We start from the raw sequence: 72,089 nt of genomic DNA, 5'->3' as shown, positions 1-72,089 counted from the left end.
TTTGCTAACTTATGTTACAAGATATTTGTTCACATTGTAAAAAGTAAGAATGTGTTATTTACTGAAAAATCTTTTTATAATGTAGCTCATCTCTAGCACAGACCTTATATCCAAGAACTTTCTGTTTATTGTACTTTCTTGTCCTGTCAAGGTCAAGGGTCAATCCTAGCACACACCTTTATTGCAAAGCTAAGGAAAGCCAATTATAAGTCAAGAGGCAGAGCAAGCAACCAGTTGAAAGGGAATGAACATAACTAAACCAAAGGACAGTCTTAAGCTGAAAGATATTTAAGACAGTGTGAGGAGAGATAAAGAATGCTCTCTGTCTGGGAGGTCAGGGGAGTAGGAAGGTTAGCTGGGTGCATTCCCTGTCTCTCTGAGCTGGCAGGTTCCCCTCCCCCAATCTGACTCCTGAGTCTTCATTGGAAAAATTAGATTATTGGCATATGGGTATTGTTTCAAATTGATTTATGAATCACTACATTCGATTACATCTCAAATGTTATGCCACTTCCTGCTTAACCCAACCAACCCCTCAAACCACGTCTGCCCTCTCCCCCTCCTCTTTGCCTGTAAGAGAGTGCTCCCCTACCAAGCCACATTATCTTGTCCTACTGCTTCAACATCCCACTATGCTGGAGAATCAAAACTAGACAGGATTAAGGGCCCCCCTTCCCATTTCTGTCAGGCAAGTCCATCCTCTGCAACAATGTATCTGGAGCTATAGATCACTCCACGAACTATCATCTCATTTTACAATTGCCAGTTGAAAAATCCAGGTTAATGTATACATCTGGTAGTGTTTTCAAACAAACCACAAACTGTTCTGAGAACCCATAAGTGAGTGTGAGACTCAGGATACTTCAGGGTTCTAAGATGCTCAGAGACCCCACAAATACAATAAAACCTGCTAGTGTCACCTAATCTAGTCTCCCCTTGTTTCCTGTGTACTACTGATGACCCTTTTTCCATCAGGATCAGCTCATAAAAGCCAGAGGACCTAAGGTAGAGAGTAACAGAAGCCTCTCTACCCTGATGCTCTATAGGTTGAGCTAAAAGCCCTGGTTGCCAGTAACTGTTTGCGGACCCACTGGATCACTTCCTCCATATTCTAACACTCTGACCATCCTACAGTGTCAGTTAGTCAGTTCCATTCAAGGAGTAATACAGTCACCTGGAAGAAACTATCCTCAATCTACTCACAGATCTGCAGTGGCAAAAGTGCAGCTCTACCTGTCCCTCCTAGGTTCCACACTCACAGTCATGCTCTCCACCAGAAACATGTGGTCACAGCTGCAGTCTCCATTCACTGTGGCTGCTCTTGAGCTTTCTCTCAAAACTGCTTAGATTAGCATGCATTCATTACCAAGAGTGATTCATTTTCCCAGCACAGCCTACATAGGCTAGTCTCTATTCTGTATTTCACGTATATGCCTAGTTTACATTGTCATCCTAGATCAGAGGGAAAAAATCTGCACTAAAATTAAAAATAAGGGATAATGAGGCAAAACTTGAGTACACCAAGAAGAGTGGTAATATTGGACACCAGTATTGATGAGTGGCAGCAGAAAACAATGCGCATGCACAGCTCAAGCCCCTGTACCTACACATTTCCTGAGATTTCTCCACTCAATTTTAGGTAATCTAGTACACAAACTATAGCACATTATCTGAATGGACAAGGGCCAAGTACAGGATGTATGGCGATGACTCACAGGTTAGAGAATCTACTGCTCACAGTAGACGAACATGGTACCTACCAATCATCTACAACAGGCAAAGTTATGGTTTCTTCTGGATTTTTTGTGTCCTGCAAACAGGGCAGGCTGCAAGCATACAGTAGGAAAAACACACAATACTGATAAATAATAAAAATGATTCTAAACATCAACAACAAAAACACAGAAAATGTTTGGTCAAGGACAAAAGAACCAGTCATAAGCTACTTCTCAGAATGATTTAGAAGGCATTTATCTCTATTGTGTGGTTAACACTGATGCTGTCTTGCAACAAAACTGAGGCACATGGCTCTGAGATTCCTGATTCTTCTATACCCTTTTGTGAATGTGGTTAATTTTTTGCATCTAGAGGTTAATGAGAGTATATTACTCAACAAGTCTACAGGGTTAATAAGGACTGTGTGTTATAGAGTGATATATTTTAGGAGTAGGAAATTACATTACATCATGGATACAGTATGGAAGTGATTACATCATAAAGTGTGTATCCATGGGGGAAGCCATATTATCCATACAAAAAGATGATTGCCTTTCATATGCTTGTTAGCTTTGAATTTACTCTGTAGACCAGGATGCCTGGAGCTTACAGAGATCCATCTCTGGCTGTGTGGTCTATGTCTTCAGGAGAGGACAGAACACCTGAATAAGGAACATGGTCTTAAGAGTCACAAGTGACAAATATATTTTTATACAACAGAAATACATTTTTTTAAAATACAGGCTTTAATGACAATTACTATAAACAGTAAAAAATAGCATAAGCAAAAAAGCTATGATAAGTTTATATAATATCATACTATCATAATAAATAACAAAATCACATAAAAGCAAAACATCAATGAAAACTCTTATAGTAAATTATATGAAGCAGAGTTCTCACACTGCAACCCAGACCTAAAGCCTGTTTCTCCTCTTGGACAGTTGGTGGCAGGACAGTCACCTCAGTACTCTCTCAAGGGGTGTTGTCAGAACAGGAAATGGAATAATACCCTGAATCAGCTGGCTCACTGCTTAGGTAGTTGGGTCCTATTCCCATCACCCCCCAGGGACTGAATTATGTGGAAGAATATTAATTCAAGGAATTTTGTGGCTGCTGAGGATGGAGCTGAGCAGGGAGCTCCTGAGGCTCCTCCTCATTCTGCAGGTGGCCCTCTTCTTGGGCGGTAGGAATTTCAGCTCTTGCTATGGTTTCTGAGACCTGGAAGAGGAAGGCAGTTATTAAGACAGAGGCTTGGTGGGGACCTAAATGTCAGCTGTCAGGTTGCTGCCTTTCACCTCCTCAACAAGACAGTACTGATATTTTAACTGAAACCATTGCTGTTATATCTTCAGGCAGGGAAAAATATCCAGCAACACTCACAAGTACATGGGTCGACCACCTGCCACTCAGATGTCTCTCAGAGCAAACCAAGAAATGGGCAATGGGAAGAGAACTCATTGGGTGCCTATAGAAAGCTGAAGGCAACATCCACCCAGATCAATGACCATGAGAGGCACTCATTTGATATTTGCATTGGGCTTTTATCCCTGCAATTTGTTTCCCACCTAGGAAGTCACAGGACCCTTGTATGACCTCTGTCACAGGACCTAGAATTTGCTCAACGATCTGTATGACATCTCACCCATCATGAGAAAATGTGTGAATGTGACTGGTTATTCATCCGTCACCCTCATTGCAATGTAGCTTCAAGCAGCAAGGTACATTTGCCAATAATTCAGTATCTCACAACAACCTAACTTCCCAGAATGCTTGCACATAGACAGAGCAATGAACAACTACTTTCCATGAGGGAGTATGGATTAGAAAGTTGCTGGATGAAAGCAAAGATGCATCCAATGGAAAAATGGTATCAGTCAGCATTAGCCTGATTGACCTGCTTGTCCCTACTTGATGTTGTGTATGGAGGTTGCTGGTATTCTCATGTCCATTTCACCATTCATGTTCAAGTCAACCAAATATTTCTATATGAAAGCCCAATCAACAGGTACTTCCTTGCTTTCCTGCTTCAGCATGACCAATCTGTTCTTCACATGTGTCTTCTCCATCAGGAGCCGGCTATTCAGTTTGCTGGAAGCACACTCTGCATAGTAAGATCTTCCAACCTCCTTCTCCCATTCCTACTTATAGCTCCCATTATAGCTACCAGGACAAAGGAGACCTAGTACAATACATCTCAATGCATTCAGAACAGCAGGATTATCTGAGCTAAAGTTTAACCTGGGAAGCCAGGTAGAGGACACCATGGACTATTTGAGACCCTGTTTCAGAATCAACCTTTAAACACACCCTACATCCAAGGCCTCACCTACAAATCTTTGTCTATTATAAAGAATTTACCATTCTCTCTCTGCAATTGTTTTTGCTGGGAAGATGGAGAAAGTAAAATGCTCTTTCCATTCTAAGGACTTTGTTCTCTCTCTCCCTGGGTTTACATTTAGAAATAATGAAAGTGGGTATCACCATCTGGACAACTGAATATTATCCACTGCTGCTAGCATGATACTGTGCCAATTACAATCTCTAGCTTTCCTGAGTGCCACTGCCACATCAGGAAGTATCAAGTGCTGAGGCCAAAACCCAGAAAATCTTTCAAGGGGCTAGACAGATGCCATCAGAGATACTCCACTTCCTTTCCCTGAGAGTAAATCAAGCAGACACAATGTGAACTTACTGGGATATTTAACCATACATGTTTCTCCCACCCCCACATTTCTGCATTCAATTCCAAGAAGAGTTTATGCACCTCTATCCTAGATTTATCTTCATATACTTCCCTAGTGCTGACATATTTTATAGATTTTGGTGTAGTCAAGCAATTGCTGCCATCAGTAAGACATATCAATGGCAATTGATGACACTGTATTTGCTTATACTTGTATATTTGTTGAAAATGGAACATAAGTGAGGAGTGGGACACCAGCACTGGTTCCTGGCCTTTGTGTGCCTAGACTGGTTCACAGGGAAGTTGGAAGGACAGTTTGGGATCCCCTGCAGGGGGACTGTAATGGGCACTGAGAAGGCTTAGCAACACTGCTCAGGCCCCTCCTTTCAGGTAACAAATACCTTTTCTGTTCTCCACCAAAGGAGCACCTGTTGAGGACACAGAACTTGTCTAAACATTGTAAGGTCATGCAGAAATCTTTCCTAATGATACATTTTTTCAGATTTTTTTGTGCCATAGCATAACTGTCAGAAATTTGTCACTTGCTAGCCATCTGTTTCATGCTGTTGTTGTAACATGCCTCCAAGTCCTTCATGTAAAACAAAAGAAAAAAAATTTGATTCAGACTAGGGTCATGCTGTCCATGTACCATGTTATGTACTGTATGTTGTGAGGACTTTAATCAGGAAATTTCACATCTATATGCTTCACCTAGTACCCATCAAATTCAAGGTCAATATGCACAATGTTGTCTAAAATGGCTTGAGTCAGGGATCTTTGCTTGTATGATGGATCCTCCACCCACGCACCTTCTCCTCCCCTACTTCTTCAGCACGCCACTTTACTGGGGCATCAATCTTCCATGGGACTAAAGGTCTCCCACCTGCTGATGCCAGGCAAGGCCATTCCCTGCTACAATGTCTCCTGCTCAGGTTTGAGCTGTTGCCCTCGTTCCATCCTGGGGTGTGTATTCATCAAACCTTCACTGTTTAACTTGATTCAGTGTTCCTGTGGTTTGTTGGGTGACCCCTGGACACCAACCCTTCCCTTCAGCAGTGGTTAGGACAATGAACCAAGGTCAGGAGTGGTGATATCTTGGTCTAAAATAAGTAACATGAGGGATGGGTAATTTATCCCTTGTGATAAGGATCAGGAGTCTTGCTCTTTATGTCCTTGTTTGTCATGTGCAACAGCTTCAAGAGTCCAGTTCTGATCTTCTTTGGGATCATTGTGTTCCCATCATGATTTCTATAGGAGAGAGAACATTGCTTTCTGTTTATTGTAAACAAGTACTTTATTGTCCTGTGACTTAGCACTAGTATAGACCTTTATTGCAAGGCACAAGAATACCAACTCCATGGAAAGAGGCAGAGCAAGGAACCAGTTGAAATGGAATCAATATGACTAAACCAAAGGAAGGTATTTAAGGTGAAAGATATTTAAAACAGTGTGGGGAAGGAAAAATGCTTTCCTTCTGGGTGGGTCAATGGAGTAGGAAGTTCAGCTGAGGGCTTTCCCTGACTCTTGGAGCTGGCAGGTTTTCAGCCCAGCATCTGGCTCCAGAGTCTTCATTCTTAAAATTAAATAGCTGTCATATGTGTACTTTTAAAATGTATTTATTAATTATTCCATTCGATTACATCTCAAATAATATACCACTTCCTGCTTACCCCTCCAACAACCCCTCCAACAACATCTGCCCTTTCCCATTTTCCTTTCCCTGTATGAGGGCGCTTCTCCACTCACCCACCCTCTCCTGCTCTACTGCTTCAGAGTCTTATCTTGGGGCATCAAAGCTCCACAGTACTAAGTGCCTCCCCTCCATTTCTGTCAGGCAAGGCCATCCTCTGCTACAATGTATCTGGAGCTATCCACCCCTCCTGCATACTTCTAAATTTGTGGTCTAGTCACTGGGAGCACTGGGTGGGCCTGGCAGCTGATGTTGTTTTTCCAATTGGGTCACAATCTCCCTCTGTGGCTTTTCTGCCAGCTCCGGCACCAGGTTCCCTGAGCTCAGTCTAATGGTTGGCTCCAATGGTCAGTTGCTGAACCGACTTCCCTAAGACACTTCACGAGAGGATACTGTCAGCAAGCACCTCTTTACCACAGCAACAGTGTCTGATTTGGTGTCTGCAGACATGATGTATCCCCAGGAAGGGCAGTGCCTGGGTGGCCCTTCCTTCCTTTTCTGGACTATTTGTAGTCCCTGCTGTTCTTTTGCTCCAGAACATTTCTGGGTTACAAATTTTGAAATGAGTTGGTGACACCAAACCTTGAAGGAGGGTGGTCCCTGGGGATTGTGGGAGTGTGGGGAGGTGTTCCTATCCACTGGAGGTGGTCTCTACAGGTTCTATTTCTCCCTTCTCTGCATTTCAGCTAAAGTCATCCCCTTTGGGTCCTGGCAACCTCAGGTTTACCTGCTGTCTGTGTCCCTCAGGTGGCTATCGCCAGTTCCTCACCCTCCCTGCTATATATTTTTGTTCTATTTCCAGACCCTCTGTACCTCCCTCCTATCCTCACCAGTACCTGACACTGCCCCCTTATATCATCCCCCTCCTCTCTCCCTCTCAGGTCTCTTCTACCTCTACCTCCCACCATCATCCTGTTATGTCCACAATGCAGGACTGGAGCAGCCATGCCCTGGTCTCCCTTCCTTCTAAGCTCCATAGTATCTGGGGGCTGCATCATGGGCATTGTGAGGTTTAGGCCAAATATCCACTTATCAGTAAACATATAACATGTATGTTACTTGGTGTCTGGGTTCCCTCACTCAGGATGATATTTTTTAGTTCTATCCATTTGCCTGCAAATTTTATGAAGTCATTGTTTTTTTTTTTAACTGCTTAGTAGTACTCCATTCTGTAACCATATTTTCTGTATCCATTCTTCTTTTTTTATTGATATATTTTTTATTTACATTTCAAATGATTTCCCCTTTTCTGGGTCCCCACTCCCCACAAGTCCCATAAGCCCTTTTCCCTCCCCCTGTTCCTCCATCTACCCCTTCTCACTACCCTGTTCTGGAATTCCCCTATACCCTTGCACTGAGTCTTTCCTGAACCAGGGGCCACTCCTCCATTCTTTTTGGACATCATTTAATTTGTGGATTATGTCTTGGGTATTCAAAGTTTCTAGGCTAATATCCACTTATCAGTGAGTGCATACCATGATTGATCTTTTGAGATTGGGTTACCTCACTTAGTATGATGTTCTCCAGCTCCATCCATTTGTCTAAGAATTTCATGAATTCATTGTTTCTAATAGATGAATAGTACTCCATTGTGTAAATATACCACATTTTTTGTATCCATTCCTCTGTTGAAGGACACCTAGGTTCTTTCCAGCTTCTGGCTACTACAAATAGGCTACTACTGCTATAGTTGAGCATGTGTCCTTATTGCATGCTGAAGAATCCTCTGGATATATGCCCAGGAGTGGTATAACAGGGTCCTCAGGAAGTGACATGCCCAGTTTTCTGAGGAATCCCCAGACTGATTTCCAAAGTGGCTGCACCATCTTGCACTTCCACCAGCAGTGGAGGAGTGTTCCTCTTTCTCCACATCCTCGCCAACACCTGCTGTCTCCTGAGTTTTTAACCTTAGCCATTCTGACTGGTGTGAGGTGAAATCTCAGGGTTGTTTTGATTTGCATTTCCCCAATGATTAATGATGTTGAACATTTCTTAAGGTGTTTCTCAGATCTCTGAAGTTCTTCATGTGAAAATTCTTTGTTTAGCTCCATACCCCACTTTTTAATGGGGTTATTTGGTTCTCTGGGTTCTACTTTCTTGAGTTTTTTGGTATATATTAGATATTAGCCCTGTGTTGAATTTAGGGTTGGTGAAGATCCTCTCCCAATCTGTTGGTTGACATTTTGTCCTTTTGACAGTGTCCTTTGCCTTACAGAAACTTTGTAGTTTTATGAGGTCCCATTTGTCAATTCTTGATCTTAGAGCATAAGCTATTGGTGTTCTATTCAGGAAATTTTCCCCTGTGCCCATGTCCTCCAGGGTCTTCCCCAGTATCTTTTCGATTAGTTTTAGTGTGTCAGGTTTTATTTGGAGGTCCTTGATCCATTTGGAGTTGAGCTTAGTACAAGGAGATAAGAATTGATTGATTCACATTCTTCTGCATGCTGACCTCCAATTGAACCAGCACCTTTTGTTGAAAAGACTATCTTTTTTCAACTGGATGCTTTCAGCTCCTTTGTTGAAGATTAAGTGACCATAGGTGTGTTGTTCATTTCTGGGTCTTCAATCCTATTCCATTGATCCGCTTGCCTGATATTGTACCAATACCATGAAATTTTTTATCACTATTGCTCTGTAGTAAAGTTTTAAGTCTGGGATACTGAATCCCCCTGAAGTTCTTTTACTGTTGAGTATAGTTTTAGCTATCCTGGGTTTTTTGTTATTCCAAATGAATTTGAGAATTGCTCTTTCTAGCTCTATGAAGAACTGGGTTGGGATTTTTATGGGGATAGCATTGAATGTGTAGATTGCCTTTGGCAAGATGGCCATTTTAACTATCCAAGAACACATAAAGAACAATCATCCACCATGGTCAAGTAGGCTTCATCCCAGGGATGCAGGGATGGTTCAATATAAGGAAATCCATAAATGCTATCCACTACATAAACAAACTCAAAGAACAAAACCACATGATCATTTAATTAGATGCTGAAAAAGCATTTGACAAAATTCAGCATCCTTTCATGCTAAAAGTCTTAGAAAGGACAGGAATTCAAGGCCCATATCTAAACATAGTAAAAGCAATATACAGCAAACCGGTAGCCAACATCAAACCAAATGGAGAGAAATTTGAAGCAATACCACTAAAATCAGGGACTAGACATGGCTGTCCCCTCTCTCCATATCTTTTTACTATAGTTCTTGAAGTCCTAGCTAGAGCAATTAGACAACATAAGGAAGTCAAAGGGATACAAATTGGAAGGAAGAAGTCAAACTATCACTATTTGCAGATTTGCAGATCGTATACTTAAGTGACCCTAAAAAAACTCTACTAAAGAACTCCTACAGCTGATAAACAACTTCAGCAAAGTGGCTGGCTACAAAGTCATTGCAAGCAAATCAGTAGCCTTTATATATTCAAAGGATAAGCAGACTGAGAAAGAAATTAGGGAAATGACTCCCTTCACAATAGCTACAAACTGTATCCATTCTTCTGTAGAGGGACATCTGAGTTCTGTCTAGCTTCTGGCTATGAACATAGTAGAAAATGTGTCCTTGTTATGTATTGGGATATTTTTTTGGTATGTGCCAGTAGTGGTATAGCTAGGTCTTCAGGTAAAACTATTTCTAATAATGTTAGGCACTGACAGATTGATTTCTAAAGTTGTTTTACTCACTTGCAGTCACACCAAAAATGGAGGATTGTTCATTTTTACCCACAGCCTGGCTATCATCTGCTGTCACCTGTGGGGTGGATTCTCAAAGTTGTTTTGATTTGTATTTCCTTGTTGATAAAGGATGTTGAACATTTCTTTAAGTATTTCTCAGGCATTCCTGAGAATTCTCTGTTTAGCTCAGTATTCCTCTTTTTTCATAGGGCTATTTGGTTCTCTGGAGTCTAACTTGATGAGTTCTCTGTATATTTTAGATATGTGCCTACTATCAGATATAGGATTTAAAAAAAAAATTACTCAATCTGTAGGTTGCTGTTTTGTCTTATTGACAGTATACTTTGCCTTACAGAAGTTTTGCAATTTTGTGAGGTGCAATTTGTCTGTATTTGATCTTAAACCATAGCCACTGGTATTCTGTCCAGGATGGTTGCCCTTTTGCCTATGTGTTCAAGGCTCTTCCCCACTTTCTTTTCTATTAGATGCAGTTTTTGTGGTTTAATATTGAGATGCATGGATCACTAGGACTTGAGCTTTGTTCAGTGACAGGCAGGTAGATTAATAGAAATGAATTGAAGACCCAGAAATGAAACCACACTTCAATGGTTACTTGATGTTTGAAAAAGGAGCTAAAACCATCCAGAGGGAAAAAAGATCGCCTTTTCAACAAATGGTGCTGGTTTCAACTGCCGGTTAACATGCAGAAGAATGCAAACTGATCTGTTTTTATCTCCTTGCACAAAAATCAAGTCGAAGTGGATCAAAGACCTTCACATGAAACCAGACACACTGAAACTAATAGAAAAGAACCTGAGAAAGAGCTCTGAGCACATGGGCACAGGGGGAAAATTTCCTGAACAGAACACCAATAGTTTATGCTCTAAGATCAAGAATTGACAAATGGGACCTAATAAAATTACAAAGTTTCTGTAAGTCAAAAGACACTGTTAATAGAACAAAACATCAACCATCAAATTGGGAAAAGATCTTTGCCAAGCCTACATTCTACACAGGGCTAATATCCAATATATACAAAGGACTCAAGAAGTTAGACTCCAGAAAACCAAACAAACTTATTAAAAAAGGGGGTACAGAGCTAAACAAAGAATTTTCACCTGAGAAATATCGAATGGCTGAGAAGCACCTAAAAAAATATTCAAATTCCTTAGTCATCAGGGAAATGCAAATCCAAACAACCCTGAGATTTCACCTCACACCAGTCAAAATGGCTAAGATCAAAAACTCAGGAGACATTAGGTGCTGGCTAGGATGTGGAAAAAGAGGGACACTCCTCTGCTTCTGTTGGCTTTGCAAGCTGATACAACCACTGTGGAAATCAGATTGGTGATTCTTCAGATGAATGGGTATAATACTAGCAGTGGACCCTGTTATACCACTCCTGGGCATATACCCAGAGGATTCTCCACTATGTAATAACGGCACATGCTCCACTAAGTTCATAGCAGCCCTATTTGTAATAACCAGAGGTGGAAAGAACCCAGATATCCCTCAATGGAGGAATGGATACAGAAAATGTGGTATATTTACACAATGGAGTACTACTCAGCTATTAAAATCAATGATTTCATGAAATTTTTTGGGTAAATGGGTGGAATTGGAAAATATTATCCTGAGTGAGGTAACCCAATCACAAAAGATCACTCATGCTATGCACTCACTGATAAGTTCAGAAGCTTGAAATACCCAAGACACAATTCACATTATCAAACGATGCTCAAGAAGAACAAACTATGAATACTCTTGTCCTTCTTAGCAGGGGAACAAAATTCCCACAGAAGGAGATACAAAGACAAAGTGTGGAGCAGAGTCTGAGGGAAAGACCATCCAGCCACTACCCAATCTAGTGATCCATCCCATATACACATACAAAACCCAGACACTATTGTGGATGCCAACAAGTTCTTGGTGACAGGAGGGAGATATAGTTGACACCTGGGAGGCTCTGCTGGTTCATGACAAATACAGAGGGGGGAGACTTTCAGCCTGCCATTGAACTGAGCACAGGGTCCACAATGGGGCAGCTAGAGAAAGGATTCAAGTTGTTGAAGGGGTTTGCAGTGCCATAGGAGGAGCAACGATATGAGTCACCCAGTACTCCCAGAGCTCCCAGGCATGAAACCATCAACCAGAGAGTACACATGGAGTTTCCCCTGGCTCCAAACACATAGGCAGCAGAGGATGGCCTTGTTGGACATCAAAGGGAGGAGAAGCCCTTGGCCCTGGAAAGATTAGATGCTGCAATGTGGGATAATGCTGGTACAGGCAAGTGGTAGAGGGATGATTGGGAAGAGGGGAAGGGATGATGGGTTATGAGACTTGCATGGGTGGGGAATGAGAAAAGGGAACAGCATTTGAAATGTAAGTGAAGAATATAGCTAATAAACAAAGTAAAAAAGGAAAAGTGTGAAGACTAAATGTACACTAGGTGTTGGATTGCTGTGAGAGCTGTTAAGATGGGCTGGTGGAATCTTCTTTTACACACACACACACACACACACACACACACACACACACATATTTTATTTTCAATATTCTTTGTATACATTCAAAATGATTTCCCCTTTCCCAGTTCCCAACTCCCCAAAAGTTCCTGAAGCCATCTTCCCTCCACCTATTCTCCTATCAACACCCTCCTACTTCTCTGTCCTTGTATTCCCCTACAATGCTCAAACAGGCATTTTCAGGACCAGGGACTCTCTTTCCTCTTTCTTGGGAGTCATTTGAAATGTGAATTTTGTCTAAGGTATTCAGAGTTTCTGCGCTGTCTGCTTTTAAGTGACTGTATTCCATGTGTGTTCTTTTGTGATTGGGTTAGTTCACTTAGGATGGTATTTTTCAGATCCAAAAATTTGCGTAAGAATTTCATGAATTCATTGTTTTGAATTGGTGAGTAGTATTCCATAGTGTAAATATACCACATTTTCTGTATTCATTCCTCCATTGAGGGACATCTGGGTTTTTTCCAGCTTCTGGCTATTATAAATAGGGGTGCTAAAAACATAGTGGAGCATGTGTCCTTATTGCATGCCAGGGAATACTCTGAGTATATGCCCAGAAGTGGTATTGCAGGGTCCTCCACAAGGGTTATGTTCAGTTTTCTGAGGAACTGCCAGAATGATTTCCAGAATGGTTTCACCAAGTTGCATTCCCACCAGCAGTGGAGGAGTGTTCCTCTTTCTCTACATCCTCACCAATACCTACTCTCTCCTGAGTTTTTAATCTTAGCAATTCTGACGGGTGTAAGGTAAAATCTCAGGGTTGCTTTAATTTGCATTTCCCTAATGAGTAATGATGTTGAACATTTTTTTCAGGTGCTTCTCAGCCATTCAAAGTTCTTTAGGTGAAATTTTTTTGTTTACCTCTATACCCCATTTTTAATAGGGTTATTTGGCTCTCTGGAATTATAAAATCACCTCAAGCAAATTAGTAGCCTTCCTATATGCAAAGGATAAGCAGCTTGAGAAAGAAATTAGGGAAAGAAACCCTTCACAATAACCACAAACAATATAAAGTATCTTGGTGTGACTAACCAAACAAGTGAAAGGTATGTATGAGAAGAACTTCAGGTCTCTGAAGAAGGAAATCGAAGATCTCAGAAAATGGAAAAATCTTCCATGCTCGTGGATTGGCAGGATTAATATAGTAAAAATGGCCATCTTACCAAAAGCAATCTACAGATTCAATGCATTCCCCATCAAAATCCCAACTCAGTTCTTCATAGAGTTAGAAAGAGCAATTCTCAAGTTTATCTGGAATAACAAAAAACCCAGGATAGCTAAAACTATTCTCAACAGTAAGAGAACTTCCAGGGGAATCAGTATTCTGGACCTCAGGCAGTACTACAGAGCAATAGTGTGAAAAACTGCATGGTCCTGGTACAGTGACAGGCAGGTAGATCAATGGAATAGGATTGAAGACCCAGAAATGAACCCACACACCTATGGTCACTTGATATTTGACAAAGGACCTGAAACCATCCAGTGGAAAAAAGATACCCTTTTTAACAAATGGTGCTGGCTCAAATGGAGGTCAGCTTGCAGAAGAATACGATTCAATCCATTCTTATCTCCTTGTCCTAAGCTCAACTCCAAGTGGATCAAGGACCTCCACTTAAAACCAGACAGACTGAAACTAATAGAAAAGAAACTGGGGAAAACCCTTGAGGACGTGGGCACAGGGGAAAAGTTCTTGAATAGAACACCAATAGCTTATGCTCTAAGATCAAGTATAGACAAATGGGACCTCATAAAATTACGTTTTTGTAAGTCATAGGACACTTTCAAGTGTACAAAATGGCAACCAACAAATTGGGAAAGGATCTTCACCTACCCTACATCCCACAGATGGTGGAATCTTGAATGCAACAGCATTACAAATAGGCTAGAAGAAATTCAAAAGTGGGTGTGGTGAACCCCCAAAATGCCTGCCCGTGAACAGCTGTGGACTGGACCACCGTCTAAATATTAGTAGCTCCCAAGCTCCCAGATATACATACCTGTTTAATGCTTTGAAATACACATTAAACGAATAATATAAGATTAGAACTAGTAAAGGGTCTGTCTGTCCTGATTTCTCATATTGGTAATTTTCTGCAAATCTGTGACCCATGTCTTCCTCCTGTCTTCTCCCTCTGTGCATTGGCCTGAAAGATTTTACTAGCCCCATAGCTTCAATCACCTAAACAGGCCAGGTTTTTCTCCTATGTTTGAGACATGGTATTGTCCATTAGATGTAGAATTACCTCAAACATCTCAGGTTCAGCACTTCACTATATCATTATTCTTAGTTCCTGTTCAGGTGTTGATCATTTGCAGATTAAATTCAGATACTCACAGAAATTAGAGGCCATTACAGGAAAGCCATCTGTGTTTAAGTGACACCTAAAGTATACTTGAAGAAATGTGTAGACTTGCAGAAAGGCCTCAATGGGTTGACCATTCTAAAACAGCAGGACTTGTTGCAAATGCTTAAAGATGGGTGGGAAGAAGGAGAACTGCATACAAGCATGATAACTTGTACCTCAGATCCCAGAATCCACAAAGGCTTGAGTGTGCTTGTGGGCATCTGCAGCCCCAGTGCTCCTACAGAAAAGAAGCTGACAGAGACAGGAGAGTCCCTGAAAACTTATGGATCAGCTAGCCTGGCACACAGAGCAGCAGGCGACAAGAGAACCTGAAACCATCTGGTCCTGTGCTTTTTTTTTTTTTTTTTTTTTTTCTCAGCCTGCTTATCCTTTGAGTATAGGAAAGCCACTGATTTGCTTGAGTTGATTTTGTAACCTGCCACTTTGCTGAAGTTGTTTATCAGCTGTAGGAGCTCTCTAGTGGAGTTCTTTGGGTCACTTAGGTAGACGATCATGTCGTCTACAAATAATGATAGTTTGACTTCCTCCTTTCCAATTTGTATCCCTTTGACCTCCTTATGTTGTCGAATTGCCCGAGCTAGTACCTCAAGTACAATATTGAAAAGATAAGGAGAAAGGGGGCAGCCTTGTCTGGTCCCTGATTTCAGTGGGATTGCTTCAAGTTTCTCTCCGTTTAGTTTGATGCTGGCTACCGGTTTGCTGTATATTGCTTTTACTATGTTTAGGTATGGGCCTTGAATTCCTGTTCTCTCCAAGACTTTAAGCATGAAAGGATGCTGAATTTTGTCAAATGCTTTTTCAGCATCCAATGAAATGACCATGTGGTTTTGTTCTTTGAGTTTGTTTATGTAGTGGATTGTATTGATGGATTTCCGTATATTGAACCAACCCTGCATTCCCGGGATAAAGCCTACTTGATCATGGTGGATGATCGTTTTGATGTGTTCTTGGATTCGGTTGGCAAGAATTTTATTGAGTATTTTTGCATCGATGTTCATAAGGGAAATTGGTCTGAAGTTCTCTTTCTTTGTTGGATCTTTGTGTGGCTTTGGTATCAGCGTAATTGTGGCTTCGTAGAAGGAATTGGGTAGTGTTCCTTCTGTTTCTGTTTTGTGGAATAGTTTGAAGAGTATTGGTGTTAACTCTTCTTTGAAGGTCTGGTAGAATTCTGCACTGAAACCATCTGGTCCTGTGCTTTTTTTGGTTGGAAGACTTTCTATGACTCCTTCTATTTCTTTAGGCTTTATGGGACTGTTTAGATGGTCTAGTTGGTCCTGATTTAATTTTGGTATTTGGTATCTGTCAAGGAAATTGTCCATTTCCTCCAGATTCTCCAGTTGTGTTGAGTACAGGCTCTTGTAGTAGGATCTGATGATTTTTTGGATTTCCTCAGTTTCCGTTGTTATGTCTCCCTTTTCATTTCTAAGTTTGTTAATTTGGATACTTTCTCTGTGCCCTTTGGTCAGTCTGGCTAAGGGTTTATCTATCTTGTTGATTTTCTCAAAGAACCAGCTCCTGGTTTTGTTGATTTTTTGTATGGTTCTCTTTGTTTCTACTTGATTGATTTCGGCCCTGAGTTTGATGATTTCCTGCCTTCTACTCCTCCTGGGTGAAATAGCTTCTTTTTGTTCTAGGGCTTTCAGGTGTGTCATTAAGTTGGTAATGTATGCTCTCTCCATTTTCTTTTTGGAGGCACTCAGGGCTATGAGTTTTCCTCTTAGCACTGCTTTCATTGTGTCCCATAGATTTGGGTATGTTGTGTTTTCATTTTCATTGTGTTCTAAAAAGTCTTTAATTTCTTTCTTTATTTCTTCCTTGACCAAGGTGTCATTGAGTAGAGTATTGTTCAATTTCCACGTGTATGTGGGTTTTCTGTTGTTTCTATTGCTATTGAAGACCACTTTTATTCCATAGTGATCAGATAGGAGGCATGGGATTAGTTCTATCTTCTTATATTTGTTGAGGTCTGTCTTGTGACCAATTATATGGTCGATTTTGGAGAAGGTACCATGAGGTGCTGAAAAAAAGGTATATTCTTTTGTTTTAGGATAGAATGTTCTATATATATCAGTTAAATCTAATTGGTCCAAAGCTTCAATTAGTTTCATTGTGTCCTTGTTTAGTTTCTGTTTTCCTGATCGGTCCATTGAGGAAAGTGCAGTGTTGAAGTCACCCACAATTATTGTGTTAGGTGCAATGTGTGCTTTGAGTTTTAATAAAGTTTCTTTTATGAAAGAGGGTGCCCTTGCATTTGGAGCATAGATGTTCAGGATTGAGAGTTCTTCTTGCTGTATTTTTCCTGACGCCTTCTATTTCTTTAGGGGTTATGGGACTGTTTAGATGATCTATTTGGTCCTGATTTAATTTTGGTATTTGGTGTCTGTCTAGGAAATTGTCCATTTCCTCCAGATTCTCCAGTTGTGTTGAATATAGGCTTTTGTAGTAGGATCTGATGATTTTTTGAATTTCCTCAGTTTCTGTTGTTATATCTCCCTTTTCATTTCTAATTTTGTTAATGTGGATACTTTCTCTGTGCCCTTTGGTCAGTCTGGCTAAGAGTTTATCTATCATGTTGATTTTTTCAAAGAACCAGCTCCTGGATTCGTTGATTCTTTGTATGGTTCTCTTTGTGTCCACTTGATTGATTTCAGCCCTGAATTTGATGATTTCCTGTCTTCTACTCCTCCTGGGTGAATTGGCTTCTTTTTGTGGGCCATCTGTGTGCCAACCCGGCCAGGAGGTTTTTAGCCCAGCAGTCTCTTCTGCACTTTCAGGGAGCACATGCTCGCCACCATCCTGGCCACCTGACAGAGCCAGTTAACACTCAGAGCCTGAGGGGAACTTTGCTTGGGCCTTGGCCTGCCAGGTTTTGCCTAGACTCGGGGCCTGAGCAGCTAGGCTAACCTTGTGTGCACCAACCCAGATAGGAGATCGGCTGCCCAGCAGAGTGATCATCACTCGGAAAAGGTCTCGCAGCATACACCATCAGCACTCCCTGAAGGAGCAAATGGGCACCAAACAGGCACCACCTGGTTCACAGAAACAATCTGGGGCAAGGCACACTAGGGCTCCAAGGGCACCCAAGAGGAGGACAGCCCATCAGCAATCTGTGACCAGGGGAATCCCAGCCATCCAGTGTTGCGGAAATAGCCCTAGAGCCTCAAAAGAGGATCAAATACTAGCCAGAGACAAGACCAATTAACTCCAGAGAACAAGATGCAAAGGCAGGAACGCTACTAACCGAATCTAGGCAATATGGCAGCATCTGAAGCAAACTCTCCAACATCAGCAAGTCCTGGTTACGCCAACACACCAGAAAAACAAGATTTGGATTTAAGATCACTGGTCATGATGCTGCTAGAAGAACACAAAAAGGACATAAATGAATCTCTTAAAGAAATACAGGGGAACCTGAATAAGCTAGAAACCTGTATAATGGAAACACAAAAATCACTTAAAGAAATCCAGGAGAATAAGGCTCAAGAGATAGAAGCCAATAAAGAAGAAATGCAAAAAAAAAAAAAAAAAAAAAAAAAAACCTTAAAGAAATGCAGGAGAACTTGAGTCAACAGGCAGAAGTCATGAAAGAGGAAACACAAAAATCTCTTAAAGAATTAAAGGAAAATACAAACAAACAAATGAAGGAACTGAGCAAAACCATCCTGGACCTAACACAGAAGCAGAAACAACTAAGAAATCACAAAGGGAGACAACCTTGGAGATAGAAAACCTTGAGAAGAAATCAGGGGCCATAGATACAAACATCAACAACAGAATACAAGAAATGGAAGAATCTCAAATGCCGAAGATATGATAGAAACCATTGACTCAACAGTCATAGAAAATGCAAAATGCAAAAAGCTTGTATCCAAGAACATCCAGGAAATCCAGGACACAATGAGAAGACCAAACCTAAGGATTATAGGTATAGATGAGAGTGAAGATTTTTTAACTGAAAGGGCCAGCAAATATCTTCATCAAAAATATGGAAGAAAACTTTCCCAGTTTGTTTTATATAAGACAGGGTCAGTATCTATGTAGCTCAGGATAACTTTGAACTTCTGAACTGCTTAGTGAACATCCCAACTTTAAGCACTACATCTGTGTACCATCATGTCCAACTTATGTGGGGCTGGGACTCAAACCAGGGTTTCATACCTGCCAGGCAAGCACCTCTCAGTTATGCTACATTCCAAGCACTTTTCTTGTCTTTATTTGGAAATTAAGTGTAACATAGGAAGTGATTGGGTGTCATAGGGGAAAGCATGTGATGGTTGGTCTCATTACCAACATAATGGGACCTAGAATGACCTGAAAAATATATTTCTGATTGTGTTTGTGAGAATGTTTCCAGAGATTAGCTCAACGTCCATCTTCAGATTAGGTGGCACCGTCTAATAGGTAGCCCGTATGTAGAAGATCAAGGAAAGTCCAATGTGTGCCTGCCAACCTTCAATTCTTCCTGAGTGCATCTATCATTACTTTTGCCATGCTCCCCCAATATTATGCTCAAGGTTCTTCAGCCTTCCAACATGATCTCAATATAAAGGATCAGAGACTCTTGTGGGGAGTGGGGTGAGAGAGGGAGGAGCGCCTTGTGTCCTGTGTCTTTAGTGCTGAGACATCCAACTCTGTGGACTGAATAGCCACTGAGTTCTTTTGTCTCTAAGGTAGTGGTTCTCATAGGGTCCCCCAATGAAAAGGACCCAAGGAGATGAAGGGGTTTGCAGTTCCATAGGAGGAACATCAGTATGAATCAACCAGTGCCCCCAGAGTTCTCAGGGACTAAAGCAACAATCCAAGAGTACACATGGCTCCAGCAGCAAATGTAGCAGAGGATGGCCTTGTTGGACAGCAGTAGGAGAAAATCTCGGATTCCAATGAGTAAAGGTGCTACTCATTGGAATAGTAGTATTTCCATTTTTACTCATGGAAACCTATTTAAGGAAAGCCAGCTATGCTCCCATGCTAAGTAGCATGAATTCAACCAGGAAAAGTGGCAAGCAAACAGCCAACCAGGACGTTCTGCGTGCAGAAGTGATTGGTTGGTCCCTGAGCTGTAGGCGTGTCCTGAAGCTCTATGGAAGCTGCCTGTGCATGATTCATGACCAGCCTCCTGTGCCCCTGCCAAGATTGCAAATTCTGGCAGGGAGAGATGCTGGAGCCCAGGACTTCATAGCGTGGTAATCTCCATGGAGTAGGAGGCAACAGCAGGCCTCATTGGAGGAAGACACAGGTCTGGTCCTCTTTACCCTCCCCTGTCCCCAGTCCCACTGCCCTAGGGATCTGCCTAGTGCCAGAAGGTCAGGAAGGCACTATTAGCCACTGCTCCCAGTCCCTAGCCTAGCTCCCTGCTGCTTCCAGGTTCCTCCCTGTCCCTTCAAGGCTCTGGGCATTAAGGACACAGAGGATTCCTGGTGCAACCTTTTCACATTGTTGACTGCTAACGTCTCCCTGGAAAACAAAATCACATAAAGAAAGTTAAGATTTTACAGTTTTGTGTTTGTCCTGTATTCATAGCTGCTCTCAGCAGCAGGTTGGATTAGTCTGAGCAGTTAATGATTCAAACTCTTGACCAAGTAATTTATGTCTAATAAAATATCTCCATGAAAGGGGTGGGATTTGGGGGAGGGGGGAGGGGAAAAATGGATCAATTGGCATTCTACTATATTCTTAACTCCACTTGAACCAGCACTATTTCATGGAAATGCTGTGTTTATTCCACTGGATGGTTTTAGCTTCTTTGTCAAAGATCAAGTGACCATAGGTGTGTGGGTTCAATTCCGGGTCATCAATTCTATTCCACTGAACTACTTGCCTGTGCCTGTTCCAATGTCATGCAGTTTTTGTCAGTATTGCTCTATAGCATAGTTTGAGGCCAGGAATAGTGATTCCACCAGAAGTTCTTTTATTGTTGAGAATACTTTTCATTATCGTGTGTGTGTCTGTGTGTGTGTGTGTGTGTGTGTGTGTGTGTGTGTGTTATTCCAAAAGAATCTGAAAAATTCTCTTTCTTTTTTTTTTCATTCTTTTTTTTATTCGATATAATTTATTTACATTTCAAATGATTTCCCTTTTTCTAGCCCCCCCCCACTCCCCGAAAGTCCCGTAAGCCCCCTTCTCTTCCCCTGTCCTCCCTCCCACCCCTTCCCAGTTCCCCGTTCTGGTTTTGCCAAATACTGTTTCACTGAGTCTTTCCAGAACCAGGGACCACTCCTGCTTTCTTCTTGTATCTCATTTGATGTGTGGATTATGTTTTGGGTATTCCAGTTTTCTAGGTTAATAACCACTTATTAGTGAGTGCATACCATGATTCACCTTTTGAGTCTGGGTTACCTCACTTAGTATGATGTTCTCTAGCTCCATCCATTTGCCTAAGAATTTCATGAATTCATTGTTTCTAATGGCTGAATAGTACTCCATTGTGTTGATCCTCGACAAAGAGGCTGAAAACATCCAATGGAAAAAAGATAGCCTTTTCAACAAATGGTGCTGGTTCAACTGGAGGTCAGCATGCAGAAGAATGCGAATTGATCCATCCTTGTCTCCTTGTACTAAGCTCAAATCCAAATGGATCAAGGACCTCCACATAAAGCCAGACACTCTGAAGCTAATAGAAAAGAAACTGGGGAAGACCCTTGAGGACATCGGTACAGGGAGAAAGTTTCTGAACAGAACACCAATAGCGTATGCCCTAAGAGCAAGAATTGACAAATGGGACCTCATAAGGTTACAGAGTTTCTGTAAGGCAAAGGACACCATCAAGAGGACAGATCGGCAACCAACAAATTGGGAAAAGATCTTCACCAATCCTACATCAGATAGAGGGCTAATATCCAATATATATAAAGAACTCAAGAAGTTAGACTCCAGAAAACCGAACAACCCTATTAAAAAATGGGGTACAGAGTTAAACAAAGAATTCTCACCTGAAGAACTTCGGATGGCGGAGAAGCATCTTAAAAAAATTCTCTTTCTAACTCTGAAGAATTGACTTGGAATTTTGATGGGGTTTGCATTAAACCTGTAGATTGCAAGATTCTGAGATGTCATTTTACTCTGTCAATCATGCTGATCCCTGAGCTTGGGACATTTTCGCTAATATCTTACTCAGCCAATTTATACTTTGAGTAGAGGAAGGGCTGATGATTTGGTAGAATTAATTTTACATCCAGTCACTTTGCTGAAGTTGCAGGATATCTCTGGTAGAAATTTTGGGGTCCCTTTAGTATACTATCATATCAACTGAAAAGACTGATATTTTGTCTTCTTCCTTTCCAATTTGTATCCTTTTGTCCTCCTTGTGTTGTCTTATTGCTCTAGCTAGAACTTCAAGTACTATTTTGAATAGGTAGGGCCTTGCCTTGTCCCTGATTTTAATGGGATTGCTTTGAGCTTTTCCCCCATTTAGTTTGATGTTGGCTATTGGTTTGCTGTATATTGCTTTTCTTATATTTAGGTATGAAGCTTGAATTCCTGATCTCTCCAATACTTTTAACATGAATGGGTGTTGTCTTTTGTCCAGTGCTTTTTTTTCTGTATTTAATGAGATAATCATGGGTTATTATCTTTGAGCTTGTTTATAGAGTGGATTACATTGATGGATTCCCATACATTGAACCATCTCTGCTTTCCTGGATGAAGCCTACTTAATCAAGGTGAGTGACTGTTTTGATGTGGTCCTGGATTCAGTTTGTGAGAATTTTATTAAGTATTTTTGCATTGATATTCATAACTGAAATTGGTCTGAAGTTTTCTTTCTTTTTTGGTTCTGTTTATGGTTTTGGAATCAGTATAAATGTGTCTTCATAGACTGAATTCGGTGATGTTCCTTTTGTTTCTGTTTTTTGAAAGCATTTGATAAGTATTGGTAGTACATGTTCTTTGAAGTTCTGATAGAATTCTGCACTAAAATCATCTGTCCCTGGATATTTTTGCTTGCAGGACTTTTAATAACTGCTTCTGTTTCTTTGGGTGGGGTATGGTGCTATATAGATGGTTTATCCTGATTTAATTTTAGTAAGTGGTATCTGTCGAGAAAAATTAACTATTTCATCCAGATTTTCCACTTTTGTTGAATGCATTCCTTTTTAGTAGAATCTGAATCTGAGTAGAATTTTTTTTGTATTTCCCCAGTTTCTGTTCTTATTTCTTCCATTTCATTTCTTATTTTGTTAATTTGGAGAGTGTTTCTATGCCCTCTAGTTAGTCTGGATAAGTATTTATCTATCTTGTTGATTTTCTCAAAGAATCAGCTCCTGGTTTTGTTGATTCTTGGTATAATTCTGTTTCTTTCTCCTTGATTGATTTTCATCCTGAATTTCATTATTTCCTGCCATCTACTCCTCTTGAGTGTGTTTGTTTCTTTTTGTTCTAGAGCTAGGACATGAATTTAGTTCCAAGAACCAGTTTCAGGGAATCTGGTGCCTCTTCTGATCTTTGTGTGCACTAGGCCCTATATGCAGTATACATACATACATACATACATACACATATACATATAGGTAAACACTCATACACATAAAAAGTAAAAATAGAAATACAATTTGGTGCTGTCTATGGTGGCACATGCCTATGATTCCAGCATTTGTGAGGCAGAGGCAATGGATCTCAGTGTTTCAGGCCAGCCAGGGCTACAGTGTATTGAGACCCTGCCTCCAAAACTAAACAAGTTGGGGATAAAAGGAAATGGGGTGGGGGACAAAAGATGTTCACTGATAATGAGTCTTTTGCTAATTCAAGTGTGATTTTGCTATTTAATCCTCTTGGATGTATTTGCTTCTTTTTGTTTTAGAGCTTTCAGGTGTACTGTCCAGCTTCTAGTGTATGTTCTCTTAATTTTCTTTATGGATGCATTCAGAGCTTTGAGTGTTCATCTTAGCACTGCATTCATTGTGTCCCATAAGTTTGGGGATGTTGTGTCTTCATCTTCATTAAATTCTAAAATGTTTTCTTATTTCTTCCTTGACCAAGTTATCATTGAGTAGAGTAGTTCAGCTTCCACATGTATGTGGGATTTCTGTTGTTTTTGTTGCCATTGAAGACCAGCCTTAGACTGTGGTGATCCAATAGGATACATGGAATTATTTCAATTTTCTTGTATCAGGTGTAGCTTGTTTTGTGATTGAGAGGATGATCAACTTTGGAGCAGGTACCATAAGGTGCTGGGAAGATATATTCTTCTGGTTTATGATAAAATATTCTTTTGATATCTGTTATAACAGGGTCAATAACTGCTGTTAGTTTCATTCTGTATCTGTTTAGTTTGGGTTTCCATGATCTGTCCAATGATGAGGATGTGGTGTTGAAGTCTCCCACTATTATTGTGTGAGATGCAATGCATGATTTGAGCTTTAGTAAAGTTTATTTTGTGAATGTGGGTGCCTATTCATTTGTAACATAGATGTTCACCCAGGAAGACTTAGAGTTGCAGTTTGAGAAGCTGTGTTTTTGTCTTACTTTAATCTGGTACTTTCTCAGTATGACATTATTTAAATGGTGGTATATATCTTGTGATATTAGATACCTGTGATTTACATCTTTTGATTTTATAGGGGATTACACTTTAGAGATTGTGTGTATGTAAGAAGAGACTTTGAATTTTGGACTTTTAATATTTTTGAACCTCTTATGATCTATGGGACCTCTGAGTTGGATTAAGAATATTTTCTGTTATGCTATGGATTGGTATGGCCACAATAGACTCATCCATTTGATCAAGCTTATGTTAGCCAGAGAGTGGAATGTGTGGCTTCAATAAGCTTGACCAAGGCAATAACACTGTTAAAAGTTGTGGCCTCCTTGGAGTAGGTGTGTGACAGTGAGATTGGTCTTTGAGACCCTCCATGTAGCTATAAACTAGACAATCTTCTGTTTGCATGCAGAAGAAGGCACAGCTCCTTCTCACAGCTCCTCCAGTGCCATACCATCTTCGACTCTGCTCTACTCTCAATGATGATAATGGACTAATGGACTGAACCTCCGAACCTGACACCCAGACCCAATTAAATGTTGCCACTTATAACAAAGTTGCTTTGGTCGTTGTGTCTTTTCACAGTAAAGGAAAACCTAACTAAGACACTGGGCTTTTTGTTTATCCATATGATCAGAAGAAGGGATCTATCAAGACCTGTAATTAATTGTGTTGGGATTTTAATAGGAATGTATTGTATCTGTAAGCTGCTTTCCATCAGATGTCTATTTTCTCTATGGTAATCCCTGTTAACTCTGACCATTGGAGCTCTTTCCTTCTCATGATAATTTTTTCCAGATTTTTCTTTGTATGGTTCTCTTTGTTTCTACTTGATTGATTTCAGCCCTGAGTTTGATGATTTCCTGTCTTCTACTGCTCCTGGGTGAATTAACTTTTTTGTTCCAGGCCATTCAGGTGCGTCCTTAAGGTGCTAATGTATGCTCTCTCCAGTTTCTTTTTGGAGGCACTCAGGGCTATGAGTTTTCCTCTTAGCACTGCTTTCATTGTGTCCCATAATTTGGGTATGTTGTGCCTCTATTTTCTTTAAATTCTAAACAGTCTTTGATTTCTTTATTTCTTCCTTGACCAAGGTGTCATTGAGTATTGTTCAGCTTCCCTGTGTATGTGGGCTTTCTGTTGTTTTTGTTGCTATTGAGGACAACTCTTACTCCATAGTGATCTGATAGGAGGTATGGGATTATTTTGATCTTCTTATATCTGTTGAGGTATGTCTTGTGACCAATTATATGGTTGATTTTGGAGAAAGTACCATGACATGCTGAGAAAAATATATAATCTTTTGCGTTAGGATAAAATATTCTCTCTATATATATCTGTTAAATCTAATTGTTCCAAAACTTCAGTTTGTTTCACTGTGTCCCTGTTTAGTTTCTGCTTTCTTGATCAGTTCATTGAGGAGAGTGGGGTGTTGATGTCACCCACAACTATTGTGTCGGGTGCAATGTGTGATTTGAGTTTTAGTAAAGATTCTTTGACGAATGAGGGTGCACTTGCATTTGGAGCATAGATTTGAAAATCTTGTCTTATAGGTCTTTCCTTGCTTGCATAAACTTATTCCAAGATAGTTTATTAATTCTGGGTACTGTATCTTGTGGCTTTTCTAATATTTTCAGCTTCTTTATCCTTTCAATAAAAACAGCTACTGACTTTTTTAAGTCCATTATGAATCAAGAGACTTTCCCTGTAGGTGCTTTTCATGTATAGTTCTTTTGTACATCTTTAGGAATCACTTAATTATACTATCATATCATGTGTAAATAGCAATACTTTGACATTGTCCCTTACCTTTTGTATGCCCTTGATGTCATTTTTTTGTCTGATTGCTCTAGGTAGAAATTCATGGGCTATATTAAATAGATAGGAGCTGCGGTCTCCATTCTAATAGAGTTCTATATTTTAGGAGTAGGAGGGTACATGACAGCATGGAGAGTGTATGTCAGTGAATACATCCTAAAGTGTGTATCCATGGGAGAAGCCACATTATTCATACAAAAGACCATTGTCTTGTATACCCTAGTAGGCTTGAAATCAATCTGTAGCCAGGCTTCCTGGGGCTTACAGAGATCCATCTGTGGTTGTGAGGTCTATGTCTACAGGATAGGACAGAAAACCTGAATAAGTAATATGGTCTCAAAAGTGAGGAGTTACAAATTTTTATTCATCAGAAATACATTTCAAAAACAGGCTTTTAAATATAATGACTATAAACAGTGAAAAGCATAAGGAAACAAAGCAATAACCATAATATTTAATATCCAATAACATAACAAGTAACAAAACAGCAAAAAAACAAACAGCAACCAAAACTCTAACAGTAAATTCTATGAACCAGAGTTCTCTCACTGCCCCTTCAGCAACAGGGACATACAGTCTGTTTCTTCTCTTGGACATGTGGTGGCAGGCAGTCACCTCAGTTCTCCCCCAAGGGGTATTGTTTGTACAGGAAAGGGAATAAGTTCCTGAATTGATTGGCTCACTGGCTAGGTAGTTAGTGCCTATTCAACCTGAGGAGTTCAATTATGTGGTAGAAGACTCATCCAAGGTATTTTGTGGCTGTTGAGGATAGAGCTCAGCAGTGTCTTCCTGAGGTGGCAACTCATTCTGCAGGAGGCCCACTTCCTGGGCTATGGAAATTTCAGCTCTTGCTACACTCTCTGCATCCTAGAAGAGGAAGGCATCAATTAAGACAGAAGCTTGTTGGGAACCTAAATGTCAGCTGTCAGGCTGCTGCCTCCCACCCTCTCAACAGGAATGTTATCATTGATCTTTTAACTGACACCATTGCTGTTATAACTGCAGGCACAGCAAAATATCCAGCAACACTAACCTATTACATGGGCTGACAAGCTGCTACTCATTTTTATCATGGCACACCAAGAAATGGGCAATTGGAAGAGACTTCACTGGGTTACAGGAGGAAAGGAAAATGCCACATGCCACACAGATCAAAGACAAGGAGAATAACATATTTCTTATTAGTGTTTGAATTTTAACCCTGTAAGTTACTTCCCACTTGGGAAGTCACATGACCCTTGTGTGACCTCTGTCACAGGACCTAGAACTTACTCAAAGCTCTGCAAAGTAGCCCACTTATCATGAGCAGGTATAGGAATTCTGCATGATATTGACCTATCACCCTTACTGGTCTTCAGAATAAAGAGGAGAAGAAAGGTATACTTGCCGTATGTCAGCTTATCTCAAGAGGTTCACAACCCAGAATACTTATGCATAGCCCTAGCAATGACCAACTACATTCCATGAGGTGGGTGGCTGCTTGGGACTGTGCATTAGAATGGTGCTGTGTGAAAGCAAAGATGGATGCAGTGGGAAAATGTTATCAGTCAGTATAGGCCAGGCTGAGCTGCTTGTACCTACCTGATGTTGTTGGCCCTGGAGGATGCTGGTCTTGTCCTGTTCATCTTTATCATTCAGGTTCAAGTCAATCAGGTATTGCTGAATGATGGTCCAATCAGCATGTACTTCCTTGTTTTCCTGCTTCAGTGTAACCAATCTCTTATTCAAAATGTTCTTCTGCATCAGGAGCCGGCTGTGCAGGTTGCTAGAGACACAATCTTCATGGTAAGATCCTGCAGGCTCCTCCTCCCATTCCTACATCAAGGTTCCATTAACCCAACCAGGACCTAGGTTCCCAGGAATACCTAATGCAATACATCTCAATACATTCTTGAGAGGTATACAAACAGCAAATAGCAACTTGAGGGAAGAAAAAAAAATGATTGCTGCAGCCCAAACACCAATAAGGTTGCATGTCACTCCAAAAGAACTCGGTATCTGAAACTATCCATGACAACCCAAAGCATTTCAGCAACATCAATTAGTAGGTTGCAGATACCCTCAATGCGGTCAGTAGAATCAAGAGGAGGGCATTGTATCCTTTTGTTAGATTACATTTAGCTCTGTAAAACGATGCCTGAGTCCCACAGATCTATTACTGTACTATAACCCTCTCATGATCTGAATTACTCTTCTAAAGAGAGGCTCCTGATGATGCCTGTACAATGTTGGAGGAGTGACAGTCTCTTTCAGACTTTGAAACTGACAGGAGAAGTCTGAAGGCACAGTGATGGCTAAAAGGCAGAAGGGATAGAATCAGACCTGCAGACTCTCCAGTCCAGCAACAAAGGAAGTCAGAAATGGCCATTGCACACCTGGTGACCTCCATGAACAGTACTTACCGATAGAAGTTAATCTCCTTCTTGAGATCCTGGAAGGTCTGTTTGGCCTCAATATTCTCCTTCTCTAAGGTGTGTAGAAATGTCATAATCTCCTTCTCCTTTAACTTCAGTTTTTCATATAATGGATTTGGTGTGTAGTATGGCCTGTCCCCAGGAAGATAGAAATCCGTGAACATGTGCTTTTTTTTAAAAAACACCTTTTCAGAAACCAAGACACATACACATCTAAGTATTTTAATTTATTTTTATTTATTTATTTAGTTTGGTTTTTTGAGACAGGGTTTCTCTGTGTACCCATGGCTATCCTGGAACTCACTCTGTAGACCAGGCTGGCCTCAAACTCAGAAATCTGTCTGCCACTGCCTCCCAAGTGCTAGGATTACAGGCATGTACTACCATGGCCCAGCTGAAAATGTGTTTCTTTTTTTTTTCCTATTTTTTCTTCGATATATTTTTTATTTGCATTTCAAATGATTTCTCCTTTTCTGACTTCCACTCTACAAAATTTCCATAAGCCATCTTCCCTGCCCCTATTCCCCAATCCACCCCTCCCCACTTTCCTGTTCTGGTATTGCCACATTCTGCTACTGCTTTCCATAACCAGGGGCCACTCCTCCGTTCTAAGAACACATGAACACAGACTGGGTCTTGTACTCCCAGCACAGGAAGATCAATTCCTGGATTCTGCATGCTGGGATCTTTTTCATCTTTGGAAACTTTTTATCCTTTCCCAAGGACAGCATAAGCTATGTATCCTAATGGAGGATGCCCTGGCTCCCTGTGTTTACTCATTAGCTCTGGAGGGGCAGTCTAGCCACTTGTGCTCTCAAGAGCCTAGGCCACACAGGTCGTTGCCAACTAGACACCTGTGATTATATTTTCCCTGTTTTGAGAACAGGGATTGTAATTCCTGGATAACTAATCCTTCAGAGGCAGACATTACACATAATTCTTGAGGTGATACCATACATAATGACCTCTTTATAATCTGCCCAAGAGATGCAACTGTATGCATAAGTGTGCCCATTAAGGGAAGGATCAATGCTATTTAATTGGATTCCTACTTTAACCACAAGAATCTCTGTCTCCTCTCCTCTCCTCTCCTCTCCTCTCCTCTCCTCTCCTCTCCTCTCCTCTCCTCTCCTCTCCTCTCCTCTCCTCTGCTCTCCTCTCCTCTCCTCTCCTCCTGTCCCTTCCCCTCCCCTCTTCTTCCCTTTTCTCCCCTCCCTTCCCCTCCCCTCCCCTCCCCTCTCCTCTCCTCTCCTCTCCTCCCCTCCCCTCCCCTCCCCTCTCCTCTCCTCTTCTCTCCTCTCCTCCCCCCCATCTCTCTCTCTCTCTCTCTTTTTTTTCCTGAGGCAGGGTTTCTTTGTGTAGCCCTCGCTGTCCTGGATATCACTCTCTAGACCAGGCTGGCCTCAAATTCAGAAATCTGCCTGCCTCTCCCTCCCAAGTGATGGGATTAAAGGCATATGCTACCTCTGCCTGGACTGAACAGAACTATTTAAAGTAGGGGCTCCCAGATATCAGGACTCAGATCACCTTGAAATAGCACTTAAATCCTCAGTCCAAAACACAGAGCCCAAGATACCTAAGTGTGGAGGTAAGTATAAACACACAAAACAGAAGCACATGTATGTACATGTGGAAGCAAACAGACTCATAGACTGGCACACACAAATTAGGCGAAAAGGACAGAGAGCCACAGAATGAGAAATAAAGACAGAAACAGAACCAGAGAGAATAGGATGAGATTCAGAAAAAGTGTATGCAACATTACTGTCTCAGAGTATCCTGGATTTCATAGATCCCTGAATTTAAAAGAGTAGAGAGGAATGTAAACATTCAAAAATTCATTCCCAGGAGATAACACAATCTTGTGCACCCCCACACATGTACACACAAAAAAACAGACATACAGTCATGTATACACACATGAGAGGGAGAAAATTAGACACAGTCACAGAATGAGAGAGAGTGAATCTGAGACAGAAGCAGAGAGAACACAATGATATGCAGAAGAAATACAAAATTACTGTCTCAGAGTATAAGACACACAGAAAAAGAGGAACAGGCAGAGAGCCTCAGGTTTCTAGTCAAGAACTGAGATGAACAATGTGGGACTAGGCCCTGCCTTCTGCATCAAGCAGTTTCTAGCACTCAGTCACCTACCAGTCCAGTACAAACACTCACAGTAAACTCTCAGCTCCTAAAACCTCACAAAAGCCCCTCCTTTCAAGGGGTTTCAAAATGCTTTCTGGGAACTCACTCTCCATTTCCTGTATCCCTGTATCACTTCTACCCTGAATCTTCACTCAGACCACAAGTCCCACTTTTGACCTGGAGGATGCAGAGGACTCCATTTCCCATCATACTCCTGTGAAAACTGAAGGTTATGCCTCTGCTCTAATAAGGGTTTAGGGACATGAGGTTTTGCCCAGGGATATCATGAAAATACACCTTCCTATGATTCACCATCTTAAAAAGACAAGTGCGGCATTTTGGACTCCATACAAACACCACAGCATTTGGAGCAATGCATACCTCTTGTTCATGGCTTCCTCTGTGACATAGATCAAGCGATCTCTCAGCTCATTTCTCTCTTGGGTAACGAGCTGGAGCTCTCTGGTCAGCCTCTCCTCTTCCTCCTTGGCCTGCTTCTTGCTTAGGACAGTTGCATGGGATGAGGTCTGCCTGCCAGCCCCTGTAGGTAAAAGAACACAAGTGAACTTAAATGTTGGGAATGCATAGAGTGTAGACAGACTACTCTGAGGCCTATAAAGGAGACAACAGGCCTAGAACACAGTGACACCACACGGAGTTTCGTCCAGGCTTTAGATGCATCCTCAGTGGATGTCAGTTCTCCCATCACTCTATAGAGACTAGGAGATGTAAGCAGCCATGTGTGTCCTCTGTCTCCCTATATATTCTTATGATGACCACAGAGATGGCTTCTCCTGACTTATTACCAAATGCACAGAGTGCAACTTGTCCTCAGAGTCCTCAGTTCTGTGGTTTCTCAAGTCACATGATGAATTCATGATGTTCAGATCTCCTACCCTGTTACTATTGGCCCAGGACATGGCCTTAAAATGTCCTGCATGGGGAGAACATGGCTAACACACTGACCAATCGTTTCCTCTACTGAAACACCAAGCACTCCAGCAGTGGCCAGAGGGTGGAGTCTCTGGGTGTAGTTACAGTACAATAACACCTGCCATTCACAACCAATGATAAGCTAAGCGGAACTTTGAGGGAGAGGAGATCAGAGTAGTTCTGAGATCAAGAGGTGATCTCCAGGGGGCACAGCTCTCTTCCTTGTACTACTGTCAGAGAGAAACTGAAGCTAAAAGAAGCAAGGTACTGAAGGCATTGATGCCCTGCCCTAAATTGGTGTAGGTTAGATCCTCTGTGACTCCTGATGGGCTCATTCTGTCCCCAAGGAACAACCACAATACCCAGTGAAAGAGAAAAATTGGAGTTTACACCATTACAGCTTTGACCTTGCCATCTCCTGCTTTTTTTTATTCGATATATTTTTTTATTTACATTTCAAATGATTTCCCCTTTCCTAGCCCCCCCCACTCCCAAAAAGTCCCGTAAGCCCCCTTCTCTCCCCCTGTCCTCCCACCCACCCCTTCCCACTTCCCCGTTCTGGTTTTGCTGAATACTGCTTCATTGAGTCTTTCCAGAACTAGGGGCCACTCTTCCTTTCTTCTTGTACCTCATTTGATGTGTAAATTATGTTTTGGGTAATCCAGGTTTCTAGGTTAATATTCACTTATTAGTGAGTGCATACCATGATTCATCTTTTGAGTCTGGGTTACCTCACTTAGTATGATGTTCTCTAGGTCCATCCATTTGCCTAAGAATTTCATGAATTCATTGTTTCTAATGGCTGAATAGTACTCCATTGTGTAGATATACCACATTTTTTGCATCCACTCTTCTGTTGAGGGATACCTGGGTTCTTTCCAGCACCTGGCAACTATAAATAGGGCTGCTATGAACATAGTAGAGCATGTATCCTTATTACATGGTGGGGAATCCTCTGGGTATATGCCCAGGAGTGGTATAGCAGGATCTTCTGGAAGTGAGGTGCCCAGTTTTCGGAGGAACCGCAAGACTGATTTCCAGAGTGGTTGTACCAATTTGCAACCCCACCAGCAGTGGAGGAGTGTTCCTCTTTCTCCACACCCTCTCCAACACCTGCTCAACAAATATAAGATCGAACTAATCCCATGTCTCCTATCAGATCACTATGGAGTAAAAGTGGTCTTCAATGGCAACAAAAACAACAGAAAGCCCACATACACGTGGAAATTGAACAATATTCTACTCAATGATACCTTGGTCAAGGAAGAAATAAAGAAAGAAATTAAAGACTTTTTAGAACACAATAAAAATGAAGACACAACATACCCAAATCTATGGGACACAATGAAAGCAGTGCTAAGAGGAAAACTCATAGCCCTGAGTGCCTCCAAAAAGAAAATGGAGAGAGCATACATTGCCAGCTTAATGACACACCTGAAAGCCCTGGAACAAAAAGAAGCTATTTCACCCAGGAGGAGTAGAAGGCAGGAAATCACCAAACTCAGGGCTGAAATCAATCAAGTAGAAACAAAGAGAACCATACAAAGAATCAACAAAACCAGGACCTGGTTCTTTGAGAAAATCAACAAGATAGATAAACCCTTAGCCAGACTGACCAAAGGGCACAGAGAAAGTATCCAAATTAACAAATTTAGAAATGAAATGGGAGATATAACAACAGAAACTGAGGAAATCCAAAAAATCATCAGATCCTACTACAAGAGCCTTTACTCAACACAACTGGAGAACCTGGAGGAAATGGACAATTTCCTTGATACCAAACATCTCTTGCTTTAAGAGTTGAAAAAATAATGTTCTGATATCCTTGATATTCAAGAGTTGTGAAAATCCTGGAATCTCTTTTGCTTCCAAGGAGCTTCAATTCCTTTGTCGCTTTGTTAGAAAGACTAGCTCAGGCCACCCTGGTAGGAAGCTGAATATCCACTTCCCACTACTAACTCCACATTCTCCATGACCACCTCTTTTGTCCTTCATTACTCTCAGATGAAAGACCAGCTTCCTTCCTCCTCTCTCTTATCTCTCTTGCATCCACATTGGTTCTCCGAAAAAGTTTTCTGATTCGGGCAAACATGTCTATCAATGTATGCTCTAGACACTGACTGAGAAACCACAGGGCTTGTGCTGTTGCTACAACACTGGTGACATCACAGCTCATGCCAAGAACTCTCCAGGAGACAATAGAATGTTCAAGAAGGGACTGCTGATGTCATGGGTTACAGCCTTCTGCTCCCTGCTAATTTTCTTCCTTTACTTAACAGGAAGCTGAGGTGCCCTTTCCTGGAGACTCTCCTGGGGCATAGCCATTGAGCCCATCATCCTTACAAAACCAGGGTTTGATCTAGGCTTGATTGACATAACATCAGGAATCCCTGTGCATTTAACTGAGGGTTTTCTTTTCAAACCTTCTCAGAAATGTATCATCCTGCCTCACATTTCCCCCAATCAGCAATATGAGCCATTAACATCTCAGATGATCTACTGAGATATCACTCAAGTTTTAATATGCAGTCAAAACCTTTCCTGTCTTATGTACAGGTGCATGAAATCACATCCAGAGCCTGCAGGGCAAATCAATATGTGGATGAATGTTAGGGGCTACACTCATGAAGTCTTCTTAGCATTTGAAGTTGCCTCAAGATATCTTAGCAGAGAAAGAGTTACACACATCATAGTGTTGGCAAGAGTCTGAAAATCAGTTGGCAGAGGAAATTAAAAAAAAAACCTTTTTGGGTTCTTCCCCCCCATAAATTCCATAAGCCCTCTTCCCTCCACCCATTCCCTAACCAACCCCATCCCATCCCTCTGTACAGGTAATCCCCTACATTTCTTCATCAAGGCTTTCCAGGACCATGGCCCTCTCCTTCCTTATCCTTGGGAATCATTTGATATGTGAATGTGTCTTGGAATTCAGAGCTTCTGAGCTATTTAATATACACTTATCAGTGACAGCATTTCATGTCTTAGGATGATATTTTCCAATTCCAACCATTTGCCTAAGAATTTCATGAATTTATTGTTTTTAATTGCTGAGTAGTATTCTATTGTGTAAATATACCACATTGTTTGTATGCATTCCTCCATACAGGGGCATCTGGGTTCTTTCCAGCTTCTGGCTATTATAAATAAGGCTGCTATATACGTAGTGAAGCATGTGTCCTTATTGCATGCCAGAGAATTCTCTGGGTATATGCCCAGGAGTGGTATAACAGTGTCCTCTGGAAGTATCATGCCCAGTTTTCTGAGGAACAGCCAGACTGATTTCCAGAGTGGTTGTACCAGCTTGCAAACCCACCAGCAGTGGAGGAGTGTTCCTCTTTCTTCACATCCTCACCAACACCTCCTGTCTCCTGAGTTTTTAACCTTAGCCATTCTGAGTGGTGTGAGGTGAAATCTCAGGGTCATTTTGATTTGCATTTCCCTAATGACTAATCATGTTGAACATTTAAGGTGCTTCTCAGCCATTCGAAATTCTTCAGGTGAAAATTCTTTGTTTAGCTCTGTACCCCATTTTTAATAGGAGTATTTGGCTCTCTGGAGTCTAACTTCTTGATTTCTTTGTATATATTGAATATTAGCCCTCTGTCAGATACAGGGTTGGTGAAGATCTTTTCCCAATTTGTTTGTTGCCATTTTGTCCCGTTGACAGTGTCATTTGCCGTACAGAAACTTTGTAATTTTTTGAGGTCCCATTTGTCAATTCTTCATCTTAGAGCATAAGCTATTGGTGTTCTGTTTAGGAAATTTTCCCCTGTGCCCATGTGCTCATTGCTCTTCCCCAGTTTCTTTTCTATTAATTTTAGTGTGTCTGGTTTTATTGGAGGTCCTTGATCCATGATCCACGTGGAGTTGAGCTTAATACAAAGAGATAAGAATGGATCATTTTGCATTCTCCTGCATGCTGACCTCCAGTTGAACCAGCACCATTTGTTGAAGAGGCTACCCTTTTTCCACTTGATGGTTTTAGCATTTTTGTGGAATATCAAGTGACCGTAGGTGTGTGGGTTCATTTCTGGGAGTTCAGTTCTATTCCACTGATCTACCTGCCTGTCACTGTACCAATGCCATGCAGCTTTTAACACTATTTCTCTGTAGTACTGCTTGAGGTCTGGGATACTGTTTACCACAGAAGGTCTTTAACTGTGGAGAATAGTTACATTCTCTCTCTACAAGTGTTTCTTGCTGGAAAGTAGGAAAAGTGGAAATGATCTTCCACATTTGTGCAAAATGGAGCATAAATGAGGACTGGGACACCAGCTGTGTCTCCTGGCCTTTGTATGCTTAGACCGGGTTCACAGGGAAGGTGGAGTGACAATTTTGTGTCACCTGCAGGGACAGAGTGAGGTGGAATGGACACTGAGAAAGCTGTGCAACACAGCTCTAGCACCTCCATTCAGGTAGAAAACACAATTTCTTTTCTGCGTCCAGGAGCCATTGTTGAGACCAACTTGTGTAAACATGGTAAGGTAACACAAAGGCATTTTTCTAATGATAAAATTGTTTTTGATGAGGTTTGCCTGCACAACATAACTGTAGCATATTTATCACACAGCAGACATCTATTTCATACTGTTACTGTAATATACCTCCTAGTCATGGATATAAATCAAAAGAAAAACATCTTAATTTGAACAGGGTCATCATGACTATGTTATGTTCTCTATGTTGTGAGGTTTGTTAATCTTATGAAATTCTACATCTATATGCTTTCCATAGAACCCATCAAATTCAAGGCCTGTATATAATATTATGTCTAAAATAACTTGAGTCAAGGTCCTCATAGGGTAGCATTTCCAGCACTTTGGCATGAGCTCTTTGGGGTTTATACACAAAGCTGTAGCTGAGAAATATCTAGTGCAGTTTTGATCTGTTGTCCTGATTGGTCAAACTTGTGGTGTGCCTTAGATAAACCATCCAAGTATAACTGAATTCCGTGTTTCTGTTGTTTGTTGGGTAACCCCTGAACATAAACCCTTCCATGCTGCAGCACTTAGGACAATGAGCCAAGGACAGGAATGGTAACATTGTGGAATAAATTATGTGAGAAGAGGGATGGATAGTTTATCCCTTGTCATAATGATCAGGGGTGTCCTTAGTACTTTTTTGGTTCCTCTTGGCCCTTGTGCAACAGCTTCAAGAGCCCAGTTCTGATCTTCCTTGGGATCATTGTGTCCTCATGAATATGCACTCAGATGTGCCTGGAAACAAGCAGAACAATTGACAGAGAGCTTGATTTCTATAGTGGAGGGAACATTGCTAACTTAATGTTGCAGGATATTTGTTCACACTGTAAACCCCAAGATTGTGTTATTTACTGAAAAGAAAAAAAATATTTGTGTGCTCAGCCCTAGCACCGACCTTTAACCAAGGGCTTTCTGTTTACTGTACTTTCTTGTTCTGTGGCTCAGCCCTAGCACACACCTGTATTGCAAACCAAAAGAAGGTCAACTCCAGGTCAAGAGGCAGAGCAAGTAAGCAGTTGGAAGAGAATGAACATAAGTAAAGAAGTAGGAAGAACTAGGAAGGTCTCTAAGTTGAATGATGTTTAAGACAGTGTGGGGAGGGATAAAGAATGCTCTCCCTCTGGGAGGTCAGGGGAGTAGGAAGGTCAGCTGGGTGCTTTCCCTGTCTCTCTGAGCTGGCAGGCTTTCACCACAGCATCTGGCTCCTATGTCTTCATTGTTAAAGTTTAATGGCTGGCATATGTGTATTGTTTTAAATTTATTTATAAATTATTCCATTGGAATACATCTCAAATGATAAACCACTTCCTGGATAACCCACACAGACACCTCAAATCTCATTTTTCCTCTCACCCTCCCCTTTGCCTGAATGAGGGTGCTTCACTACCCACCTACTCTCTCCTGCTCTACTGCTTCTGCATCTCACTATACTGGGGCATGAATCCTCCACAGGACAAAGTGCCTCCCCTCCTATTGCTGACAGGCAAGACCATCATCTGCATCTATAGATCCCTCCCTGTACCTTGCTCAGTTTGCTGACTAGCTTCTGGGAGCAATGGTGGACCCTGCCAGCAGATATTGTTCTTCCTGTAGGGTTGCAATTCCCCTCTGTTCCTCCAGCTTTTCTGCAAACTCACCCACTAGGATCCCTGAGCTCAGTCTACTGACTGGCTCCAATTGTCAAATGCTGGGCAGACCTTCCAAGGAACCATGCCTGAGGATTCTGTCAGCTAGGGGTTCTTGACCAGAGTAACAGTGTCTGTTTTGGTGTCTGCAGACATGATGGATTCCCAGGTAGGGAAGTCCCTGAATGTCCCTTCCCTCAGTCTCTGCTCCATTTGTTTTTCCTGTTCTTCCTTTGCTCAGGAACATTTATGGGTGAAAACCTGTAAGAGGGTGAGCGGCACCCTCCCTTAATGGAGGTGGTGACACGTGGATTCATGGGAGCCTTACCTATCCACTGGAGGTGGTCTCTACCGGTTCTATCTCCCCCTTCTCTATGCACTTTGGCTAAAGTCATCCCTTTCAGGCTCAGGGAGTTTTTCCTTTCCCAGAGGGAAAACTCATATAGCGATCCCCAGTTCATCATCACCCCTACATATTTTTCTTCAATTTCCTGACCTTCTCTGTTCCTCTCTCCTATCTTCTCCATTACATGATACTGCCCCCTTATTTCCTCCCCCTCCTCTTTCCATCCACTACCCATGATCATCCTGTTCCCCCTCAGTACAGGACTGGAGCATCCATACCCTCCTCTCCCTTCCTTATAAGCTCCATATGGGCTGTGGGCTATATTATGGGCATTGTGAAATTTAGGACAAATATCTATTGTCAGTAAACACATATCATGTGTGCTCCTTTTTTGTCTGGGTTACTTCAGTCAAGATGAACATTTCCAGTTCCATCCATTGGCCTGTGGATTGTATCAAGTCATTGTTTTTAATTTGTGAGTAGTACTCCATATGTAACCACATTTTCTACATCCATTCTTCTGTTGAGGGACATCTAGGTTCTAGCCAGCTTCTGGGTATAATAAATAAGGCTGCTATGAACATAGTAGAGCATGTGCTCTTGTTATATGTTGGAATAATTTTTGGGCATATTCCCAGTAGTAGTATAGCTGGGTCTTCAGGTCAAACTATTCCCCCTTTCTCAGAAACTCCCAGACTGATTTCAAAAGTGGTTTTACCAGGTTGCAGTCACACAAGCAAAGGAAGAGAGTTTCCTTTTATCCGCAACCTGGCCAACATCTGCTGTCACCTGCATTTTTGATCTTAGCCATTGTGATTTGTGTGAGATGGAATCTCACTGTTGTTTTAATTTGCATTTCTCTGATGACTTAGGATATTGAACATTTCTTTAACTGCTTCTCAGCCATTCATTTGAGATTCCTTGGTTGAGATTCTCTGTTTAGTTCTGTACTCCAGTTTTTAATAGGGTTTTTTGTTTTTTTGGAGTCTAACTTCTTGATAGTATATTTTAGCTATGAGCCCTCTAACAGATGTGTGGTTATTATAGATCTTTTCTCAATCATTAGTTTACCATTTTGTCCTCTTGAAAATGTCCTTTGCTTACAGAAGCCTTGCAGCTTTAAGAGCTTCCATTTGTTGATAGTTGATCTTAAAACATAAGGTATGGGTATTCTGTTCCAGAATTTTGCCCTGTGCTCAGGTTTTGAAGCTCTTCCCCAATTCATCCCCTATTAGATTCAACATATCTGATTTTATGTGGATGTACTTGATCCTCCTGGACTTGAGCTTTGTATAAGGAGAAAAGAATGGATCAATTTGCATTCTTCTACATGCTGACTGCCAGTTGAACCAGCACCATATATTGAAAATGCTGTCTTTTTCCACTGGATGGGCTTAACTTCTTTGTCAAAGATCAAGTGACCACAAATGTGTGGATTCATTCCTGGGTCTTCAATTCTATTCCACTGATCTACCTGAGTGTCCCCATACCAATTCCATATAGATTTTTATGTTGATTCAGCCAGAATTTCTTTTATTGTTGAGAGAATTTGTTGCTATATTGGGTGTTTTTGTTATTCCAAATGAATTTGACAATTGCTCTTTCTAATTCCATTGTGTTGGAATTTTGATGATAATTGTATTCAATCTTTAGATTGCAAGATTTTTAGATGGCCATTTTTACTCTGTTAATCATGCTGATCCATGAGCTTTGGAGATTTTTTCCATCTTCTGTGTTCTATTTCTTACTTTAGGGATTTGAAGTTCTAGTCATATTGAAGATTTTTTCACTTGCTTGGTTAGACTCACAGCAAGATATTTCTTAGTATTTATGACTATTGTGAAGGCTGTTGTTTCCTTTACATCATTCCTACCCCATTTATACTTTGAGCAGAGTATAAATAGGATACTGATTTATTCTGTTAATTTTATATCTAGCTACTTTGCTAATCATGTTTATCAGTGGTAGGTGCTCTGTGGTTGAAGTTTTGGGGTCAATTATGCATACTATCCTATCATGTGATAATAATGTTATTTTGACTTCTTCCTTTCCAACTGGTTTCTTTTTGACTTCCATTTGTTTTCTTATTTTTCTAAGTAGAAGTTCGAGTACTATTTTGAATAGATAGTTCCCTGTCTTTTATCAGGATTGCTTTGAGTTTCTCTCCATTTAGTTTGATGTTAACTATTGTTTTTCTATGTCTTGCTTTTCTTATATTTAGGTATAAAGCTTGATTTCCTGATCTCTCTGATAATGTTAACATCAATGGGTTTTGTCTTTTGTCCAGTACTTTTTCAGGATGTAATGGGATCTTCACATAGTTATCATCTTTGAGTTTGTTTATAGAGTGGATTACAGTGATGGAATTCCATACTTTGAAAAATCTCTGTATTCCTGGATGAAATCTACTTGATCATGGTGATTTAACACATTCTTGGGTTCAGTTTACAAGTATTTAATTGAATATATTTGAGGTGATATTTATAAGGGAATTTGGTCTGAAGTTCTCTTTCGTTGTTGTTTTTTATGATTTAGGTATCAATATACTTGTGAGTGCATAGATAGATCTGAGCAGTCTTCTTTCTGTTTCTATTTTATGAAAGACTTTGAGATATATTGTTATTAGATCTTCTTTGAGGTCTGATAGAATCCTGCACTAAATCCATCTGACCCTTGGCTTTTCTTGATTTGGAGAGTTCTAATGACTGCTTCTATTTCCCTAGAATTTCTTTCAATGATTTTTGTGTTTCCCTTGCGAGGGCTTCTAACTTTTGATCCATTTTCTCTTTAATTTCTTTAAGTATGTCCTTCATGTGTTCCTGAACCAGCATCATGACCAGTGATTTTAAATCCAAGTCTTGTTTTACTGGTGTGATGGGATATCCAGGACATGCTGTTAAAGGAGAATTGGGTTCAGATGTTGCCTTATTGCCTTGATTTCTGTTAGTGACGTTCCTGTGTTTGCCTTTTGCTATCTAGTTCTCACTGGTGTTAGTTGGTCTTGTCAATGCTGGACTCACCAGTGTAAGCTGCCCCTTCCCAGGTGGCCTCTGGTGCACAGCTTACCTCCTCCACTGCCTGGAGACAGGGTGCTGTTGCCCAGGCTGTTCAGATCCTGAAGCAGACACCTGAAGGCTCTTGCTGGGGCCCGCAGGGTTCACCAGAGCACACTGACTCCTCCCAGCTGGCCTCCAGGAAGCCCCTCTTGCCTCTTGCAGGACCTGGAGATGTGGTGTTGTCACCCAGGCTGATCTGTATCCGGAAGCAGAGAGATCTGAGGGCTCCCACCAGAGGCCTCTGGAATGGAACCTAAGCTCCGTGCCACCTGAGCAAGCTGTGTGCTCCCAGACTGCCTCTGGGTGTACACCCAGTCTCCCGCACTTCCTGAAGAGCTCTCCTGTATTTTTAAGGGATTCATTCCTGTCCTTCTTAGGTCCTCTACTGTCATCATGAAAAGAGATCTTATATCTGAATCTTGCTTTTCCAGTGTAATGCTTTATGCACAACTTAATATGGTAGGAGAATTGGGTTCTGATGATGCCAAGTTCCCATGGTATCTGTTACTGATGGTCTTTTGATTGCTTCCTGCCATCTGATTATCTCTAGTGCTACCTGCCCTGACTAAATGTGACTGGAGCCTGTTATCCTGGTTGTGTCAGAATTCATGAGAGTCTAGCTGCCTCTGTGGTTCTGTGATTCTGAGATTTTGTGATCCTGAAATCCTGGATGTGTCAGAGCTCCTGGGAGTCAAGTTGCCTCTGGGATCTTGTGATCCTTGTGTGACCAAGCCCCTGGGATCCTGGAACCCAGGAATACTGTGATTCTGGTCATGTTAGAACATGTAGGATTATAGTTTCCTCTTGGTGTTGCTGGACTGCCTTCAGAGTTAGCAACCAAGGTAAACCAGCGAAGACTGAAATGTACCCATGCTACTGGTCGGGCATGTAACCTGTGTTTCTGGATCCCACTAGTCCCAGTTATGTCCAGTGGTGTTAGGACAGATGTTTTGTCCTCCTTATGTCTCATCCTATGATCCTGGGTGTTTTAGAGCTCCTGGAAGTGGAACTTCTTGGTGTTACAAGTCTGTCAACAGGTTCATGACGAAGGTAAACCAGCCAGTCTAGTGCCCTAATCAGTTAAAAGAGAGATATTAATAAGTTAAACCTCAATAAATGGGAAATCACCTCCTCTAATAAATCTCTCAAAAGAAAAGTTATCAAACAAAATTTTTTACAAAAAACTTGAAACTTGGTTTTTCTTGGAATCTGTTTTGGACAACAATTACATTCTAGAAAACAGTGTATTACTTCTGACAGTGTGCTACTTCATATATTCCTGGGCAAAACTGACACAGTTATACAATTACCTCAAATATGAATGAGTGACTTAAATTAAGCAAAGTTTTCTTTGTTTGTTTGTTAAAGTTCTAATTGCCATAGTGGATGGGGAAAATAAAAGGAAGTGTAACTAACTCATGAAGAACTACAGGAAACATATTTTTCTTTTAATTTTTTATTAGATATGTATTTTTTCTTTTAAGTTTTAATTAGATACATTCTTTACATTTCAAAAGTTGTCCCTTTTTGTGGTCCCCCCTGAAATTCCCATAACCCATTTCTCCTATCCCTGTTCCCCAGTCAACCCACACCAGCTTCCCTGTCCTGGTGTCCTGTTATTCCCATAAACTGCAGCATTGAGACTTCCTGGACTCAAGGGCCTCTCCCTGCTTTGATGTCCAAAAACTCAGGAGACAGCAGTTGTTGGTGAGTATGTGGAGAAAGAGGACTACTCCTACACTAGTAGTAGAATTGTAAGGTGGTACAACCACTCTGGAATTCAGTTTGGTTGTTCCTCAGAAAATTAGGCATTATACTAATGGAGGACTCTGCTATACCACTCCTGAGAATATACCCAGAGGATTATCCAGCATTTAATAAGGACACATACTCCACTATGTTTATAGTAGCCTTATTTATAATAGCCAGAAGCTAGAAAAAAACCCAGATGTCCCTCAAAAGAGGAATGGATACAGACAATGAGGTACGTTTACACAATGGAACTATTCAGATATTAAAAACAATAAAATCATAAAATTCTTAAGCAAATAGATGAAACTAGAAAATATCATCCAGATTGTGGTAACGCAATCACAAAAGAACACACATAGAACCATGGTACGTGCTCACTGATAAGTGGATATTAGCCTAGAAGCTTGGCATAATCAAGATACAATTCACAGACCAAATGAAGCTCAAGAAGTAAGAATTAAGTATGGATACTCTCATCTTTCTTAGAAGGGGGAGCAAAATACCCACAGGAGAAGGAACAGAGACAAAGTGTGGAGAAGAGCCTGGGGGAATGATTATACTGAGACTGCCCCTCCTAGGGATCCATACCATATACAGTTACAAAACCCAGTCATAGTGTTTGCTGAGAGGAGCCTGATATATCTGTCACCTGGGAGGCTCTGCTAGCGCATGAAAAATACAGAAAGGGACACTTCAAACCTCTTCAGGAGCTGAAGAGGTTTGAAGTTCCATAGAAGGAACAACCATTTGAACCACCAAGTATCCCCAGAGCTCCCTAAACCACCAACCATGGAAGAACCCATTGCTCCAGATGTTTATTCAGCAGAGGATGGTCTTGCTGACCATCAAAGGGAGAGGAGGCCCATGGTCCTGAGAAGACTCGATGCCCCAGTATAGAGGAATGTCTGGACAGGCAATCAGAGTGGGTGGATTGGTGAGCAGGGGGGGGGTATGGGTTAGGGGATTTTCGGTGGGGCTGGGGGGACCCAAAGGTGGAAAACATTTTAAATGCAAATAAAGAATATATTTAATAAAAAAGAATCAATGAGTCATTTTGACTAATTAAAATAGTGTTGGTGAGGATTATTTACAGTTACGTGAAGACTTAAAGGTAGGTGACTCTACAAAGTGTCCCATGAACCCCTCTGGAAATTGCACTGTAAAGCTCTCTTTATGATTACCAGCAGTGTTACATGCAGACATTCCCAGAAATACAGCAAGTCCAGGTGTCTCTCTTCCCAGCTTGTGTTTGTAGCTTTCTTAACCTGGCCTTGTGTAACCTTTTTAATTTTGAGATTATTTGAGAATTGTGAGTCTCTCATTTCCATAATTGAAGGAGCCTTCTCCTTCCTTTATAAGTAAAATCAATTTTCACTAGTTCAACTAGAAACTCCTGAGCGTTAAGGAGCCTTTCCTTAGTATGGTCCCTTTAAATTCTGAGAAAATTGTTACACAGTAAAGAAATCACCATACTTATGGTGGTGCTATGTTGAATGATTCCTAACCTTTATTACAATGTCTAGGTAAATAAAAATTGAAGGGATCTGTGAATAAACAATTGTCTTATGAATGCATTTCAAATATATTATCAAAAATATACAAATAAATAAAAAGAAAAATTCTTCCCAATGTACATAGTTGCTTGTTTTTCAGTTTTTTCCAGGTGTATTCAAGTTGACACTAAAAATAGAGATCACCCTATTTAGAAACAAAATAAACTAAGCAACAGTGTGTGCATATATATGTTTAAAAATGTGTGTGTGTGTGTGTGTGTGTGTGTGTGTAAGTGCTTCATTGAGATGTATTGGATCCCATGAAATGCTTGTTCAAGTGTATAAAGTAATCCAGTTGTGTGATTTCTTTTTATTTTCAAGCTCATCCTTCAGAAAATAAACACTTTTTTCAAAAGTGAAAGCAAAAAAGTAATCTCCTTTCAGCAAAGCCAATAGAAGATAGCAACACAAACCTCAATTGTTCCTTAATACCTCTTAATATTAATGGACTCAATTTCTCCATAAAACACATAGACTAACAGACTGGATACATAACAAGAACCCAGTATTTTGCTGCATATAGGAAACACACATTGGTGACAAAAAGAGACACTACCTCAAAATAAAAGGTAGGGAAACATTTTTCCAAGAAAACGGTCCCAAGAAACACGCTGCAGTAGCCATTCTAATATTGATTAAAATCAACATTCAACCACAATTTTAAAAAAAGAAGGAAAGAAACTTCATACTAGTCTAAGGAAACATTTACCATTATGAACTCTCAATTCTGAACATCTATGCTCCAAATGCAAAAAAAAAAAAAATTCATAAAAGAAACTTTATTAAAGCTCAAAGAACACACTGCACCTCATACAATACTAGTGGGAGATTTCAACACCCCACTCTCCTTAGTGGGCAGACCATGGAAACAGAAATTAAACAGACACATTGAAACTAATAGAAGTTAATTGGGATATTTCAGAAGTAACATATCCAGTTTTTGGAGGAACCGCCAGACTGATTTCCAGAGTGGTTGTACCAATTTGCAATCCCACTAGCAGTGGAGGAGTGTTCCTCTTTCTCCACATCCTCACCAACACCTGATGTCTCCTGAGTTTTTAATCTTAGCCATTCTGACTGGTGTAAGGTGAAATCTCAGGGCTGTTTTGATTTGCATTTCCCTGATGACTAGTGAAGTTGAACATTTTTTAAGATGTTTCTCCGCCATCCAAAGTTCTTCAGGTCAGAATTCTTTGTTTAACTCTGTACCCCATTTTTAATAGGGTTATTTGGCTTTCTGGGGTGTAACTTCTTGAGTTCTTTGTATATATTGGATATTAGCCCTCTATCTGATGTAGGGTTGGTGAAGATCTTTTCCCAATTTGTTGGTTGCCGATTTGTCCTTTTGATGGTGTCCTTTGCTTTACAGAAACTTTGTAATTTTATGAGGTCCCATTTGCCAATTCTTGATTTTAGAGCATAAGCTATTGATGTTCTGTTCAGGAACTTTCCATCTGTACCGATGTCCTCAAGGGTCTTCCCCAGTTTCTTTTCTATTAGATTCAGAGTGTCTGGCTTTATGTGGAGGTCCTTGATCCATTTGGAGTTGAGCTTAGTACAAGGAGACAGGATGAATCAATTTGCATTTCTGCATGCTGACCTCCAGTTGAACCAGCACCATTTGTTGAAAAAGCTATCTTCTTTTCATTGGATGTTTTCAGCCATTTTGTCAAGGATCGAGTGGCCATAGGTGTGTGGGTTCATTTCTGGAACTTCAATCCTGTTCCATAGATCTGCCTGCCTGTCACTGTACCAATACCATGCAGTTTTTAACACCATTGCTTGGTAATATTGCTTGAGGTCTATCACTCCTGGGCATATACCCAGAGGATTCCCCAGCATGTAATAAGGATATATGCTCCACTATGTTCATAGCAGCCCTATTTATAATAACCAGAAGCTGGAAAGAACCCAGGTATCCCTCAACAGAAGAATGGATGCAAAAAATGTGGTATATATACACAATGGAGCCATTAGATACATACACTATTTCAGCCATATATACACTAATTCAGCCATTAGAAACAATGAATTCATGAAATTCTTTGGCAAACCGATGGAGCTGGAGAACATCATACTAAGTGAGGTAACCCAGTCTCAAAAGATCACTCATGGTATGCACTCACTTATAATTGGATATTAGCCTGGAAAACTGGAATACCCAAAACATAATCCACACATTCAAATGAGGTACAAGAAGAACAGAGGAGTGGCCCCTGGTTCTGGAAAGAATCAATGTAGCAGGATAAGACAAAACCAGAACATGGAAGTGGGAAGGGATGGGTGGGACAACAGAGGGAGGGAAGGGGGCTTATGTGACTTTTGGGGAGTGGGGGACCAGAAAACAGGAAATCATTTGAAATGTAAATAAAAATATATCGAATAAAATTTAAAAAATTTAAAAAATGAAGTTAATTGGGGCTGTCCTACAAGTTCAGAGGTTCAGTCCATTATAGTCACGGCAGGGAGCATGACAGCATCCAGGCAGGCATGGTGCTGGAGGAGCCAAGAGTTCTACATTTTGTTCTGAAGGCAAACAGGAGAGGTCTGATGGCCTTAAAGCAAGGAAGAAGCTCTCAAAGCCCACCCCCACAATGACTTACTTTTTCAACAAGGCCATACCTACTCCAACAAGACCACACCTCCAATAGTGCCAATCCCTGGGCCAAACATATACAAAAAAACACAATTATAAAAGTTAGCCACCACTAATAAAACTTCCAGGTTTATATCATCGTGGTTTATAAATTTCTCATGACTCAATTTTATAATATCTTTAGCAACAGGGTTGACTATCAAACTCTGGATGTTGACCAAGAACAATAGCAAGTCTGTAATGTGTATGGATGGGAAGGTATCTATGGAAAACCACTGAACAACAATTGGAAAAGAAGTAACATCAATCTGTTGATAGAATTTGTATTTCCTAGACCAGGTGTCTTTAAATTTATTGTTCTCCTGCTGCAGGTTAACTCCATTTAAATTGCAAGGGTTCTCAGCCTTCATAATGATTCAACCCTTTAATACAGTTGTTTGCCTTGTGGTGACCAACCTCAAACTACAAAATTATTTTGTTGCTTTTATTTACAGTTATGACATTAAGTCATAACTGTAATATTGCTGTTGTTATGAATTGTAATGTTAATATCTGATATATAATATATCTTATATATGAGCTCCCCCCAAAGGAGTTGCAACACACAGGTTGAAAACAGCTACTCCTGTGTGTGTGTGTGTGTGCATGTGTGTATGTGTGTGTGTGATTTGTTTGTTTGTTTTGCCTCTTTGTCAAAACCCAGATGGATGTAAGAGCATAGCCTAATATCAGGGTTCTCACTATTACTCCATTAGTCAACGTGTCTCTTCTTATGATATTAACATATTGTTTTTAATACTATGACTTGTAATCAACTAGAAATTATGAATGGTAATGGGTCCACTTCTGTTTTACTGTTTTATTATTTAAGATTATCTGGACTAACCTGCTCATTTGTGATTCTGTATTAGTTTTTAGATTCTTTTCCCCCTATTCTATGAAGCTCTTTATTGGAATTATGATGGGATGCATTTAAACCTTTAGATTGATTCTGGTAGGATTCCATATAACAATATTAATCCTATTATATTTGAACATGGAAAGGCATTCCATTTCCTGGTTTCTTATTCAATTTTTTCTGTGTCTTATTGTTTTCATTGTATCAGATTCACTGCATTCCCATCAAAAGTTTAACACAATTAATTACAGTTCTTGATAGAACCCTTCTTACATTCATATGGAAAAGCAAAATAGTGTGTTATTCACATTTTCCATTACTGTGAAAAGACACAATGACCAAAGCATATTTGTTATAAGAGACAACATTTAATTGGGGCTGACTGACTTGTTCTGAGGTTCAGTCCATTATCATCATTGAGAGTAGAGCAGAGTCCAAGATGGAGGCACTGGAGGAACTGTGAGAAGGAGGGGTGTCTTCTGCATGCAAACAGGTGAAGGCTATCTAGCATATAGCCACAAGGAGGTCCTCAAAGCCCAACCCCACTGTCACACATCAACTCCAAGGAGGTCACACCTTTTAACAGTGCTATTGCCTTAGGCAAGCATATTGAAACCACCAATTCCACTCCCTGACTAAAATAAGCTTGTTCAAATGGATGAGTCTATTGTGGCCATACCTATTGATACTATAACAGAAAATATACTTAATCAAACTCAGATGTCCCATAGACCCTAGGAGGTTCAAGAATATTAAAAGTCCAAATTCATTGTCTCTTCTTGCATACACACAATCTCTAAAGTATAATCCCCTATAAAATCAAAGGAAGATGTAGATCATATATGTCTAAAATGACAGGATATATACTGCCATTTAAAAATGTCATACTGAGAAAGTTCCAGACTAAAGGAAGACAAAACCACAGCTTCTCAAATTGAAGTTCTTAAGTTTCCATGTCTGAACATCTATGTTCCAAAGGCAAGGGCACCCACATTCATAAAATAAACTTTACTAAAGCTAAAAGCATGCATAATAGTGGGAGACTTCAACACCACATTCTAATCATTGGACAGTCCATGGAAACCCAAAGTTAACAGAGACAGAATGAAACTAACAGCTGTTACTGAAAATGGAATAACAGATATCGAAAGAATATTTCATCCTAAAACAGAAGAATATACCTTCTTCTCTGTACCTCATTGTACCTGCTACAAAGTTCACCATCCTCTTGATCACAAAAAAAAGCTTGAACTGATACAAGAAAATTGAAATAATCTGATGCATCCTATTAGATCTCCATGGACTAAGGCTGGTCTTCAATAGCAACAAAAACAACAGAAAGCCCCCTTACACATGGAAGCAGAACAATACCCTACTCAATGCAAGCTGGTCAAGGAAGAAATAAGAAGACTTTTTAGAATTTAATGAAGATGAAGGTACAACATATTCAAATTTATGGGACACAATGAAAGCAGTGCTAAGTATAAAATTCATAGTTCTGAGAGCCTCCAAAAAGAAACCGGAGACAGCATACACTTGCAGCTTAATAGCACACCTGAGAGCTTTAGAACAGAAAGAAGCTAATACACCCCGTGGATTGCATGAGGAGTAGAATGCAGGAAATCATCAAAATCAGGGCTGAAATCAACCAAGTTGAAACAGAAAGATCTATACAAAAAAAAAAAAAAAAAAAAAAAAAAAAAAACAACAAAAAAAAAAAAACCCTAGGAGCTGGTTCTTTGAGAAAATCAACATGATAGATTAACTTTAGCCAGACTAATCAGAGGGTACAGAGACAGTTTCCAAATTAACAAAATCAGAAATGAAAGGGGAAAAATAAGAACAGAAACTGAGGAAATTCAAAAAATTATATTTCTGTGTATCTTAAGATGTTGCAATCCCAATTTATTTTTCAGACAATACCATTTCAATAAAGATGTCTACTGACTTTTATAATTCATTTGGTATCTAGATACTTTGCTGTAGTTGTTTATCAGCTGTAGTTCTCTGGTACAGCTTTGGAATCACTTACATCATTTTCAAATTCAGTACTTTAACGTTTTCCTTTACCTTTTCTATCCTCTTGATGTCGTTTTGGTTTATGATTGCTCTCACTAGAAATTAAAGGACTCTAATGAATATATTGTGAGAGAGTGAGTAGCCATTCCTTGGCCTTGATTTTAGTGAAAGAGCTTTAGGTTTCTCTCCATTGAATTTGATGATCTCTACAGACTTGGTATTTATTAATTTTATTATGTTTAGTTATTTGCCTTTTATCCCTGCACTACAGGACTTTTAACATGAAGATGAGTTTGATCTTGTCAATGATATTTTATCCATCTAATGATCATGTGGTTATATTCCTTTCATTGTGGTTAATTCGTAGATTGCATTGCAGTGTTTTCCTATATTGTACCATGCTTACATTCTTGAAAAGAAGCCTACTTGATCAAGGTAGAGAATGTCTTTGGATTCAGTTTGCAAATATTTTATAGAATATTTTTACCTCAATGTTCATAATGGACATTGTTTTGAATACTTTTTTCATGATGAATATTTGTGTGCTTTATGTATCAATTTGACTGTGGCCTCAGAGATTGAGTTTGGCAATACTTCATCTATTTTTATTCACTGGAAGTCTTTGAAGATTGTTGATATTAGTACTTTTTTTAAAACCATGGAAGAGGTCTGCACTAAAATTATTTGAACTTTTGCTATGTGTTTTGGGGAGTATTTTGATGACTCTTTCTATTTCCTTAGGGGTTATAAGATTAGTTTATCACTTTTCAGATCTGGATTGAGGTTGTATAATTGATGTCTGTCTAGAAAGTCATTTAGATTATCCATTTTTTGGAGTATAGGCTTCTGAAATTAGATCTACTGATTGTTTTCATGCCCCCAGTGTCTATCGTTATATCCCCCTTTTCATTAGTGATTTTGATAATTTGGGTGTTTTCGTTCTGCCTTTTGATTAGTTTAGAGAAAGTATTGTCTACTTTGTTGATTTTATCAAAGTACCAGCTGTTCATTTCCTTGACTATTTATATTATTCTCTTTTTTCAGTCCAGATTTTATTTCCTGCCATCAAATCCTATCTCTCAGTGGTTTCAGGTTTTGCCTGCCATTGAGAACTGGATCATGCAATAAATGAAGCTCTTGCTGTTTTGTGTGTGGTTGATGTATACCACACCTTTACTGAACACATTATACATCCAGCATTTAGAATGTATTTAGCTATTCCATCATGTCAGTGTTATCTGCAAGTTGCCATGAGACATTAACAGAGCCCTGTACAAACCTCTGTTTGTCAGAGGTCAGTCAGAATGGATGACAGAATGCTTTTAAGCCTGGGAATGGTTCAGTTAGCTGGGAGAGAAAATACAGCAGGGTATTTCACACTGTACATTGAGGACAATTTTGTCTGGTTAGAACTGACATGAAATATCATCTCGTGTCACAAGCGTCAGTTGAAAAATCTATGTTAATGTATGCATTTGCTAGTGTCTATCAATCAAACCAAAAACTGTGATAACTCATATGTGAGTAGGCTTATAAAGACACATACAACTTACATGTTCTAAGATGCTCAAGGAAACCCCACAAATACAATAGCAACCTGGTAGTTTGTTCTAAATCATGTCTCACCTTGTTCCCGTTGTGCTACTGATGACTCTTTCTCCATAAGAATCAGCTCGTAAAAGCCAGAGGACCTAAGGTAGAGAGTAACCAAACCCTCTCTACCCTAATGCTCTGGAGGCTGAGCTAAATGCCCTGGTTTTCCAGTAGCTGTTTGTGGACCCACTGGCTTACTTCCTTGACATTTTTAACACTCTGACTATCGTTAGATGTCAGTTAGTCAGTTCTATTCAAAAAGTATGAGTCACTAGGAAGGAACTGTCCATATCCTCTCAGAACTTCTTTGGCAAAAGAGCAGCTCTACCTGTCCCTCCTAGGTTCCACACTTGCACAGTCATGCTTTCCAGTGGACACATGTGCTCACAGCTGCAGGCTCCCTTCTCTGTGGCTGCTCTTGAGCTTCCTCTCAAAGCTCCTTAGATCAGCAGTCTTTTTTTTTTGTTAGCAAGAGTGATTCATTATCCCAGCACAGCCTATAGGAGGCTAGTCTCCATTCTGAATTTCACATATATGCCTAGTTTACAGTGTCATCCCATATGAGAGGGGGAAAAATCTGCACTAAAATTGAAAATAAGATTACTGGGGCAAAACCTGAACGCCCAAAGAGCAGTGGTAATATCAGAGACCTGTACTGATGCCTGGCAGCATAAAACCGTGAGCATGTGCAGCTCAAGTAGTGGTACCTAAAAGTCTCCTGAGATGTCTGCACTCATTTTTTTGTGATACAGTCCACATACAATATCACATGATCTGGAAGGACAAGGGCCAAGTGTAGGAGATGTGATTAAGACTAACAGGTTAGAGAATCTAATGCTGACAGAAGACCAACATGGTACCTAACAATCATCTACTGCAACTGCCTGCAGTTATATCGAATGCATTACCTGGAAGGGAAGCTGGGGATGAATGGGAAGGCAGTAAGAAAGGAAGGAGACCATGACCAAAGATTGCTGATCAAGGTCCAAGTTTTAATCGGTGACTAAGAATTTAAGGTTGGGGGCAAGATTCTTTCCCCCAAGGTTTGAGAGTCTGCTCAGCCTGTGTTGGCTCCACCTCTCCACTGCTAGGTGGGTAGCCTGCTTAAATCAGGGAATGTAGATCTGGAAGAACACTGGACTTCACCTTGGTCTGAGCACTCCACTCTATGTGTAGGAGATTGTGGCAAGCACTGAGGTCTGGAATTTCTGCTAAAATGGCCGCTGGGGGTACGGGTAGGGCAAAATCTACAGCAGAAGAAATTATTCCTTCATCCAGATTCTGAGGCAACTGCACACAGGCAGGTCACATACATACAGTAGGAAAACACACAATTGTCATTAATAATAAATATGAATCTAAACAGCCACCAAACCAAACAAAACAAAAAACAGAAAATGCATGATCAATGACAATAACACCTGTACATGAGAATACATGACAGCATGGATCTATTATGGCAGTAATTAAATCATGAACTGTGTATCATTGGGGGAAACCACAATATTCATACAGAAAGACATTGCCTTATATAACCTAGCTGAGGTTGAATTCACTCTGCAGCCCAGGCTGCCTGGAGCTTACAGAGATCCATCTCTGACTGTGAGATCTAGGTCTACAGAAGAGGACAGAACACATGAATAAGAAACATTGTCTTAAGAGTCCCGAGTCACAAATAAATTTTTATTCCTCAGAAATACAATTTAAAGAAAATAGGCTTCAAATGACAATTACTATATGAAACAAAGATCTCTCACTGTGCTTTTAGCAACACAGATGTACAGCCTGTTTCTCCTCTTGTACATATTGTGGCAGGGCAGTCACCTCAGTTATCTCTCAAGGGGTGTTTTCAGAACAGGAAAGGGAATAACTTATGAATTGGGTGGCTCACTGGCTAGGTATTTAGGGCCTATTCACCATGAGGAATTGAATTATGTAGAAGAAGATTCCTCCAAGGAGTTTTTTGGCTGTTGAGAATGGAGCTCAGCAGGGGGCTCCTGAGGTGGCAACTCATTCTGCAGTAGGCCCTCTTCCTGGGCTGTGGAAATTTCAGCTTTTGCTACAGTTTTGGAGACCTAGAAGAGGAAGGGTCTTATTAAGACAGAAGCTTGGTCAGGAACTAAATGTCAGCTGTCAGGCTGCTGCTTCCCACCAACTCAACAGGAATGTTATCATTGACCTTTTAACTGACACCATTGGTGTTGTAAGTTGAGGCAGGGCAAAATATCTACTAACATTTACCAAATACATGGGCTGACAAGCTGCTACTCAGACGTCTATCAGTGCATAACATGAAATGGGCAATTGGAAGAGACCTCATTGTGTTGCAGGAAGTAAGAAAAATGCCACAGGGCACCCAGATCAATGACAATGAGCAGCAAATATTTTGTATTTTCATTTGCATTTTAACCCTGTAAGATGTTTCCATTTTGGAAGTCACATGATCCTTTCATGACCTCTGTTGCAGGACCTAGAACTAACTTGTTCTAAGCTCTGCAAAGCATCCCACTTATCATTACCACATGGAGGAAACTGGCATGTTATTGATCTTTCATCCTTACTAGTCTTCACATTAAAGAGAAGTAGCAAGGTATACTTGCCAATATTTCAGTTTCTCCCAAGGGACTAACATCTCAGAATACTTGTGCATAGACTGAGCAATGAACAACTGCATTCCATGAGGTAGGTGGCTACTTGTGGGTGTGGATTAGAAAATGCTGTGTGAAAGCAAAAATGGATGTAGTGGGCAAATGTTCTCAGTCAGTAATAGCCAAGCTGAGCTGCTTAAACTTACCTGATGTTGTTGGTCCTGGAGAATTCTGGCCTTCTCCTTTTCGAATTTATCATTCAGATTCAAGTCAATCAGGTATTGCTGAATGATGGTCCAATCAGCATGTACTTCCTTGTTCTCCTGCTTCAGTTCGGCCAACCTCTTATTCATAATGTCTTTCTGTATCAGGAGGCAGCTCTCCAGGTTCCTGGAAACACAATCTGAATGGTAAGATCCTGCAGGCTCTTTCTCCCATTCCTACATCAAGGTCCCATTAACCCAACTAGGCTACAGGTTCCCATGGAGAACTAATATTTCCATGAGAGCTGCACAAAGTGAAAATAGCAAATTGAGGAAAGAAAAAAATTACTGCTGCAGACCCAACACCAAAGGGTTGCATTTCTCAGCAAAAGAAAGAGGGATCTCCAACTATTCATGACACTGCAATGCATTTCAGCAATATCACTTTGTAGTTTGCAAATCCCCTCAACATAGGTCAGTAGAATCAAGAGGAGGACATTCTATTCTTGGGTGGCATCACATTCAGCTCTGTAAAACTGTACCTGAGCCCCACAACATAGTAATGTATAATAAATTTCTCATCATATATATCACTCTTCTATTGAGAGGCTCCTGTGTATGCCTGGACAATGCCTGTAGGAGTAATGAAGTAAGGAGTCTCTTAGAGATTTTGAAAACTGATTCCAAAAGTCCCAATGCACACTGATTACTAAAAAGCAGAACAGATAGTACCAGTCCTGCAGACTCTCCAGTCCAGAATCAAGGAAGGCAGAAACATACATTCCATACCCGGTGGAATCCCAAAACAATACTTACCGATAGAAGTTGATCTCCTTCTTGTGTTCCTCGAATTTCTGTCGGGCCTCAATGTTCTCCATCTCTAAGTTTTGTAGAAATGACATGATCTCCTTCTCCTTTAACTTCAATTTTTCATAGAATGGATTTGGTGTATAGTAGGGCCTGTCCCCAAGAAGACAGAGCTCCATGAACTTTTGCTTTTAGGAACACATGAACTCAGACTGGGTCTTGTATTACCCCAGCCCAGGAAGGTCAATTCCTGGGTTCTACATGCTGGGATCTTCTTCATCTTTGGAAACTTTTTTTTTGTTTATTTTTTTATTCGATATAATTTATTTACATTTCAAATGATTTCCCCTTTTCTAGCCCCCCCCCACTCCCCGAAAGTCCCGCAAGCCCCCTTCTCTTCCCCTGTCCTCCCACCCACCCCTTCCCACTTCCCCATTCTGGTTTTGCTGAATACTGTTTCACTGAGTCTTTCCAGAACCAGGGGCCACTCCTCCTTTCTTCTTGTACCTCATTTGATGTGTGGATTATGTTTTGGGTATTCCAGTTTTCTAGGTTAATATCTTTGGAAACTTTTATTCTGTCCTAAGGACAGCAGAAATTAGGCATCCAGATGGATAGTGCCAGGGCTCCATGTGTTTACTCAGTAGTGCTGGAAGGGCAGTCTAGTGCCTTGTGCTGTCAGTAGCCTTGGCCACAGGTCTTTTCCTACGGCACACCTGTGATTATATTTTCCCTGTTTTGACAAAAGGATTCTAAATCCTAGATAATTACTTCTTTAGAGGCCGACATTATACATAATTCTAGAGATTAGACCATACATCTCAAATGTTTTATAATGGACCAGCATAAGCATATATATGTATAGGTGCACACACACACAGAATGCCACACAGAAAGAAGAAGGGTAAAGGAACACACAGCCAGAGAATGAGAAACAGAGACAGAGACAGAAACAGAGATATCAAATTAAGAACCAGTAGAACCAGTACTGTCTCAGAATATACTGTATTCCACAGATCCCTGAATTTCAGAGTGGAGAGAAATATAAACAAGAAAAATTCATGCACAGGAGAAAACCCAATCATATGCACACACACAAGTGTACACACACATGGACACACACACACACACACACAAACTTAGGTATACACTTGAGAATTAGAAAAGGAGACAGAGTAAAAGAATTAGAGAGAACATGATTCAGAGACAGAAGCATCAAGAACAATAGCATCTTGAACTCTCAGAGTATAAGGCATACAGAAAAATAAGAACAGGCATGAACCTCAGGTGTCTAATCAAGCACTGAGATGAACAAGTGGGACAAGGGCCCTCCAGGTGCATCCAGGAGCTTCCTTCACTCACTTAACTGCCAGGCATGTACAAAAACTCACCACAAACTCTCAAGTCCTAGTGCCTCACAAAGCCACCTCTTCTCAAATTCTTTCTATGCACACTCTGGAAACTCACTTTCTATAGCCTCTATCCCTGAATTCTCTTTTCAATTGGAGGGATCAGAAGGGACTATTCCCAATCTCAGTCCTGACCCTGTTTCAGGTTCTCTCTCTCTTCTAAGATGTATTTAGGCACATGAGATTGGGTACAGGGATATTATGAAGATATATCTTTCTAGGATGAATCACCTTAAAAAGATTATCATGACACTGGTGATCCCAGACAAATAACACAGAATTTGGAGAGATGCATACCTCTTATTCATGGCTCCCTCTGTGACATACATCAGGCGATCTCTCAGCTCATTTCTCTCTTGGGTAACGAGCTGCAGCTCTCTGGTCAGCATCTTCTCTTCCTTCTTGGCCTGCTTCTTGCTTAGGATTGTTGCATGACATGATGTGTTCATGCCAGCCTCTGTAGAGAGAATAACACAAGTGAACTTACATGGTGGCAATGCACAAAGTGTATACAGATGACCCTGAGGCCCATAAGAAGGACAACATGCCTAGAACCCAGTGACAACACACAGAGTGTGGTGCAGGCTTGAGATGCCTCCTCAGTGGATCTCAGCTCTCTCACCACTGTACAGAGACCAGGAGATGTAAGCAGACAGGTGTGTACTCTGTCTCCCTACACATGCTTATGATGACCAGAGAGATGACTTCTCTTGGCATATTGACAACTGCTTGGGGTATATATTGGCTTGAGAGCCCTCAGTCCTGTGGTTTCACATGTCAGATGATAAATTCACTATCCCCATTTACTTCAGTGCTTGGAGATGCTCAGATCTCCTGCCCTGTTACTTTAGTCCCAGGACATGGCCTTCAAAGATCATGCAGGGGGAGAACATGGCCAACACACTGATTAATTTCCTCTACTGAAACAACAAACACCCCAGAGATGGCCAGAGGATCTAGTCTCTGACTCAGTGTATCAACACTTACAGGTCTTTGGTTACAGTACAGAAATGCCTGCCACACACAACTAGTGGTAAAAATAGCTATGGTGGAAACTCTGTTAGGTAGTGGAGGTCAGAGGAGTTCTGAGATCAAAACGTTATTCCCAGGAGCACAACTCTTCCCTGGTACTACTGTCAGAGGAAAGCTGAAGCTAAAAGAACCCATGGGAGGGGAAGCAGTGATGCCGTGCCCTAAATTGGCATAGGTAAGTCCCTCTGTGACTCCTGATGGTCTCGTTCTGTCCCCATGTAACAACCAGAATACCCAGAGAAAGTAAAGACTTGGAGTTCTCATCATTAAAGCTTTGACCTGGCCTCTCCTGCTTTAAGGGATGTAGAAAATAATGTTCTGACATCCTTGATGTTCAAGAGTTGTGACAAACATGGAAATTCTTTTGTTTCCAAGAAGCTCCAATTCCTTTGCCCCTTTGTGTGAAAGGCCAGGTCAGCCACTCTGCCAGGAAGCTCAACTTCCTTTCCCAGTACTTAATCCACATTTCCCCCAAACACATTCTTAGTCCTTCATTACTCTCAGATGAAAGGCCAACTTCCTTCCTCCTCTCTCTAGTCTCTCTTCCATCCACATTGGCTCTCCCAAAATGTTTGCAGAGTTTGGCAAACATGTTCTTCGAAGTATCCTCTACAAACTGAGTAACTCCAGTGCTTCTCCTGTTGCTACAACACTGGTGAGATCACAGCTAATGCCAAGAACTCTCCAGGAGACAATAGAATGCTCAAGAATGGAATGCTGATGTCATGGGTTATGGCATTGGCTTCTTGATAATTTTTTCCCTATACTGACAGGAAACTAAGGTGTGCTTTCTTGGAGACTCTCCTAGGTTATAGCCATTGATCACATCCACTTTCTAAGGACAGGGTTTGCTCTAGGCCTGATTGGCAACACATAAATCATCCCTGTGTATCTGAGTGTTTCTTCTTCAAACACTTCGGAGGAATGTCTCATACTATCTCAGATTTCCCTCAGTCAGCAATATGAGAAATTAAAACCTACTAAGATTTCATACCAGTTTGACTATGAAGCCACAAATTTCTCCTGTCTTATCAGGTACAGTAGCATGAAATCACATCCAGGCAGAGGGTGCAGAACAGGTTGCTATGTGAGTGTGCTTTAGAGGTTATATTCATGAAGTATCGTGCTTAACATTTGAAACTTGTCCCAAGATGCTTTAGGAGAGACAGAGTTGTAATCTTTGTTGTGGGGGCGAAAGTCTTGAGATTGGTTGGCAGAGGATAGTAAAATATTGGAGCTGCCAATGAAAAGACCCTCAGACTGAGTATGAGGCTCTCATCTGTGGACCAGAGACACCAAAGGGTGATTGCTTATAGACCTCTGTAAGCTATAAAATGAGATTTTTGTCAGAAAAAATAATATAGTCAACAGAGTTAAGAGTGTATGTAGATGCAATAGATATAGGTAAGTGAACAGAGCAAGGGCCTAACATCTTGTTTTTGGTTTCATTATTGCCCCCCCCAATATATATATATATATATATGCAAAATGGATGATTTAATGAATGCAGATCCTTATTCTGAGTGAATAGAACCATAGCTAAGATTTTGGGAGGTAAGCCATGGCCCCAGAAATCTTTTTCAATTTATAAAGCAAAAAAATAAAAGCATTACAAACAAACAAATATAAAGTACAAGTAGCTCATGTGAATTTACAGAAAGTGTCCAATACTGAGTTCTGATCAGGCCATTTAAATATAACAGTGTACATTTGCCGTTAATTTGATGGGTCCTATGTAAAGCTTTCTGGAGCATTGTTAGATTAACAAATGTCATAAAGAACATAAGAATATGTGATCAACATGACCTTGCTCTGAGACAAGTTATTTTTCTGTGCCAGTGATTGGCAAGCACATTACAGCAACAAGGTGAACTAGGGAGAAGACATAGAACAAATTAGCTGTAACTACACTGGTGGGTACACACCTCAGCTTTAGAAAACCCAGGTCTCTATCACTGACTAGTGCTTTCCTAACATTCCTATGAACCCCATTTGTAAGACTAGGAATAGGAAAATGGAAACAGGATTATCTGAGGTGAATGTTTACCAGGGCAGCCAGGTAGAAGACAACATGAAATATTTGAGACCCTGTTTCAGAAAACAACACTGAAAGTCACCCTACATCCAAGGCCTTACCTACCAATTTTTGTCTATAATAAAGAACTTACCAGTCTCTCTCTACAAGTATTTCTTGCTGAGAAGACAGAGAAGTGTAAATGATCTTTCTGTTCTACAGACCTTGTTCTCTCTTTACCTGTGTTCATATTAAGAACAAATGAGAATGGGTATCACCTTCTGAATAACTGAGTAATACCCTCTGCTGCTGGCATGATACTGTGCCAATGACAATCTCTAGCTTCCCTGAGTGCTGTTGTCCTATCATGAAGTATCAAGTGCTGAGGCTATAGCATAGTGAACCTTTCAAGGGTCTAGACAGAAGCTATCAGAGATACTACAATTCCTTGTCCCGAGATTAAATCAAGCAGACACAATGTGAACTGAGTGTGCTATTTAACAATATATCATTCTCCCACCTCACATTTGTGAGTTTTATACAGGGTGGAGTTCATATACCACTATCCCAGATTTGTCTTGATATACTTCCTCAGGGCCCAGATCTTGTTAGCCTTAATCTTGATTCAAATCACGGTTATGCTGACCATTGTCCCATGTTCTGTTCTTTATGTTGTCAGGATTTTAAACTTATGAAGTTCCACATCTACAAGCTTCACCAAGGATCCATCTAATCCAAGGTCAATATGCACTATTATGTCTAAGATGGGTTGAGTCAAGGCGCTCTTAGGGATAAAAGTACGGAGAGGGATAAAGAATGCTTTCCTTCTGGGAAATCAGAGGAATAGGAAGGTCAGCTGAGGGCTTTCCCTGCCTCTATGACCTTCCAGGTTGTCACACCAGCATCTGGCTCCTGAGTCTTCATTGTTAAAATTAAATGCCTGGCACATGTGCATTGTTTTAAATTTATTCTTTAATCATTCCATCAATTACATCTCAAATGATATTCTGCTTCCTGGATATCATTTCAACCTCCCCTCAACTCACATCTGCCCTTTCCTTTCCTCTTTGCCAGTATGAGGCCACTTTGCCACCCACCCACCTTCTCCTGCCGTAATGCTTCTGCATCCCACTACACTGGGGCATCAAACCTCCACAGGATGAATGGCCTTCCTACCCTTGCTGTCAGGCAAGGCTATCATCTGCTACAATGTATCAGGAGCTATAGATCTCTCCCTTAACACTCCTGGGTTTGTGGTTTAGTAACTGGGAGCACTAGGTATTCCTGGCAGCATATGTTGTTCTTCCAATGGGGTTGGAATCCCCATCTGCTCCTCTAGGTTTTCCCCAAGCTCCCCCACCGGGTTCCCTGATCTTAATCTAATGTTTGGCTCCAAGGGTCAGGTTTTGAAAGGATTTCCCTAAGAACCTTCTCAAGTGGTTCCTAGGCAGAAGCAACTCTTGACTACACCAACAGTGTCTGGTTTCCTGTCTGCAGACTTGATGGATTCCAACATAGGGCAGTCCCTGGATGCCCCTTTCTTCAGTCTCTTCTCCATTTGCTTTCTCTGCTCTTATTTTGCTTAGGAAAATTTCTGGTTTACAAACTTTATGAAAGATGGTTGGCACCATCCCTCGACTGAGGGGTTTCAGGAGGTTTTTGTTGGTGGTGGGTGGAAATGCACCTATTCACTGAAGGTGGTCTCTACAGTTTCTCTTTCCCCCTTCTCTGCACTATTGGCCTAAAGTCATAAGGCTTTGTGTCCTTACATTTCCCTGGTGCCGAGTTCCCTCACGTGGTCATCCCCAGTTTCTCTTCTCCCTGATACATATTTTTGTTCCTTTTCCAGACCCTCTGTACTTCTCTTCCATCCTCTCAAGTACCTTATACTGCCGTATATATCCTCTTCTCCTCTCTCCCTCCCAGATCTCCTCTACCTCCACCTCCCAAAATCATCCTGTCTGCCCCTCAATGCAGGATTGAAGCATTGACCATAACCAGGTCTCCCTTCCTTAGGAGCTCCATAACGTCTGCAGGTTGTATCATGTGCATTGTGAACTTTAGGGCAAATATCCCCTTCTTAGTAAACACAGATCCTGTATGTTCCTTCTGTCTGTGTTACTTCACTCATGATGATATTTTCTGGTTCCATCCATTTACCTAAAAATTTTAAGAAGCTATTTTTTAATTGGTTAGTAGTATTCCATTCTGTAACCATATTTTCTGTATCCATTCTTCTGTAGAAGGACATCTGGATTCCTCCCAGCTTCTGACTACTATCAATAAGGGTGCTATAAACTTAGTGGAATATATGTACTTTTAATATGTAGGAACATTTTTTGGATATATGCCCAGTAGTGATGTATTTGTGTCTTCATGTAAAATCATTTCCAATTTTCTTACAATCCACCAGATTTATTTTTTAAAAAAGTTTTTATTAGATATATTCTTTATTTACATTTCAAATGTTTCCCCCTTTCCTAATTTCCCCCTGAAAATCCCCTAACCCATCTCCCTTCCACTGCTCACCAATCCACCCACTCTAGTTTCCCTGTCTAGGACTTCCCACATACTGGGGCATGGAATATTCTCAGGACCAAGGCCTCTCCTCCCTTTGATGTCCAACAAAGCAGTCCTCTGTATTTGTCGTGCAGTAGTAGAGTCTCTCATGTGAAATGTATATCAGGCTCCTGTCAGCAAGCACTTTTTGGAATGCACAAGAGTGTCTGGGTTTATAACAGTATATGGAATGGATGCCTAGGTGGGCCAGTCTCTGGATTGTCTTTCCCTCATTCCCTGTTCCACACTTTGTCTCCGTATCTCTTCCTCTGGGTATTTTGTTCCCCTTTCTAAGAAGGAGAAGAAGGAGGATCCATACATGAATGCAAGCACGAATGGTAGGTTTTTTTTTTAATGTGACAATGTAAAATATCCTAGGATAATCACCCAGAACCCCCTTTTATTTGAGGCTGACTATGTTAACATGTTCAGTGTTCTCCAGTGCTTCTTATGAAGTCCCAGCAACTGTTATTTCAATCATACAGGCTTAAGCACTCACAAGAAAGTATTTGTCTGATGTACCAGATGATTGCCTACCTTGTCATCTTAATCTATAAACATGCCAGGCTATATCCCAGTGGAGGTGCTTAGTCTGAAGCAGGGAAGTTCAATTACATACTCATTAACTTGAACATTGATGGCAACCTGTCTAGGATTAAAGTTCTTGACTTTTATGAAATTGCCTAATTAGTACTACCATATTCACAAGCATAAACTGTTGTAGACTTTGTAAGAATCCTTGTGATTTAGAGAAGCATACATATGCTAATCAGAAGGAACCAGTGGAAAAGATTACTAGGATGACCAATACTAGAAACATGCTTTAGTTGGACTTATAACACACCCTATTATTATTCCTTCTCCTTACCTAGGTTCATAATCATAGTGGATCTGGTTATAGTTAAAATGGTATTACCTTCCTTTAACCACTGTTCCTCTGGAGAAGGTACCCTCTTTCCCCGATACAACAACAACAGCAACAACAACAATACCCACAAGTTGTTAGGTAATTTGAGGTTGGCACCACTTTTGAGAGGCCAATTGTTTTCAAACCACTTTGGGAGGAACCCAGGACTCAGGTTAATTTGTCTCCTGAGTGCAGACCCCTGTGTGATTCTATTATCTCAAGAGTCTCTTCAATCTTTGCACTCAGTCTCATGACATTCTAACCAACTTTAATGATCTAAAGCTTGTGAAAGTTGATGTAAAACTCCATAGCAAAAAAAGCTTTGTTTATGTTACGCTCTGCAACCAAACAGCCATTCATTCTTAGGAATATGTTTATACTCCAAGTTGATAATAGCCATTCCTTGCATTTATTGTTAAATATGCATGACTTAAAAACTACCCCATGCATCCTGGAATTGGACATAAGACATGACATCCCTGACCACTAAATCCCTTGAATGAGTGAATTTTCTGCTGAGTGAGTGTTTCCTTCTTGGCCATTGTCTGTCTTCTTGTCATGCCTGTCAGGTGGTGGCCATGACTGTGCACTTAGAAAGGACAGTGGCCCAGCAGAGAGGTCAGGCCCTGCAGTAGGCATGCTGATGAAGCACCACAATGAACACTGAATATGGTAACTCTCTACCTCACTCCCAGGGCAGGCTACAATTTTTTCCTGGCATGACATTCCCCCAGATCTCTAAGGTATGGACCATTCCATCCAGGATTCTCCAGCCTACAGAATAAACACCTGCAACTCCCCATGCCACTGAAATGTCATTTGGCATTGCTTCCCTTCGTTAGTTCAGTGCTCACCAAAATGAAAGCAAACCTGTTTTCTCTTATTTCCATAAATGATATGGGAGGTTTTTAGGGATTATTTACCATGTAGATGGTAAACCACACCGTCCTGGCTCATTTAGTTTGTAAAGTGTTTGCTGGGCCAGCAGGAGAACTTTAGTTCTCAGAACCCATATAAAGAAGTGAGGAATGGTACCATGAGCCAGTAAGCCCTCAGTAGGGAGGCAGAGACAGGAACATCTCTGTGGTTTACTTGCCAGGCAGCCTAGCCTAATCATCTAGCAAAGGACAGGAAAAAATGTCCTCTGAAGTAACAAAACAAACAAAGTAATGTGTCTGGTACTGGAGGAACAACACTTGAAGCAGACCTCTCACTTTGTTATACATTTTTCGGAAAAAAATAAAAATTTTATTTTTTCGGAAAAAAATAAAATGTGTATAAGCCTTTGTTTCTACCACATGTGATATCACCATACAGAGGCTAATCAGATGATTGTAGAAATGACTGTAGATTGTCCTTGAGATTCAGGACAGCCAGGCTTTGAATCCATTTAAGAGAAGACTCATAGCATGTGAGAAGGGGGCAAAGACCTCATCATAGTGAGGGGAGAGACATCCTGCAGAAGGTTTGCTGATAAAGCTTTCCAGAGCACACTGAATATGTCAGTGCCTAGGGAAGGCTACATTGTTTCCTGTGTGACATGGAGCCCACTCAGAACTCTAAGGTATGGACCATTCCAACCAGAAATCTCTAAGCTTCAGCCCACAGAGAAACACCTTGAACTTCCCAAGTCACTGAATTCTTTTACCTGACATTCTTCCCTTGATTAGTGTAGTCATCAAAATGAGATTGTGATTGTGCTGGCCTTGCATGCTGGCCATGTGTCACATGGCTTTCTGTTAACTGGATTCCATGCAAGGTTGTCCTGAGTTCCCAGTGGGACAGTTTAAACAGCTCTGAGGGGAAAATATTCAACCAATAATATAGACCCTTCCCAAATATCTCTCGGAAATGTTTGCTTTTTTGATTTTGAGATAGGATCTCTCTGTGTAGTCAAGGCTAGCCCCAAACTCTTGGCAATCCTGTTCCTGGGATTACACACATGGGAGCATGTCTGTGTTCATGAAGTACAAAGAGCAGCTAGGTGAAAACACATTCAGTCCCTGGGATGCTGGTCTCACATAGTGCAAAGGTTAAAACATTGCACTCCATGCTTTAGTGTGAGAGACAGACTGCAGGGCAGAGCATGCAGAACTGCCCCAGGCATGTGGACACTACTCTCTTCTCTTTCCTTCTCTGCTCTTGTCCTTCCATTATCTCTGAGGATGCATGGAAATGCCCCAAGAGAGACATATGTATGCATGTATGTATGTATGTACATATGTATGTATGCATGTATGTATGTATGTACATATGTATGTATGCATGTATGTATGTATGCAGGTGTGTATTTCTATGTACTTGCATATGCACACCAGCATGTACAGGCATGAGCGCTTACCTCTGTGAATCAGGATTTTATCTGAGAGCTTCTTTCTCTGTCAGCACTGGAACTATTCTATTGGTTTACCTGAGATGGCTTGCATCTCTCTGACTGGGAGCCTCAGATGCACACCCCAGAATGTCAGGGTGTTACAGTCCACATCTGCCGATTTTGGTGCCTATGGTTACTGCCTAGCCAGATCCAGCAGCAAGGTTTTAACTTTTTCATTTTGTTAGAACAGTATTGCTTGATCTTTTTTTTTCTCGAGGTTGGAGTGGTTGTGATATTAAAAAAATAAAAATAAAAAATGAAAAATAAAAGGAAAGGAAAAAAGAATGAAAAAAAGATGGAAGGAAGGAGTAAAAAGGAAGGTGGGAAGGTCTCAGAATGTTGCTTAGGGACAGGGAGGAAGAGGAGATGTGGTGGGGAGAAGAGAGAGAGGAGGGAGGGGACAACAGGAAAGGCCTGCACAATCACAGTCCTAATCTTGAAAGTGCACCATAGGCCTGGGTGCAAGGAACTGTCTGGTCCAGGCCTTGACTTCTGCATCCTGCCTCCCTTAATGTGTGTTAGTATTTATTTAGAAAGACAGAGTAGTAGATTCCAGAACATCTGCTGTTAGCTCTTTTCAGTACCTTTATCGCTTTACTTTAAGGTTCCATCTTTGAACTTCATGGTTTGATCTCTTTGTATGTATATATGTATGTATGTATGCATGTATGCATGCATGCATGCATGCATGTACATATGTGTGTATGTACATATGTATGCATGTATGTATGTATGTATGTACATATGTATGTATGCATGCATGTATGTATGCAGGTGTGTATTTCTATGTACTTGCATATGCACACCAGCATGTACAGGCATGAGCGCTTACCTCTGTGAATCAGGATTTTATCTGAGAGCTTCTTTCTCTGTCAGCACTGGAACTATTCTATTGGTTTACCTGAGATGGCTTGCACCTCTCTGACTGGGAGCCTCAGATGCACACCCCAGAATGCCAGGGTGTTACAGTCCACATCTGCCGATGGCCTTCATCCTCCCTGGAAGCCTGTCCTAAAGGAGTGGGATTACACTTCACCAGGGGGATTTGGAACAGGAGCAACTTCCTGACTGATGGTTTCCTCCCATAGAATCTTTAAAAATAGAGTTGCTTCCTATTTGTCAGTTTGGGTTTCTGTTTTTTTTTTAATTGAATGAAAATACACAAGATAGATTTTTTAAGACTCATTTCATGAATTTATATGCTTGTGTTGTTAAGCAGAGACAGTTTATTGCTTATTCAAGTTAGAAACAACTTAGAATGCTTCAATGTTTTCCCTAACAATTTAGCATACAGCAAAGGTATCCAAAAGTGCTTTAGCAAAATAAGAAATAAACATGAAATATTATGTTTATGGGACAATAAATGACTGAACATAAGTAATATTATTTTCTCATTATTAGCTATTTGAGACAAGCCCTGAATGGCCCAGAATTGAATTTGAAAAGTCAGTCTTTATGTTGTTTATGGATTGATGGACGCTATGTTGCTGGCGTATTAAGAGGTGATTGGAGAATGGATGGAGAGAAGAAGGTTTATGGGACGTATGGGGAGGGGGGATCCGGGAAAGGGGAAATTATTTGAAATGTAAACACAGAATATAGGGGAAAAAAAGATAAATATGAAGTGTTATTTCCATCTAGTGGCCAATTTGAGTCACTGCCACCATTTGAGTCAGAGCTGAGCCTCAACTCTGATCCTAGGCTCAGAGCAGATAAGCAGCTGGAATGGGCAGAGTCCATTTTTCCTGCTTTAGGAGCTAATCAGAGGTTACCAACGAGAGCCAATGAGAGACTGTCAGACAGATGCTAGTGCTTAGAAACTATCCTTTCACTTTTTGTTTACTAATTGAATTTCAACTTGGTGACATAATGGGATCCCAGTGATAAATAACTTTGGAACTTATTAAAACTTCTTTTTGAAGTGTGTTTTTGTCACAGTTCCGTGGGCACTTGATGAACATACTATTTTTCTTTTTATATTTGTGTGAGCATGTAAATTTCTATCTAACAAAGCAAGTTTAAATATTGGGTTGCTCCACCTTCTCATAAGCTTCCTTTATTCCTGACATCGTATTTCTGACACAGGCAACACAGACTTGTCCTCTCTAACTGTGATTCATTACTTCTTTGTGTGCTGACATTTTTGCCCTGTTGTTTGCAGTGACTGCCCCTGCATTGAGGTGTCATTTATCCACTACAAATTCCCTTTTATGAATTGTTTCAGGAAAGAATTTGTTTGGTCTCTGTCTGTTTCTGTCACATATGCATGTGTGCACACACCGGTGAATGGAGAGTCCATGTTGGGTTCCCTCTATTACCTGCACTTTCCCTTTTGATACAGGGTCTCTCTTTGGAACTATAGCCTGCCAATTTGGCTAGACTGGCATCCACAGTGTCTCTTCTTCCTTGGAGCTGTCATCATCATGCATGCCATGTTAAATCCATGCGTGTTTTAAAAATTATTCTGCATTCTCTTGTCAGAAACTATATCTCAATAGTTTTGCTGCTTCCTATTTGTTCTTTGGCAAACAGGATACGTAGCATTGTGTTACTGTTGGGTTTGATAATCATGTTGCTTCATGCATCTCTAGGGGATCAATTTTAGCTCAGTGTGTGAGTGTGTGTTTGTGTGTGTGTGTGTGTGTGTGTTTCCCTATGTGCACTTGCCACACATGTGCAGTTGTACATGGAGGAGGGTGTCAGGCTCCTCAGAGCTGGACTTCGTTTTGAGCCAGCCATGTGGGTGCTGGGAACTGAACTCAGGTCCTCTGTAAGACCAGCAAACATTCTTAACTGCTAAGCTATTATTTCAGGCAGGCATATGCTTTATGATTTTTGAGTATGTGAACTCTACTCACTCTCCTGTCAATAGATACTTAATTATTATTTCAAGTGAGGCTAGACTCCACTCTTTTACTCCTTTATTTACACACTGTCAGCCTAGATTGTGCAGGTTTTGGAGCTATTCTGACTTACATCCCAGTCCTATGTCCCTTGTTACTTGCTGTTTCTCCTGGCCAAGTGCTCATGGTCCATCTCCTTTCATGGCGACTCCCTACTTCTTTGGTCTCCCCTCTTCTCTCTCTCCTGTCTATACTTGTAGCCCCAAGTCAGATAACTAAAAACCCAGCTACCTCTATCTATTGCTCAATGCCAGGCTTTAGCCTTTTATTGACCAATTACCTTGTAGAGCAAGGTTACACAGCATCCCTTGGTGTGAGAATCTCCTCATGGGGCAACCAGATCTTGAGGTATAAACTTTAGCATTTGGGAACAAGCAGTACCAGACCAACCCCCTACTGCTATGAAATTGATCAAAGTCATGTGATTATTTTCATGAACATTTCTTAGATATTAAAAATTTGGAAGCATGTCGGGATGAAGTATTTCTGAGCTGACATTTGGACATCCATGTGGTTAGTGCTACGAAGAAGGGAGCATGGGTCCATTCCACTCCTGCTGCTGAATGCAACTGAAGCTCCTAAGAACTCCTGTTGGAGTGACTGGGGATGGAATGCACATGTCTGCTATGTTTTGTCAGTGATTTGAGCTCATGATAAGTAATACTGTTCAGATGTAATGTGTCATGTGACTTCAAGTGCTGTGAAGAAAGCACCCATTGTCTCTTGGACCAATCATTGTGTGGTTGCTGCAGCTTGCACTAGAGATTGATCAAGGAAAATAGCTGGACAAGGAATATTTTATGTCATAAAATTTCCATCATCAATAAATATAATTAAGGTTATTTTTGTTTTACTATCAGTAAATATTTAGAAGCAATATTGCCTGCAAAAGCACTTCATGGTATGGACAGCACAGTGATTTTCTGTTTTGGTTTCCAGGAATACTCAAGACATAATTCACATATCAAATGATGCTCAAGAAGAAGGAAGAACAAAGTATGGATACTCTGTTCCTTCTTAGAAGGGGGAACAAAATATCCACAGAAGGATATGCAGAGACAAAGTGTGGAGCAGAGACTGAGGGAAAGACCATACTCAAATACTTGATGACCGGAGGTGGATATAGGATATTACTGTCAGCTGGGAGGCTCTGCTAGTACGTGACAAATACAAAGGGGGACACTCTAAGTAAGCCACTGAACTGAGAACAGGATCTCCAATGGGGGAGCTAGAGAAAGGATCCAAGGATCTGAAGGGTTTTACAGCACAATAGGAGGAACAACAATATGAAACACCTAGTACTTCCAGAGCTCCCAGGGACAAACCCATCAACCAGACAGTGCATATGGAGTTTCCCATGGCTCCAGACACATAGGCAGCAGATGATGGCCTTATTGGACATCAAAGGGAGGAGAGGCCCTTGGTCTTCGATGCTGCAATGTAGGGGAATACTGGGACAGGGAAGCAGGAGAGGGTTGATTGGGGAACAGGAGAAGGGGAGATGGAGTATGAGAGTTTGGGGGACCAGGAAAGGGGACAACAATTGAAATGTAAATGAAGAATATATCTAATAAAAAAAAAGAAAAATAGAATGAAAGGCATGAAAGTGGAGAGAAGGCCAAGGAAAAGAAGGTTCAGTGACAGGCCCAAAGTGGGATCCAGCTCAAGGGGAGGCCCCAAAGCCTGACAATATTACTGAGCCTATGGAGCACTCACAAAAAAAGGACCTAGCATGGCAGCACTCTGAAAGACCCAACAAACAGCTGAAACAGGAGATGCAGGGCAACCCCAGAGGAGGACCAGCAGTCTCAATTAATCTGGACCTCCAGGATCTCTGAAATACTCTCTCACCAAACAGGCAGCATACACCAGCTGATATGAGGCCCCTAGCAGACCTACAGTGGAGGTCTGCCAGGTCTGTGTTCATTTAGAGATGATTTACCCAACCCTCAAGAGATAAGAGGTTCCAGGGAATTTAGAGGTCAGGTGGCGTGGTTGGTGGGGACATCCAACTGGAGATGGGGGAGAGGAGGAGGTATGGGATATGGATCAGTTGAAGAGTGTACACGGGGTGGTGGGGTGGGGAATAAAATATGGAGTGTATAAAAATAACTCATTAATTAAAAATGCACAAAGTGGCTTCGAAGAAAAGGAGTCAAGAGTTACAAATCAATTTTTCATTCATAAATAAATAAAAAAGAAGATTTAAAATGACAGTTAATAAAAACAGTAAAAAGCATTAGCAAAAATGAAAAGTAATAACAACATGTATCATCCCAATAACCTAATAGCAAAACAATAAAAAACAGAACTTCAACCAAAAGTCTAACAGTAAATTATATGAAGCACAGTTCTCTCACTGCACTCTTAGGAACACAGATGTACAGCCTGTTTCTCCTCTTGGACACTTGGTGGCAGGGCAGTCCTCAGTTCTCTCTCAAGGGGTGTTGTCAGAGCAGGAAAGGGAATGACATCCTGAATCAGCTGGCTCATTGGCTGGGTAGTTAGGGCCTATTCGCCCTGAGGAATTGAATTATGTAGAGGAAGATTCATCCAGGAAATTATGTGGTTGTTGAGGATGGTGCTCTGCAGGGGGTTCCTGAGGTGGAAAATCATTCTGCATGAGGCGCTCATCCTGGTCTGTGGAAATTTCAGCTCTTGCTACCATTTCTGGGACCTGGAAGATGAAGGCAGATATTAAGATAGAGGCTTGGTGGGGACATAAATATCAGCTGTCAGGCTGCTGCCTCCCACTACCTCAGCAGGAAAGTTATCATTGATCTTTGAACTGACACCATTGCTGTTATAACTGCAGGCAGGGCAAAATATTCAGCAACACTCACAAATACATAGGCTGAAAAATGTCACTCAGACTTCTATCAGAGCAAACCAATAAATGGGCAATGGGAAGAGACATCATTGGGTTCCCCCAAAAAAGCAGAAGGAAACATGCCACCCTGATCAATTAAAATGAGGAGCACTCAATAATATTTCCATTTGGTTGTTAATCCTTCAAGTTGTTTCCCACCTGGGAAGTCACATGACCCTTGCATGACCTCTGTCACAGGACCTAGAAGTTGCTAAAAGCTCTGCATGGCATCTCCCCTATAATGAGCACATGTAGGAATGTGTCTGGTTATTCATCTGTCACCCTTATTGTACTGTAGTTTCAAGCAGAGCACCAAAGTACACTCAACAATAATTCAGTATCTCACAAGAGCCTAACATCCCAGAACACTTGCACATAGACAGAGCAATGAACAACTACACTCCAGGAGGTCAGTGACTGCTTGAGCATGTGGATTAGAAAGGTGCTAGGTGAAAGCAAAGATGGATCCAATGGAAAAATGGTATAAAACAGTATTAGCCTGATTGAGTTGCTTGTCCCTACCTGATGTTGGGTTTGGAGGTTGCTGGTCTTCTCCTGTTCGTCTTTACCATTCATGTTCAAGCCAACCAAGTATTTCTCTATGAGAGACCAGTCAAGAAGTACTTCCTTGTTCTCTTGCATCAGCATGAACCTTCTCTTCTTCACAAGCATCTTCTCCATGAGGAGCCGGCTATGCAGGTTGCTGGAAGCACACTCTGTATAGTAAGATCCTCCTCCCCTTCATACTTACAGGTCCCATTAAGCCCACCAGGACCCAGGTTCCCATGAAGACCTAATGCAATACATCTCAATACATCCATCACAGCTGCACAAATAGCAAACAGCAACTTGAGGGAGTAAGGATTGCTGCAGCCCAAATACCAGTAAGTGTCCACATTTCTCCAAAAGAAAGGGGAATCTCCAACTATCCATAACAGCCCAATGCAATGGGGCAACATCTATTAGTAGGGAGCAAATCCCATCAAAGAAGGTCAGTAGAACCAAGAGGAAGGCATTCTGTCCTTGTATTATATCACAGTGAGGTCTGTAAAACCCTGCCTGAGTACCAGAGGCC

The 72,089-nt window shown here is 40.9% G+C and overlaps 2 protein-coding genes and 1 pseudogene across 2 annotated transcripts; all 3 read right to left on the bottom strand.

Annotated features, from left to right (window-relative positions):
• Positions 1–26,658: 26,658 nt before the first annotated feature.
• LOC127677811 (disks large homolog 5-like) lies at positions 26,659–38,677 on the bottom strand. Its single transcript, XM_052172802.1, has 6 exons — positions 38,601–38,677; positions 33,390–33,550; positions 30,879–31,038; positions 28,338–28,481; positions 27,517–27,700; positions 26,659–26,802 (listed from the first exon to the last, which is right to left on the bottom strand). The coding sequence occupies exons 1-6, from the start codon at positions 38,675–38,677 to the stop codon at positions 26,659–26,661; spliced, it is 870 nt and encodes a 289-aa protein (XP_052028762.1).
• Positions 38,678–53,280: 14,603 nt separating this feature from the next.
• On the bottom strand, positions 53,281–56,805 carry LOC127677810 (disks large homolog 5-like). The gene is made up of 4 exons (XM_052172801.1): positions 56,654–56,805; positions 54,957–55,100; positions 54,144–54,327; positions 53,281–53,424 (listed from the first exon to the last, which is right to left on the bottom strand). Exons 1-4 carry the CDS (start codon positions 56,803–56,805, stop codon positions 53,281–53,283), a joined length of 624 nt encoding a protein of 207 aa, XP_052028761.1.
• A 13,873-nt stretch (positions 56,806–70,678) lies between these two features.
• Positions 70,679–72,089, bottom strand: part of LOC127677809 (disks large homolog 5-like) — a 6,104-nt pseudogene continuing 4,693 nt past the window's right edge.

This window comes from Apodemus sylvaticus, chromosome 2 (assembly GCF_947179515.1).
Source record: "Apodemus sylvaticus chromosome 2, mApoSyl1.1, whole genome shotgun sequence".
Taxonomy (NCBI): Eukaryota; Metazoa; Chordata; class Mammalia; order Rodentia; family Muridae; genus Apodemus; species Apodemus sylvaticus.
The sequence above is the reverse complement of the archived record's forward strand: the minus strand, read 5'-3'. Positions and strand labels throughout refer to the sequence as shown.

Coding starts and splice junctions, on each gene's coding strand:
- LOC127677811 (XM_052172802.1), bottom strand. CDS start 38,677: ATGCAGGTGACAGCAGATGTTGGCCAGGTTGCGGATAAAAGGAAACTC. Junction 31,039..33,389: donor GTGGTCATGGAGAATGTGGA/GTTAGTAGTGGG, acceptor TTTTACCTACAG/GGGCTGGCAGGCAGACCTCA. Junction 26,803..27,516: donor TCCAGGGCCAACAACATCAG/GTAGGTACAAGC, acceptor TTCCTCTTCTAG/GATGCAGAGAGTGTAGCAAG.
- LOC127677810 (XM_052172801.1), bottom strand. CDS start 56,805: ATGAACACATCATGTCATGCAACAATCCTAAGCAAGAAGCAGGCCAAG. Junction 55,101..56,653: donor GAGGGAGCCATGAATAAGAG/GTATGCATCTCT, acceptor TCTTGGGGACAG/GCCCTACTATACACCAAATC. Junction 54,328..54,956: donor AAGGAGATCAACTTCTATCG/GTAAGTATTGTT, acceptor TTGTGTTTCCAG/GAACCTGGAGAGCTGCCTCC.